The following is a 72,089-nucleotide window of genomic DNA, read 5'->3' as shown; positions in this document are numbered from 1 at the left end:
TATATGAATTTTAGATTATAGAAAATAACACAACTTTGTTTTTACTAAGCTTGAGCAGCGTATTACTTACAATTACTTAACAGGGTATACATGTCTGACAGAGAATTTAAATTGTTCTAATCATGATTAGAATTATTGAACATTCGAGTGTTGGACGCTTATTATACTACATCCAGCGCTTTTTGACCAAAGGCAGACCTACGTATGTTTATTTTCAAGGCAACAAGGCAAACTGAACTATGGCGCCGAAAATATAATTAATTCGGACACAAAATGCTCCTACACTTCAAAGAATTATATAATAATCAGGTTAAACTCTAATCCTTTTAAAAATGAACACTGAAATACCATGTACGTGGTGAATGTCTACTTTTTTAACTAATAGGGCTCCATCTTATTATATCGTAGTGCTTTTACCAAGTAGTAAACATATAAGGACTTCGATTTTGAAAACTGCATGCGAAGTCACGGGTGTCACACACGTAACAAAATGCTATGACTTGGTAACTCAGTAACTTTTGCGGAATCATTAAACTATTTCCAGAAACTGTTCCAAATAAATATTACAAAATATACATTGTAGAAATATGTTTTCGAAATTAGAAATATATTTTTGCTGAGATGTTTTTAAAGTGATGAATTTGAAATAATTGATAGCTGGATTGTTAAATTTTCTTAAAATATCCTTATTTACCACATTTGGTTAACTTAGAAGCAAAATGCTGCATTCGACGTGTTCTACGTCTTTTAAAACCGGCCTAACCTATTTTTATAACTGTCTTAACTGCAATATACGATAACCGTATCCGACTATGTGACATGCAAAGGTCACGTAATAATAATTAATAAGTTTAAAATACAATCAGTTTTACTAAGCAACACATTCTTAATAATAGACTAATGCAGTTTTCTAATTTATTTCTAAGGAATATATTAGTTTCAGCAATGTTTAAAAATGTGAATGTACTCTTGTAGCGTAAATAAAGAGCGAAATAGACGGACAAAATCAAACAACACCATTCTTTAAAGTAAATTTAAAGATTTTCACTGAATGACATGCAAACAGTATTCAACTAAGGAGTAGGTAATGATCAGAGACATAAGGAATAAAAATATCACTTAAAGCTTTGTAATATAGAAGATATCTATTTTTTTAGTCATCATCCAATCACATTCTTACTTTAGGGAAATTTCAATAATTTTAATTTTTAATTAACGTTAAAAATACTTGGGAAGCCTGGCCAAAAACATGTAAAGGCAAAGTTATAACCTTTTCCTACACAGTAAGGTTAAGTGGTAGAGAGGACTTTATAGTCCTAAATCCTCCACTTAATACATCCATTTTTTAATTTTAAAAATCCTACAGTAAAACTGAAATTGTTCTAAGGGATTGAAACGAAAAAATAAATAATATATGCATTTTAAAGTCTAGAGATTTTAATTAGGTCACCGAATAATTTATGTTGTTTTGCTTTTTATAAAACGTAAGTATTCTTCTTATTATTGTTATTTATATCAAGCTAAAACGTTTGAAAATTTAATGTACACGGCCGTAATCTTGGATATTTTAATAGAATTAATTGTTTGGCTTTCATACTTTCTTCAAGGTATATTTAAGTGCAATATGTAGATATAGTATGGAAATCGTCCCTTAAAACAATTCGGTTATAACAATAGTTTATCATATAAATAGTTTGGTTTCATTATGATCGAAGCAATTTTTGCATTGGATAAAATCTTATAGAACACATAGAGTTACAACTTTAGAAGATGGCAGGTCATCGCGGTTCCAGGTCGACTTTTGCGATCCTCGTTGCTCGATTTCGTATTTTCGTTATGCTCTTTAGAAATGATATTTCAGTTTCAAACATAGAGTTAGTTATTTATGCATACAACATCGCAAATATAAATCAATTTTAATTTAAAACAAAACTTAAAATAATATTTTTACTTATATTACAGTGTTAAACAAAACGAATGACTACCCACCTGTAAAAAATCGACACTGTCCACAGTGAGATACAGTATTTAACTTGACTACAATGTTTTTGATCAATTAAAATAATAAAATCAGAAATAAAAAGATAACAATAAGTTCTCGAAAAAGCGTTAAAGAATTTGGAGGCTAGAGATATGATGATGATCAGACGTCTAGGCATGCAGTATGTTCCTCCTCCGATTGCGTGGACTTCGAGGAAGGGACTTCAAGGAACGGTCTTTGCTTGCAGAACACAGTCCAACAAACATTTATAACTAAGGTTAGTTTATCCGCATTTAATGAGCCTAAAACTAATAGTGTTTTAGAAGTTCAAATGTCCTCTCTTCTACTGCGTAGTGCCAGTGGGGTGCGTATGTTACGATCGCGACATGGTGAACACCCAGCGAATGAACGCGTCTGGGCAACCATACGAACTTGGACACATACTTATAATGTATTAAAATACTTCCATAATACAAATATACGATTAAAACGTTCCGATAAGTGGAGATAAATCGGGAGAGGCCACTGAAAGGCATGTAGAAGGGATAACCAAACAGCCACTCCCCCCCTCCCAGAAGTAATGCGTTACAGCGGTCCCGTGGGGTGCGTGATGAAAAGGGACGTGTTTTATAGGGTCCCTGTCGCTGTGCAGCACGGGTTGCGCAGTGTCTTCGGAAGATCTTCATCTACCCTTGTAAAACACAACACACGCACCCCACAGTTAGATAAGTCCAAGGACAGAAAAACACACACACACACACACGCGCGCGCGCGCGCGCGTATCATATACAATCTTTTCTGATTTGGAAAACACACCGCTCCAACAAATTTAAACACAAATGGAAGGAAATAGGTAGAACCACCATAAACTGCCATAGTGATCCTCACTAACAACTGATTAAGAACATAAGCAACATCATAAATAGAATACCTCATATGATGTGTGACAATCCTTCTCAGAGTAATGTCAGCAGATTATTATATGATTATCCATTGCAATAACTCCAACAGTGGTACGCAGCTCTACAAGTTTTGTAATGACGATTTCTTCTTAAAATCAAGTAGGTTGTAAACTATGATACTTTGAGTAACATTTACCTCATAATAAACAATTTTTTAGTTCGTTTTAAAATGGAAATTAACCCTTTAAAATAGGTGCAATTTTGTACCTGCGTAGTATTATGAAAATAAATTTTGCAGCGCAAACGTAACCTTTTGAATAACTCACGGCAAATAATTATATGAATTGAGCTGTGCTTCTTTTACACCTTTAGATGCGTTACTATCAACTCCGCGACTGTAAGAGCTTGCCCGTTTCCACTTCACCTCAATGCGGCTTTTATCAGTCATTGCGGTTGCGGAAGAGAGCGCGAAACCAGGAACACTGCGGTTGGTGAAGGGGTGATGCCGACGCTTCTGATTGGCGCATTTCGTGTGGTTTCTCACCTCCCTAGTCTGTGTCGTGTGGCGCACCTGTCGAGGTCAATTTTGTCTTCCCTTCCGACCCCGTATCGTGCACGCATCGATCATCGTTTTACTTTCAGAATGCTCAAGTCGACCATTATTAAAGAAACACGTCTCCCAACGTACAGAACTGTTCGCTTAAATTTGGTATCTATTTGAGTATTTTTTAAATCTCTTGTTTGATATGTTAGCGTCTTTTAAATGGCATTACTACGTAATCTAACTTTTACACCCTAATGGCTACTAAATAAAACACACTAATTGGGAGAGTAAAGAATGTATTGACCGTGTAACGAATTCAGGCAGTAAGAATCTTCCTCAAAAAAGGGTGATTGGGACTTTTAATCTTTATCCTCTTATGAATTAAGGCTTCTACAGGCTTTGTGAATTCATTTCTGGTATAATACTGTTGAAGTTTTGCAAATTAAAAAAAAACACACTTAGAATATGTTATTATTTGGTAACATGCCAATCGCATTGAAAGGCTTCGATGGAGCTTCATTGACGCTTCTCATGAATGGATATCTCATAGATATCTGTCGTGGATGGATATGTCATTAACATATCTCATGGACGGAAATCAGTTAGAATTTTCTCAAGAGAATGACATGTAACTCACAACTGCTTTGTGTATCTTTTACGGTGAGTGAGAAACTGGTCAAGGACAGTTTATACGCTAATAAACATTGATCGTTTTCCTATAAATTAATTCATCCTCAATATTGTTTATTAAATTAATACTTATTATCCTATAATAGTTACATTGAGATTTACGATATTTTAGTGAGCCTCGCGGAATAGGTTTTCTTAAGTCAACGCTTCTGAGTTGCCCATACCCAGTTCCTGATTCGGAACCACCACATTATCTATATTCGCATAATATAGTCTACTATTACTACTTTTATTATTAAAATCATATTACATCTTTCCTGTAATGAGTAACTGTACAGAAAGAGGTTCTCTAGGTATGTAATCGTCTTTGATCGAGAAATCTGTCTCATCAAGACAGGAGAATTCTCTCTTCACCCAAATATTCATACCAATAAGAATTATTGTTGTAACAGTTGGTGAAAGCCAAACTGATTTCCAATTTTCTGCTAGAACATTTCAATAAAGGTCTGTTTTTTGGGGGTTATTCATCACGCCTTACATATTTAGTAATTGTATTACGGTTCAGCTTACCACACTCTTTCGTGGTTAGAATAAGTGTGATACAAAAATAACATATATAATATTTATAAATTATATCAAATACTTTCCTGTGATAGTATTACAGTAGAAATAGTTACAATGGATAATTATAATTACAATGACGATAAAAGTTTGGAAATACGAGTATAATATTATTTGGATTTCAGCTCTGTTTTAGATTATTAGTAAAACGTACTGCAAGCGTTTAACAGATTTGCAGTCCATTAACTGAATAGATTGTTAGATATCCTGTAGCTTGTTCGGTTATAACTCAATGTCATGAACTGGTTTGTTGCTGATGCCAGATTCACTTTCAATGATACCGAAGGCAGTGTGCGAGGGTCCGACGGGACTGAAAGTGATTAACGACGGCTAAATGGAGGTTGATGATCACCAAAAGTAGGCAAAGGTCGGAGCAGATCTAAGCACTAGGTCAGGCTTTTCCAGTTCCGTAGTTCCGACAAAGGCCAGGGACCTGTCACACGCCTTGTGCAATACCTGGTCACTCTATTCCTCAACTCTGGATTCAAAAAACACGATTAGAAAAACGGCTATTAGTATATTATATTATACTAATTTAAAATATATTGACAGATCCTATAATTATATCTTGGTGTTTTAGCTCTTTTTAGAATGAAAGTGTGGGCTGTTAAGAAATTAAGTGAGTCTGTGGAATGATTCTCTCATTATTAAATTCGTAGATTGATAAATAATTGATTCCGACGGGACTACAAACGCGCACATTGAATTTTGTAATTTAACGAAAGGTCTTGGTAAGCTTTCTCCTTTACGTCTCAAATATCTCACATATACTCGTACTTACAACAATACAACATTGTAAGTTATATAGAATAAAGAATCTGTATACTTAGAATTACATAGGGGCTAAGGGCTTTATGTAACTCTTCTTACGGAAACACTGGCGAGGCTTGATAGAAAAAATATGTTTCATTGTAACCCTTACATCAGACGTACTCTTTTCTCGTTTTAGAGTTTATCATTGTTTATGAGAGTCTAAACGTCAAACGTCAATGTTATATGCGGAACATTATTTGAATTAAACTTTCCAATCATAGTTTACTTTTGTAGTATCAAATATTTTGACCCTTTTTGCAGGTTTGAGGGCGGTGGTTTACAATAATCAAGAAACGATTTAAAAGCCAATCTTATATTCCTAAACATGGGAAGAATGTTTAATAAACATGGTAAACACAAAGAGATACAATATTCTGACGGTATAGGCTATCACAACATACATTTGTGTGTTTGTATTAGCACATGTGTATGATTTTTTTGTTTACTACATATTTTAAAGTAGAAATTAAACGTGAATGCCCTATCCAATCTGATTTGAATGCACAAAAATGGGAAGCCTGTACTGCAGTTTACAATAATATAATAAGTATCATGCATTTATTAAAGACTTCATCGTTTGTCCAGTTATACGTTTGCAGAGGAAGGCATTATACAAGTTTGGTTAAAAAAAAAAAAAACTAAATTACAACAATGTCAAAGATAAATAATATAAAAATGACTAATAATTAAGTTTGATTGAATGCAGCAATATTTATTATAATTATGTAGAGAAAGGATGTCTGAAAAAGAAACGAATCAATTTTAAGTAATATCCGTAATCATAGTGGGTATATATCAATCTAGTTGTTCCTTTAAACGTCACAAAATGGTTGGACGATGCAGTTACAACTATAATCTAGAGATTCAATTCGATGTTTTAATGGCTTCGGGGAACTATAATGTGCTAAATTAAATAGATACGAAGTCCTTCGTGTTAAGATTTAACCGAGCCATACATGATAGTTTGTTTTATTATGTTTTATAAATATAAAACCAGGTTGGAGATAACAAGGTGAACTAAAAATAGATATGACCAGTGGTTTCAGATTCGTTGAATTGTCAAATATATTCGTATTCATAGAAACAGGGCTCCACCATTATTATCTCTTGTTGGGATTTCACACACTGGAATAAAATAACAAATTGAACATCACATACCGGTATGTGATGAATCAACTATATCTGCCCGAGTCTTGTGGGTTTTGTTGTTATAAACAAGTTTTTAGCGGGGAAGGTCGGTTCAAGGTCACGAGAGTCGTCCTTTGGTGTCCTGCCACTGCGTCTGAGCTGAACCGGCTGAACTAGTAACGTCTAATTTGATCTCCATAACTAAGAAACGCGTTTTGAATTTATCAAAGAAATATTTAGGGCCATTAATTTTTATGTTTTCCAACATGGTATTATTATAATTGACAAGGACAGCGAGCGTACAACTCGGTCAGTATGTTTAATAACAAATTCACTAGAACAGACATTTTTATTTATTTTCTTATCTTAATAATTTCTATTAATCCGTCCAAATTGTTCACAGCATAAAATATATTCTCGAATTTATTAAGAATTTAGAATTGTATTGTACCACGTGTGAGTAAAAATTATCCCCGTTATTATTATTATTATTCCTTTTCTCGTTTTTGTAATGAATGGAAATTATCCATACGTTCATGCCTTGGATATTTCTGTGGATTGTTACAATACAAACATTTACCGTAGTTAATATTTCTCCTATACGGTGGATAATGATAATAGTGTTTATATCGATAAGCTAACCTACCAATTGTACAGGATAGATCATGTTAGCTATCGGCCATTTTTTCAGATTGTCTATGACACGTGGAGGAAATCCAATCTTAATAAATGAGACTTTTAAATACGAGGTTAAACCTAGGAATGAAATCATACAACTATTTTTCAAACCCCACATTGATATCGCAGTTGTCTCATACGTGAGTTCAAAACTGTGGTAGTCTGAGTCTGTGGGCTTCAGACTAATTTCTTTGAAAAGTTGAAAACCGTTATATCAATCAACCTCGTGTCAAGCAGTGAAGAGGTCAATATTTGTATGGCTGATGATTTCAATGACAATATTTTGTATATGCAAATGAATACACTAAATTCACCAATGAAAAACTCTACTACAAATTAGATCTAAACTCATTCAGATCCATTCCTATTACGACATGATTTCTCATGAGTTTTTTTAAAAAGGTTACTTCCAGTACCTTTGCTAATTTTTTCTTATTGTCACAAAATTCTTCTTCTTATAACAACAAAGCTTTGACGTTGTCCGCTATTTAATTCTCTTGAATAAACTGGAATGGCAAATGGAATGGAATGGTCGTTTTCTAAACTTTATTGAATCTTATATTATTGTAATATGTTTAAGTCCAAAATAGTAAAATGACATATGTATCTGATTTTTCCTTTGCCTTATGGTTCAATTCTGATCCCCCTTTATATTATTCTTTACTAACATATATTTATGATTTGCCCAGTTTTATCACGTCTCATTGTAATGAGTCAATTGTCCTAACTCTTCTTACTGACAACACCTTCGTCACATTGATTTTCAAGAGTTAATGCTGTATTTTGCAGACTCACTACATGAAGACTTCTCCATATAATTAATTCTCTATAAATAAACTTTTCTTAAACATTTATACAGCAGCGGTAGTGTTACTCCCAAAAATAACAAAATTGTACTTTCCACATGTACATCAACGTCCATAACTCATTAACAACAAAGTATATTTTTATCCACCTTGAATTTGATGGCAGATGGTCTGACCACATTGACATGCTTGTTAAAGTAATTAAATTCATCTATCTTCAATTTAAGGTGTATTTCTCAATTTGCCTCAAAGGAAGCTGTAGTCAATGGCTACTACGGTCTAATTAAATTCAGACTGAGTTTTAGCATTGTCTTCTGGGTTTTCTGTTGTGAGGGCTCTTTTAAAATAATTTTCATTTTACAGAAGAGTGCGTTGAGGATTGTCTGAGGCACTGGACGGGACACTTGTAATGTGACTCTTTCAGTCAAGTGGCATCCTTACACTTTTTTTCTATTACACTATAATTTTCGTCTTTAAAAATCAACAAATTGTTCATACTTTAAATCACTGTTATGAGATAATACATAAATAACTTTAGTCAGTGAACGAAGTAATTTTTAATTTGTCTAAGGGTGTAAGCTTTTTAATAGCATTCCTACAAACCTGAAAACAATTCATTATATTAAATCCTTCAATTTCAAATAATAATATCACTTAGCACAGAAGACTTTTTACTCACAAGAGGCACTGAGTAAAGCCTCTCTGTAATTATTTGTTAATATGTACTTATATGCTAGATTTAATTACTTGTATGTTAATATATTTTAAAATAACAGGACAAATCAAATTAATTTTTTTGCATAAACTGTGTTTGTATAACTGCACAGAAAAATGTATTATTTCCGATCATGCAATTCAACAATCAGGAACAGCTACAGGCCGGAATACAGCAAATGTTCGATTTTTATAAAACTAAAAAAGTAACAGTTTTTTTGTTTTCATCCGTTTTTATTTTATGCAGTTTACTTACTTTATCACAAGTTTTGTTCTTCGTAAAGTAAAATAATGAAAAGTTGAGAGCGCTGTGTTCGTGGTTTGGTTCGACGTTGGCTGTGGCTGCCCGAAGAGTCAGATTGCTGGCCTATTCCACTATAGTGTATATCTATAGGAATATCCGTTCATTCCTGGATTTAAACGTCCCTGATGCTTGGCAGGTTTTGAATCTCCTGAGTGAACATCCCCGGTCGTTATTACAGCGTCAAGGTTTTTGTTGGGTTGGGAAGCGTGATGCGTTGCTGGAGATTAATATTAATAAATGCGGAAGTAGTTAATACATTGTTTCAGTATCACGTCGAAAATCTCCACAAGGACGAGAGCTAGCATCTAATTGGTCAATAGGAACGTAGAAGGTATGCCAATGATGCTAGAAAAGTAATTATCGAGTGCAAATTCCATTTGAGTAAGACTAGGACCCTTCCGGAGAATGGATTGGTTGTATACAGCAACGAAGGCAACTATGCATTATAAACTGTGCCCGAGAAATTCTAGAATAAGAGGAAAAGTCCTTGGATGAGCCGTGGGGTCAAAGATGTTCGGGCGGTGATGAAAAAAAGTACGGCCTGCTTATAAAAGAACAACACCTGAAGCGGCATCGTTAGGTGTACTATTGGCAGAAAATACGAAAGAATTTAGGCAGGATGGATGTAGAATCAGGCGTTATGGACACAAAAGACCAAGCGATTGAGCAAACACAAGCGAGTAGTATTATAGTGAACTATGACAGTGACGCTAAGAAGCGAAGACAGGTTGTCGCAGGGAACATTTTGGAGTTTAGAGCAGATGTCGGGACTAGAAAGTCTTGAAAAAATGTTCTGGATATGCCTATTTTGACTCCCAAACTCCCAAACCTTAAGCCTTCAATGGCGAGAGAACCTAATAGCTTACTTCTGCTCGAGCTAGAGTAGAAATCAGGAAATACGTCAGGTCCTTAAATTTGGGTCATTTTCAAGTATACTGCAGAGGAGTAGACAGAAGAGGTCATAAAAATGACAGACAGAATAGTTGCCATGCGGAAGATAATTACACCTCATTTGTGAACATCTGTGCTTGGGGATGATGGACTTTCCATGCAAAATAAAACACCTACTTGGTTAGAGAGAAGATTTGGTTTATTGGATTGGCTTTTACCAGAACTAATAAGAACTATAAACAATACGAATAGAATTTAATGTGGATGCTCAATGTATTGATGCCAGAGTTAAAGTATAGAATAGAATAGAATATCCCAATATTGAGCTTAAAGTCCTTAATTTTGCATAGAAAGCGTTATAAAAATTTAAGTACTATTTAGTAAGATTTTTAACTCCAATTTCAGTTGATTTAGAACTCATTAGTTTACGTTCATTGATTAGATAGTCAGCGGACCAGGTATGTGCTAGAAGCACTTGTAATAACCACGTTGGTAAGATTTATGTCATTCGTCTTTTTTGCCTCCAGTTGCTGCTCCACCCGGACAACTTCCAGTTTCGTGACCGAATTCAGCATAATGGAGTCCATCAACCTCGGCCGACTTGTTGGTTCAATCTGTTGTTGAAATGATCAAAATTCTCCTCCCTCTGAAACCTTAGAAAAGAACTTGTTAACCTAATTAGTCACTTTCTCAGGGTTTGTCATCAGTTCATTTTCAATTCTGAGAGAACCCTGATTTGGAGTTGTTGAATTTTTTTGTTAATAATTTTCCAAGTTGTTTTTTGAAATGTTGTTTGAGTTTTCAATTGATTTTGTTACGTAATAAGCCTTAGCAGCCTTTATCACTTCTCTGTTTTTTTTTCACTTTAGAAAATAACATTAAAAATTTCCATATAGCTAGCTCTGTACGATCCCGAAAGAAAAGTCAGATCAAGATTCCAGGTGTTAACCATTGATTTTATTTGAAAGAATTCTGTTTTATTTTCTGGTTGCAACAAACGTTTAAATGGAAGAGAAAGGTTTCACTTAAAGCTCCAATCCTTTCGTCAACTGTTGTTAGTTGTAAGGCATTCCAGCTGTCTATAAACAATTTTGAGAAGCAACAAGTTGGCCGAACTCCTTCCAGACCAAGATGGTTCAGCGATCTTTTAGCGCCTGACAGTCCACGATGACGGACAGCCTTCTGGGCATAGTTTTGAATATCACGTTTGGATAACCGAGATATTTACGTTCGGAACATTGATATTAATTTAGTCAACTAATGTTGTGGCCGTAACTTTTGTGAAAGTATTGATCAACTCGGCTAACCAAAAAAGGTCTACTGTATCTTTAAATCTCTTAGTAATAAAAATACTAAAATCAAGCATATCGATGTTAAAATCTTCCACCAGGACGAATGAGAAACTGTTTCTACCCCATTTACCTAATAGAGACTCGAACTGCCCAAAAAATTGTTTTCATTCCCACTGCAAAAATCGACATACGAGTGTTCCAGTAATGAAGGTCATAAATCCAATTTAATTTGGGTAGTAGGCATTTCGAAATCTTCCCTGACAGCAAATGGAGATTCACTAAAATTTAAATTTTGCTTAAAAAATCTCTATACTTCCTACTTTGTGAGTTTCTCTATAAAAAAGGTCACTAATTCGTAATTTTTAATTTTAAAGTTATTGTAAGAAGTTCGACTGAAGCCATAAATTAATACGGGCAAATGTATTCCTCTTTGTTTGTAGCGATTAGGGATTCTGATGATCGAAGAGTTATAATTCTTTCTCTTAGGTTTTTGTTTATTTTATTTTTTATGGAGGTGGAATAGTAGTATAAAGTATCTTTACTCGATGGCAGATGTGGCTGGCTGGTTTAAACAATAAAGTTTGAATTGTTCTTTAAAGTTCTGATTTAGTTGTCCTGATTCATAAACGAACACAGTTAAAGAACAGAATTCTCTAGTGTGGTTTCTAGGTTGACAGGATGGCTTGCAGGCAGGTCATACCGATGGGACAGAGTAGACCTGTAGGCAATGCGAGACAGGTGCCGGAATATGTTCATCCGCTGACCGGTGACATTCGTTGGTGGTAGGTTGTCACGTCTAAAAGTTTGGCATCTACCCCTTTTTACATGTTCATCATCACAAGATCGCCAGGCCGTGGACGGATTATGATGATGGTGGATAAGCAAGTTGGTGTTCTGCGTAGAGTGTGATTTATTTAATTTTTAAGACCATCGTCTTAGTTTTTACTTAGGCTTCTCTCTACATCGTTGGGTCTGTACCATAGAGTATGCATTAAAGGCGGTGTTTGTTTTTTTACGCAGCTCATTTACACCGATCGTCCTTCTCCGCACTCACACCGCGATGTCTCCTCTCACAATCAATGCAACTCCGCCTCAAGAACCTCAATTGTGACCTTGAGGTTACCGACTAGGACCCTGGTCTCGATAAGAGTAAAGAAGTGGTCGGTTTATCACTATTACTTAAGTTTTTTTAAAGGAGAGGCCGATTCCCTTTTAAGCCTTTTTCTGCCCGTCCTCAGGCGCCACTGGCTCTATCAACATATCAAGGGGAATATTCAATACAGTTCAAGGTCGATGATACCGATAAAATGTGTTACGGTCACAGACAGGATTTGAACCTGCACTGCTCGCCCATCGGCACTCCCATCCGGTACTGCGACGAGAATATAGAGATAACACAGTAACCAGATACCGACCAGTGTGTTTACTTTGCTTCATTATAATAGATATTTTCTCCGTATCCGTTATAATCATGCCTCCACAAATTCGACTCTGGTAGCGCGAAATAATTTCATAAGTCTTGTTAACCGAATAGCCCTCCCTGTACTTGTGCTTTTTTAAACTATATTTCCATCTCTGGTCATAACAGTTGGAAAGACAGAGTTCTCAATTAGTGATGCCTGCAGATATAGCGTATGCAGTTTGCAATATAGTTAAGTATTGCAGATAGTATCACAAAAGTGAGGGCGCTTAAGAAATTCAAGAGCCCGTAATACAATACAGCTTACTGAATTGCCTCGGACTAGGGCAGAGACTGATTCATGGTCGTCGGAGTGAGTGCATGAACTGTGCCATTTCTTGGAAAAATAAAGAGACAACAACTATTAATAATGAATTGTGAGGACTAAGTTACCTTGCACAGACTTCGCTTCCTGTTGGTAGGGCTCGATTTACATATGACCTGAATGGGCTATAGCCCAGGGCGGCAAAATTCAAAGGGCGGCAAAATTCAAAGGGCGGCAAATGTTGGTAAAAAAGTAAAAATAAATTATGCCAAAAGTTAAACATATGTGAAAAATTACTTCAATATTGACAATTCAACTTGTTTTATTTTAGTTTTATTACAAACTTAGCGTGGACGGCTCGCTGCCGCCAACGTTGCGTCGACCCGCCGCGGTACCAAGGTAAGCCTACATGGTTTGTGGGGGGGAGGAGAGGGCGGCAAATTGTGGAAGCCCAGGGGCGGCAAAACTTCAAATCCGCCTCTGCCTGTTGGTTGAACCAAACATGAGTGCTCCCCTTATGGACACATCTCGATTTCTGTGTGTAGGCTTACTGATACTTTAAACTCCTCTAACAGTTTTTAGGGCGAAGATTGCAGAAGCACTCGGGTCTAGTGTTAGACTTTCCAATCATGAATATGATTGTCGAAGTGGCAACTCCACTATCGGGCGATTGCGCAAGGACTGAATGTCTTCACAGCAGTTCGGCATGGAAAACATCAGGCGCTCCGACCTGTCATGCTGGCCATTCTAGAGTAAAACATGTTTTTAATTCTAGCTTACAGAGCAACCCTTTCCCCTACATATTTCTTGAAAATCTTTCACGGATATCTCAAGAAAAAGAGTTGATCCATGCGACGGCTAACGAGGCGCACCGGAAGGAGGTAATGGTAGGTACAGTTCAGGGCTTAAAGCCCTGTGGAACGTTATATACGAGAGCCGTATAGCCGACCATCACGAATCAGTTTTAAAACTATGTCAGTATGTTGTACTCTTTTTGTATCTCTCAGGTATTAAAGATATTATACATTTAAAAGTCGGGTCACAGGTATATATATATATATATATATATATATATATATATATATATATATAAAATTGTATAAATGCCCATAGCCTTATTTAATTTAAATAAACATTGAATCACAAAAAGTACTTGCTCCGCCGGGAGTCGAACCCGGATCTCTCACTTGCCGGGTGAATGAGCTACCATTACACCACAGAGCGCTTACTTTTTCCGATTCAATTATTTTGTATTTGGCCGTATCTGTCACATATGCGTTTAAATAAGCAAACTAACATATGATCGGAAGACCAAATACCTGTTACGACTTTTATTTACATTAAATTGTATAAATGGCAATAGCCTTATTTATTATACTTTTTGTGATTCAATGTTTATTAAAATTATACGTATATATATATATATATATATATATATATATATATATATATATATATATATATATATATACACAGAGAGAGAGAGAGAGAGTGGATCTACAAAACAAGAAAGAACGGAAAGATGGATGTTTACTTGAACCAGTTCATCACTGGCCATCTCAATTTCAGTAAACTCGTATTACTCCCACTGTGACTCGAATCACAAAAATTCTAATCACGTAATCTTCTTATCCCACGAAAGGGTGGAGGAAGAAAGAAGAGAGCTCGTGATATTCAATATCCTCTGATTGGCAGACTTGCCTGTGCATATAAAGTGGGCATTAAAACCAAGAAGTCAACAGGTTGCATCGGAGTTTCTCACTCCGACACTACGCGACAGAACAAATGACATTAAGTGTCTTTCGAGGACTTAATAGCACCCAATTGAAGCATTAGTGAAGACGATTCTAAGAGGGGAAAATGTTATGCCATTTGGAATTTAGAAATGTTGTATTTGTTTTACAAAGCCGGTTTCTACAGCGTGCAAATATTTCCAAAGGCATATTTCATAAGCACTTATCTTTCATATACTAATGCTATTTTGTATGTCTGCAAATTACGCTGTGTGAGAGCATCATGGCAAATCGGCGCCGGCTTTTATAAAGAGATATCTCGTGCCCCGTGTCAATGAAACTAGATTGATTTATCCAATAAATAATTCCTAAGAGATTTTAGGTTGGAACACCGAACCACATAAACACGAAAGCGATTGAGGAATGATGTGGTCCTTAGTCAATAAGATATAGGGGGGAATTGGGATGATGAATGAGGATATGAAGTACTAGCATGCTTCTCGTGACTTCATAGCACCTTTAAATATAGAATACCCTTCCTTCAACGTGTATAAGCTTTTCGTCCGATTATTTTCATCTGTTAGCTGTTCAACAAATCCTACTTTGACTATTTTCAATACTGTATTTAGGACAAGTGAACTGTGCGTGGCTGCCAGAGCAGGGAGCGTGTGGACTAACGCAGTAGCGTGGCGTGGAGTGGTATCGAGCTAAGCCACGTGACGCTAGCGTGCACAGCCCCGCTATTGACAATAAATAAATCGAACCGTAGGGCCCCCGGCCCCCGTTCTGTTAGTGTAGTCTAGGCGCTACCAGCTGGCTCTCCGCACACTTAAACTCCGCAGTCCCAGGTAAGACGCTTAGTAGTTTTAAGCGTTCTCAAGAGTAATATCAATGTCAATATTTTCTATAATCGTATAGTGGAAGTGTTGTTATTAAGTTTAGAAACTTTAGCAATATTGTGACATTGTTTTATCACGAGTATTTGTGTTCACTGTCTGTAGTGGTTTGCCGTTCGTGTAAATCAGTAATGCCCACAAATGTATGGCATTGCAGAGTAAATGTGTGTTACATACCATTAAAGTTACTCTTTGTTTGCTGCAGTAGGTATTTATAATTTAGTTGCAATAATATTTAACTTTTCATTATGTATTTCTTGAATCAGAAATTCAATAAACTAATTCGATCTTAATTTATTTATGTCAAGAGGTTCGAATGTTATGTCTCTATTCATGTTCTATTCTTCCTACGAAATACCTGTTAGAGGAAATAGAACAGTGCACAATAAATCTAGAAGTAAGTCTGTATAGTAAGTAACTAAATAGTACTGTACAGTAGTAACTGTCTTAAATCCTGGTTTCTAAAAAGTTTAGTAAAGTGAAGCAATTCAACTGTTCCTTAGTTGGTTTATACAGTGTCCATAACCTAATGTACAACTAAGGCAGGGTATTGATCAAACACCAAGGCCAATACACCTGTCAAGGGCCTAATTACCTATGAAGTTAAGTAGAGTGCAGCTTAGATAAGTTGTTTTAGAAAATTACTAGACTTTTTGCAAACTTGCTACATGGAAGTTTTTATCAAATTATCCTGTTATTTACCACATTTTTAGTATAAAATACAAGTTGTATAGTTATTAGTGGATTTTTTTGTGACAAGCTTTTAATTTCATTCAATTTCGTATACATTAAGTGTGAGAGCAAGTATGCAGTAAATACATGGGTATGTTTATATAAGTATAACAATTACTGTATACAAGTAATAACAATTAATACCATTTAAATTAATGTCTACGATTGTATAAAGCTAAAACATTTATAACAATCTATTTACTTTATTTTATTCATTTATTTTTTATAGGGGGCGGTTAATAAGATGGTTTAAAGTAAATAAAGTTAAATGTTACAATAAAGTAATATTACATTTTGTATTGTAATTTGACATTATTGTACAGCTTCTACCAGATTGCGTTACAATCTTCGCAGGGGAGTTGATGAAGAGTAAGGCTGCATATCACTACAATGTATTGATACAACGAAAACAGTTATATGAAATCTGGAATTGAAATTACGGTGTTACATGTGTAGAATGATATGAATGTAGAATGATATAGAATGAAAAAATACATTCATGTTTAATCTAATATTTTAAACATTTAATTTGCTTACTATTTTAATTAGGTTCGAAGGAAATTCACTTCTTTTATTGATTTCACATAACATTAAATAGTCCTGGAGCTGAGAGCAAACTGGCATTGTATAAGAATAAAACCTATTTTTAGTGATATCAGACAAATTGCGATCGGAGGAAAGACGATGGTGTTCAGAATGAAAGAATAGCGGAAGGATAAAAAGTGCGAAATATTACATTTTAACAACCCTTTTGTTGCGTATTATGTTTTTGACTTTACACTCTTAGGTTCGCAAATAATTGTTTTATCAATGCCAGCCAACAGATAAAAGTGAAAATGGTGTCTTTCTGAAAATAATTGTACTCTTTATTTCGTTCATATAAAGGTGATTGAGCTATTTAAATGCATGACTGTTGGTTTTTAGTTTTTCAGTACAAATAAAATATGAATATAAATAACATATCTGTATATAATATATTTAGAAATCCACCTCACCTTGAACGACCTACGATAGTTTTTTTCTTAAAGAAAATTCTTCTATTGATTTCTCACAAAAAACTAGTTTGCTTTCTTACTTTCTCGTACAATGCAATTGGTTCTTACCTACCTGACCAATATTGATTGGTTAACAAATTATAAGACAGTATTAATTAGTTCTATTTATATAAACATTTTAGTACGCATAAATTATATCAACACTCCAATTTACATATTTAATAAATAAAGTTTAATGTACGCCTAATATTATTGTGTACGTTCTATGCATTAATTTATTAAATAGCACTGTAACTTATCCGGTTATTGAAATGTTGCTGTACAGATCAATCAATCGATCTAGTTTTTATTCCTTGGCTAGGTGTCTTAAGTATGTGTGGAGATTTTCTATGTTTTCAATTAGCAGATTGAATATTGTACCCATGCATACTGTGCACTACAAACTGTGTCTGAATAAATGCGTTCTGCACCAAAATAAAATCTCATTAGTCTATAATGAAACATTCCTGTGTAACAAAAGCTGTTTATACGATTGTTTAGTATTTTAAAATAATCTTTAACGTGCCCTTTTGCAAAAATAATTTTCGAAAACTCCGTAGACAATGACTGAAAGATATCGAGTTTCTATGGCGTTTCTGAAATGTGAGTAAACTCAGGCATAATAGACATCTTCTACGTTTCGATACTAAATATTTTTATTTTTTTTATTACTAAATAAGTTTATTTTATAAGATTGTATTTCCAATTGAGACATTTTTATCGCAATCTCTAAACATTTAAAATTAGATGGAAATTTTATGTATCCATTACGCGGATGCTGCCAATTTTTGCGTACTTAGTATTAGTTGGGTTTTGTTTAGATCTAGTAGTTGGCCATTTTAGTAATCGTAGGTTAACCTCCTTTATGTGAAAATTTTATTTAGGTGGACAAAGTCGTTCATCTTAGTATATAATTGAAAATAGCATTGTTTGGCTTTAATGGAAATCATGTGCATAAATTATCAATAACAAATGTTTCAATATTGACCTTCAGATACTACCCGTGATTTGTTTGGCACGATGAAAAATCTAAAAAAATGAAATATCTTTTAATCTACTTTGTTATGATGTACATAAGACTTTATCAAATTATCGATATAACCATTTTAAATATCCATTTTTCTGTAAAAGTAATGTGATCAATGTATTCTTAAGTTTTGAAAAAGGTTTCCTTTGGTATGCCATAATTTTACGACCAATTGAACTTATAATATACAATTGATCTCAATTTACTGTTGATAGCGGATCTTTATAAATCATTTTTTGTTCATAAAACTGCGTTATTTTTTTAATATTTTTCGAGTAGGTAGATACTTAATAAGTTACGATTATTCTACTTTAATGTTAAAAAATAACTAAATTTAAATTGGCAACAGATGTATATCGATTTGTAAATGATTACTGATGGAAAACGTGTTTGACAATTCGATATATATATAGAAGGCCTTTATTTGTCCTTAAAAATACTTGTAAAAAAAATACTGATTATAAAGATTGATTAATTATACGAGTTTTATTCGCACTGAGCAATGACAGCTACCAACGCGATGCTTTAATCGAGAAAGAAAGAATGGCATCCCAACCAATATAGCAGAAATATCTCGTTATATTATAATTGCCTACCTTCAACTTTGTGCCCTTCTTCTCATCGATACCTTTAAATGATATGCTTACTTGCGCTCTTCTTCAATTTGGAATTATTTACTAACATTAATTAGGTGATGAGCAATTTATGACTTACCGGAGTACTCTTAAGGTACTATGATCCAATCATACTACCACAATCAGTACTAATTCTAAATCCCAACAGCAAACTTTAAAAAATAATAAAACCTGTGAATGATTGCTTTAGCTCCAATTCACCTTTCTCTCGGTGTGACGCCTGGGATCCCTGGAATCTGGAGTCGTTTCAAGACATAAAAAAGCAACAACAAAGAAACTCGTAATGAATTCTTCATCGTATTGACATCAGAGATACCTATAATATAAAATATAGGGTAATCTAGATGAAGATATGATCCTATTGCATCACCAGATGAGACAGCTGCACAAAACTCGGTTGCTACACACCGTGCTTAGAGATCGTGTCTACAGCATCGCAGTGCACTCAATTGTGTGCCTGATGAGACAATGAGAATACCTCTTCACGTATATTACACTATATGCTGTATTCTAGGTGTCTCTGATGTCACAACAATGTAAAGAGTTCATTGTGAGCTTCTTCGTCCGCGACTTTATGAATCTCTTCAAACAAACATGACTCCAGATACCAGGAGTCAAGCCTATAACAGCATCAAAATACAGTCGCTGCACAGAGAGGAAGGCGAACTGTAGTTAAACTAAATATTATCATTGAACCAACTTTTCCCACCATAGCTACGTTCATATAGCGTTATTAAAACAACAATTTTTTCTTTAAGGTTTTAATGTATTAATTATTCTTTTATTGCAACCAGTGTTTGAAATCGCGAAGCCCTTAAAACGCCTCATAACAACTGTGATCACTTTAATAATCAGGAAACACTTAGCGTTACTAATGATGGTTCACCTCATTTCACGATGGGTCATTAAACAAAACTAACTAATATGGTATTCACGATCCATAATAAACTTATACTCCTATTAATTCCAGCTCTTCAATGAAAAGTGTCGGCATCTTTTGTATTTCTGGTTTTTAATTTATTTCCAGAAAGATTTTGATTTAAAATTAAAGATTCTATAGGAAAATCCATTCATTTGTGCACACGTTGGTGCGTTATAAAAGCTTTCAAATTAATAATTATAAGTGCAGAAGTCAGAGTCTTTTTGCACTGTATAAACACACAACCTTGTTTCTGTTAAAATTGATAGGTGAATTCTCCTAAAAAAGTAAATCGATCTTTAGCCACCTGGTTTTGGCGGAGGTCTATATTGGATAGTATTGACAGGATTAAAAATATGAAACAATAAATTTTTCAGGTTATATTTTACTTAGCTTGATACACTTATATGATGATCAGATTCATAGTTACATCTCCGTCAAACAGGCTGAAGTCGGAACTCAAGGGTCTGTATATGGTTCTATGGTATGGTCTTTATGTGGCTGAAGATTGCTTTTGAGAATGTTAATATGAAAAATATGATCTGAGAAAAATTACCATTTCATACTTTTAACTAATTTGAGACCTTCTCAATTTCGACCTCCACCAAAATTACCACAGCTGACAATCGATTTAATTCTCAGGGTGAATTTAAATTTAAATCGATAGATTTCAATGATACTCAGGTTGTGTGCTTTCACAATTCAAATTGACTCTTGGTTCCTGGCGAGGCTAGCAGCGTAAAGGCCTGAACAGGATGGTAGATAAAATCCCAAAAACCGAATCTTTTTGGAAAAAACTTGTGTTAATGTCCACTCTTTTACCAAATCCGACAGAAGCAAAATAACTAGTGCTTCCTTTTTAGTCTTAACTAGAACTTATAATGTGCTGCAAACTTTATTGAGAATTCTGAAAGAATATATTATGTATTCTAACAGGATAGACAAAAATGTACTATTTTTAACTGCAGTGTTTTTTAAATTATCTCAGAATGATTTTTCTAAAAATTATGTAGCAGATATATCCATATATACTATAATTGCCATCCAGGCTCCCAAGCAAGGAGCTGTGGGAAAGTATTTTGGGTATTGCCATAATTATAGATAGAAGGGCTCACTTTAACTGTAGTTAGAAAGTAAAATTACATTTTTCTTTTGCCCACGCCAAATATTTATATGTACAAGAATTTTTCACATTTTGTAATGGACCAGAAGACTGTATCATTATTCAATATTTGTTGTACTAGAGCAATCACTTTTGCTAACATATTCTTGCTGTTTAAAAATATATGCAGAATATTTACAAATAAGTGTTCATGTTCTTATTTTATCTTTACGAATTTCGTTGATCAGACCAAATAGAATATTTATCCATTTCTATCAGCTATTAAATATGATACTTTAGATGATCAATGCCATCATTTTAAGGTACTTTATTTGGTATGATTATGAGCGCTGTTCAGTAACAAATAAACTTGACGCGGTAGTGGTAATTTATGGGGCTTTATATAGGTAATTGGTGGGCACCAGGGACTGATATTTTTATCAAACTTTCGTAAAAACTCCCCTACCCCTTTTTTATCACTATTATATTACCGGATAATTTTTACAAAACTTAAGATTTTATTAAACTCGATGACAAATTAAACCATATATCAATGGTTTAAATATTATAGAAAATAATGTACGCAGATGATATAGCTGTAATAATAGCAATATTATAACAAACCTGTTACATACAAATAGCTATCCTAATTGGGCCGGAGGGAGAAGACTTAACAATGTGAGAAAAGGACGTGCTTCTTGAGTCCCATATACAATACATACAAGTCTAATAACCAATTCGTTTCAACTTAGTTCTATGAATACTATCTAAGGAAATATTCTACGATACACATTGACCAAAGCAAATTATAAATGCATGTACTCACATTATTATACTCGCGACATGTTTTTATAATGAGTTCAAGCCCTCAGAGTCGTTCCTTTGCCGTAGTCGATCGATTACAAAGACACTTGATTCTTTCGCCACTGCACACACAATATAACGCACAGTAGTAAAATAATAAAAAAAAACCAAAATACAAATGATTTTATTTTGTAAGCTCTTCTCAGTTACAATACTACTTTTCACAGCAACTCACAATGTCAATAAAAGTCTCAGTGAATTAATACAGAACAGAGAATACACTATATAAACACTCATATTTATAATTAACATTAGTATCAAAGATTAGGACGCACTAATTCTTAATTTTGAAATTCAAGCAACATCTAAGTTGCTTGACGCACTCTCGGAGATTGTGTACAGCTTTGATCCAAGGTAGGAAAATTCGGAAAAATTTCCGCTCCACCTTTGGAAGAAGCAGGTTATCTTGACATGTACATGGAAGTGTGATGTTAACGCGCGCCAAGAGTTGTCCCGTACTCGCTTATATACTGATGCTAACCGTTTGTAGAGTTTTGTGGATCATACAAGAAGTCATTATTTTGCATACCTGTATCAGCGCGACTATGTTGGCTTTTTCTAGGCAGAGTGATACACAGTCCAATCATCAAAAGCAATAACCGAGCAGAACGGCTGAGTTCTGCTTTTGTTAGACACTACTGTCATACTTCGATGTGCTATTGACAAATGTTGGGAAACAATAAACAACCACTGACAACATTAGTGACCGTATCATTTGAATCCTTGCATACTCAGTAAGATATTTTTTCAGAAAATTTGTTTTCTTCATAACATTAATAGGATTTATGTTCCGATTGGGCTTGCCGGTCGCCTGTGGTCTCGGACTGCGGGTGAATTTCAGAGAATGTTTTCGGTTAGATAGCTTGTTGGCACTCCACTCTTTAGTAATTTATCATTGCATTGATTTTGTTTTGATTAACAACATTTTGTTTAAAATTCCATCATCATAGCTCCAGCAAAAGGAACTAAAATTAGTTGAAAATAGAGGAATAGAAATTCTCTATTTATACAAATTCAATTATGTAGTTTGGCCGCTAAACTAGGACGTTATCTGATCGGAAAGGCATTCCACTGTTGCACGAAATGTTCGAGTTTTTATTAATATGACCTTAATAAACCTAAACCCCCCTTGTTAGAAGGTAAACAACACCTTTTAATAATATTTTGTTATTATTATTTATTTATATTTTATCCATGGAACTGATATAAACAAAACATATTCTGGTGTAATAAAGTATTAAAAAAATACGAACTTCAAATCAGATATTATATAATCGACCACAATATTTCTTTACTTTTGTTGTAGACTTTTTGTTGAAGTTTTTGTGAAAATTAAGTTTAAATATATTGTTAAATAAATTAAATGACTTATTCCATAACTTCCAATATATATATATATATATATATATAAAGTTCTCCACCAAAGGGTTGACAGGTGATCATTTTATTTTTATAGGTAGGTCAACTACAAAACACGTTTACACGTCTAATACAATTTTCGGTGAAACAATACCGGAGAATCTTTGCAGTAACAGAGTGAATAAAATTTAATCACTTTTAAGAAATAAAATAAATATAAATGGTAAAATCAGTAAAATAGAGGTTTTATACTTTTGTTTTATTTTTGTTACTTCCGTAGTAACAAGATTAAACAAAAGTATAATATGGTAGTAATATGGTAAATATGGTAGTAGTATTTTTATGGACTATCGGTATTTATTAATAACACAAATCACTAATAAATCGCCAATAACGAAGGGACAAGAACTATAATAAGACTATTGAAAACTAGACGTTCAAAGAGATAGATAACCAGTAGGCTTCCATGACCATTGCTCGCTGTCTCTCGCCCGAAGTGTGACAGGTCCAAACATTCTGTGGCATTAAACAGTTATTCAATACGGCTGTGCATATTCTCCACTTCTTGGACGGTTATGCTTCCTGGAGCAAATGCTTGCTCATTTGCTATGCATAAGCACCCAACCTAATTTTGTATGAAGTCGATAGAGTAATTTCTCCCAAGAAAAACCTAATCATCGGCTGCGAAATTTTGGTAGAAGATGGACATACAAGGGCATTAGAAGGATAAAAATATTAAACAATTTTTTTCTCAGATCATACTATTATTACCTTAATACACTTAATATCTCAACTGTCAGAATCAACAATTAAAGTTAAAACAGTATCAACTATCCGTATAAAGATCAATATTTTCATTGAAGATGGCTTTTATAGTTTCTTTATTCATAATTTAACACTTATATGACCGTTATTTATGAGTCTGGCGTTGGCCTTGACTGTGTCAAAGGTAGGAAAATGTGATCAGGAGAAATTAGTTATTTGTACCGAATATATATAAGTTTGCGATTTTAAAATACAAGATGTATCACCAAATTTCCTATATTTTTTAGTTGTAACAGTCATGTATATATATATATATATATATATATATATATATATACACATTAATTAAATTTGTATAAATGGCAATGGCCGAATTTAATTTCAATAAACATTGAATCACAAAAATTACCTGCTCCGCCGGGACTCGAACCCGGATCTCTCACTTGCCAATGGTCTTCCGCAAGATTATATATATATATATATATACATAATACATATCAGTGCTTTATAATTAACAGTATTTATTTATGGACTTTATTGATGGAAATCCTGGATTTATGTCTGTTGACTAACCCTACCATACGGTTTTATAATGCGCCCATTACTTACTTGATAACATAAGTTTTGTCTACGACTCCATACTAAGTATAAAACTTAATTTGAAAGCCCACACATTTACTACAGAAATAGTTGTTTAAAATACAAAATTAAGACTGCTATTTCTTAAGGCATAAGCTGAGTCTGTACACAGTATATTTAAACAATTATAAAAAAAAACTATCGTAAATATTTATTAATGGACCTTATTGATGGAAATCTTGTATTTATGTCTTTTGACTAATCCTACCATAAGGTTTTGGAATGGGTCCATTACTTACTTGGTAAAATAATATTTTTCTACGACTATATTAAGTATAAAATTTAATAAGTACACATTTACTAAAAAAAATAGTGATATAAAATACAAAATTAATATTACTATTTCTTAAGGCACAAGCTGAGCCTGTGCACAGTACATTTAAATAATTACACAAAATTAAATATGGTAGCAAGTAATTTCCGTACCTTTTACACAGCGAAGGTTTAGAGAAAACTGAAGCGTTGCAAAACGCTAGAATTCAAACTGCTTAACTCTTCAAGTAAGGTGATAACGTTGTTGACATCCTATTGTGAATTGCGTGTATATACCACTGGACTATCACAACATCATGCTGTTCTATGAATAAGCACCTTATGTTACTGTGTGCTGATATAAGCTGCATTAAACAATAAAAAAAGGTCTGCTATCGTTCAAAAACAATACGTTTCAAGATCTAAAATTTATTGGTTTATTGGATAATTAAACACTTACATGCAATAGACCAAGTCAAGTATAAAATAGTTAAAATACATAAATACAATATATAAGAGTGTAACAACAGTACTAAAATTAATACAGTATTCACATCAGCATCGTAAAATACGTATAACGAATAAAATGATATCAGTAACCTTTCCTTCATTACAGTGTTATACCTGCCAAGTGCTATATCTCGTGACTCTCTAGATGACTTGGGCCTACTTAAGCTAATATATACCATTACTGCTTGCTTTAGTAATATGGTCATGCACATGGATATATAACAAGTTACGTATATTTTGCTTGTAAGCAACAAATGTTTACATGAAGAAAGATACATTAGCGTATTTACAAGTACTCTATCTACTGTACATTGGAGGATTAATCCATACTAACAAGTCATAAAAGTAAACTATGGAATATATCAAAATGTAGGTTTTTAAGTATTAACAAGTCAAGCAATTCTTACGTACGAGTATGTTTATGAACAATAATAATTCTAGAATAGGCAACCTTTTGTTATTATGATCGTTTTACTATGTCTTGTCCATAATAAAATCTCAACCATTTAGCATTAACGTTGCAAAACTTTATGCGACGCTTCAGTTTTCAACATCCAAGTTAACTACGTATACTTAAAAATCTCCAAACGTTAATGAGAACATTTTGATAAAACTGATGGGGAATATCAAACTAAAAGTATATTTTACAACTTTGGATTTTAATACGATTTTTATTTATGACAAATCGTTATATTTGGCCTTCCAAAATTATTTATGTTTATAATTTGTAATTTATTATCAAACTGACTGTATTTTATACACGTTTTGATTATGAATACTATTTTCTTTTACGTCAATACACTTTTTCTTTACAAAATCAAAATTCTACATTTTTTATATAATTAAAATAAACATTTTCAAATTCTTTATCAAACGATGATATGAAACCATTTGCTCACTTTAATAACTATATGCATTATTTTAGTAAATGAATATAAAACTTCACCAAAAACGAATTATTTTCCAAGAACTGGCGATTATTTATGTCACTATTTGTGACTATTTCGTGAATAGACTATACAAGTAAACTTCTTACTTAATTCATTATTTGAGCATCACCTGGCCTGAAACCAACCGAAAACCAATATCGAGACACTGAGTGAGCGAGGGCGGATCTGTAAAGCAAATTAATAGCTCGTCGTGGTTAATTTGTTTATGTACATTTGGTGTTTCGAATACATGAAACGTTTCTATTATATAATATATACACTAGTATTTTACATAGGTAATGGGTGTTAAATTGTATAGGTGTGTGCAAAAAAGAAAAATAGAATATATGACAGCATGAGTATATAATGCTTCTTTACTTTTATATAATGGTTTACTTAACGAGTTGAACATATCTAAAGATAAATATAATGCATATTAGATCTTAGACCAATATAAAGATTTAGAGGTGAGCATGTAGATCAATAATGCCTTTTTTGAAGTATTAACCATTTACGGGCGTTATCCCTCAAAGGAGAGGACACCCTCAACTTAAAATTTTTAATAGTTCTCCGTTTTTATACTACAAATTTGGAAAAAGGAGGTACAAAAGGGTTTTTTTTTAACTTTTTTGATATTTAGCTCAATGTCAAAATTAAACTCATGCAATATTTAAACACTAAAAAAATATTATACATCGTTAAAATACAAGACACCCCATACAACTATTTTAAAAATTGAAGCTAATAGATGACATCCATTAAGTCTGCCTGTAATATTAATTTTTCAAAACCGTTAGAATACTCTTTCATGTATAATCCACATTTAACCAAATTCGATCTCAGAATTACTTCTCAAGTCAAATAACCCTAATTCAGTTCAGAAAAAGTTTTAAATATCAACTTTACGTGAATTAAGAGAATCCTTATCTTATCAACGCCATCAAGACTATGTTTACGAAAGTGGTTAATTGTGGTAATGATGAGATGAACCAAGAGAACTAAAATCTTTTTTATATATACACATGTTCGTTCCTTGTTGTTTTTATATTCCCTCTAAAATTACACAGTGCAACACCAAGAAATTTTAAATTTTAGTCAGTATTGTAAAATAGTGAGTAATAAAAACGACATCATAATAATTATTGTGAAAAACAACATGAAAAATTATATCAATTTTGCACCATGAAGTACATTTGTGTAGTGTAAAGTTTGCTCCTCCGAAATACACGCAGTCTGTAATACACTATAATACTTATTAGCAAAATATGCTTTATAAATTAATTAACATTAAAATGTCCAAAGAGGGAGTTGAAATTTTTGAGTTACGGAACACTTCTTTCAGAGGACAACACCAAGACATTTTAAATTGTAGTCTGTATTGACCTAGAAACATGTCCTAAGATTAATCTTTCTATCTATAAACGTTCAAAAATAAACCGGAAAAAGGCTTTTGGATCATGTTGTATACCTCTACCTTTATAATTCATATTTTAACCATCTTATCTTTCCAGTTAGTTTGATATTGAATTGTTTTAAGTTTACATACAATTTTCTTTAGTCAATAAACTTTAATAAATGTCTTGTATTTAAATATCAACTAGAAAGAGAAATTGGTAATTTTTAATTATGTGTTTACAGTAATTTCTATGCTTATATAATAAAATCCAATAAAACCCCCATTTTATTCCAATAAAGTGTAATATACTAAATATATTGACTCTGTATATAATTATGGAAATATTACCAAACGAACCATAACGGGCATATGCGTGAGAATGAATTAAAACCGGATGCTAGTTTCAATATGACAATTTCTGTTAATAATTAAAGAATAAGTAGTTAATATAAAAGTATTAAAAATATTGCTATAGAAAGTATAACAATTTATCAACAAATAACATAAGAACTAGCAACTATAAAATTTTAAAAATGAATTGAAATCAGAATATAAAGTAAATAAAAAGTAATAATCAACTGTAAATGAATACACTTGTTTATACTATTACGCATATTAAGTATTCATTCCTGTATTATTTTTTCTGCGTTACATTCGTTAGTTATAGTCCAATAAACAATTGTATATTTAACTTAAGTAATAGGTTACAAAGTGGCTCCAGCCTAAGGTATATTTTTCCATCAATTATACGTATGGTGAGCATTACAGCGACTCGGCTTTGTCTGGGCCGACCCCCAGCAACCAGGCAGTGAAGTGATGTGATGTTTGGAAGAAGACAGTGAAACCTGCAAGACCCAAATATCTGCTGGAAATGTTTTATATACTATATCGGCCAAAACACATGAACTAGTTGAACTAAGTGCCTGTATGGTCATTGCTTCTATATTTATAGTCGGATAAATATGAACCTGAGGGGAAGCAATTGTATATCTGTGCGAGTAAATATAGGCCAGCAAGTCCCCAATGAAGAGTTGTCTGACTGACAATATATTTGACTCATTAAATAACAGTGACATAAAATATGTAATGGTTTTATTTAATCCAGCTTTCAGTACCCCCTTTTGAATTTTAAATAGCGGGTCTATTACACTTAAACAAATACCAACCCAACTTATAATTCAGTATTGTAAAATGGACAATATAAGCAGAATATACAAATTTTAGCTGGATTCTAAATACTGCTTGGCTAACAGAATCACATAAAGGGAATAAAAATTGGAAAAAAGGAACGCAAAATGGAAACATGTTAATTTTGCGAAGTTTTCAATTTTACAAATTAATATGATCTTCCCACTTATAAGCGTTGGTAGTGGTTTTTCAGTATATATAATACCAGGTTAAAAAAATTTTATTAATATAAAAACAATAAGAAATATCTTCTCAATTTAATAAAGAAAATGTGTATCCGTAAACCAATAACTGATTTCAAACAGTTTAACTACTGCTTGGTCCTTTCGTATTGTACACCGCCTTAATGTACCACACGTATACACCATATTTACGTATCTTGTACTCTGTAATGATTTCCAGCAGTTTTACTACCCACAATACAAAACTAAAAAAGCAAACAATGAACACTGCTATAGCTATATAAACTGCGTAGCTAGCAATATATGAAATGAAATTAAAAATTACTTTATTTTGAGGCGGTGTTAGGGCTATTTTAGTCCTTTCTTCCACTCAATCTTGATATATAAAATATAAATCTCTTTAAAAATTACAGCAATTATTTTAATTAATTAATTATGTAATAAAATCTATGATAATAAAGAATGCTGATCTCACGTCCACATCACCTAGCAACGTAACAAGGACCCAGGTCTGCGCTGCAGATATGTCGCTGGACGCCGGATCAATACGATCCTCCTACACCCATGACGTGGAGTATCGGAAACCACGACAGAACGGAAGACTGACAGAGTAACCCCATTACATGTCACTATGTCACATGTTAAAATGTCAAATGGCTATACTCTGTTTATAAATTTGGTAACCATACGATTTCCTCGTTTCCATCATAGACCAAACTAAACATGTTCGCTAGCACTAAGCCAAATCAAGTATTGAGTGATATGCACCATAGTTAAATTCGATGTTACACATTTAGAAATGGATCTTCGTGAATATAGAATATTTCTAGTCTTGTTTTTGAGTTATCGTGTGGAGAAACAGAGAAACAGTTATATTTTGTCAAGCACCTCGATTTATTAATTAGTGATATCTGGCCACCACATAAGCTTTATAAGCTTTAGTGTTGTAGAATCAATTAGACATAAGGAGGAGATTGGGGATAGTTGAAGCATTCGTCTATCGCGGTCTGGCCATCCCTTGGGTTTTGCCATATTGTTCAATGGACTCATATGGGTCTTTGAGTGAAATATACCCCTCAGGGGGTGTCGTTCCAGACCTTGTACATGTGCTGGTCTGATGTAATAGTGTCTGTGTAATTCCAGAGGATGTGTAATTACGCTAGTGTTTCACGTCGTTCAAAGGGTGAGATTCAAGATCTGTAGAAACTTGACGTAGGGGTCAATCTTTCGCGGCTTTGCTGCCCTTTCAGGGTGAAGTTGTGATACACCGGCATTGTGTAAATTCAACGTCCACTCTTTGTCCTTTGGCATACTTCAGAATCGTGATTTACGCCCTCCAACCTTGTAATTCAATGGGGTTTAACTGTATATGTTGGTTATGTAGCTCTTACATTCCAGCTTTAGGTTTTTAAGAAATGTATGTCACGTAAACGATTCGGTTTTGACATTTTTTGTTGACGTACTTTTTAACGAAAAAACCTCATTAGTAATATAGACATCCGTTAGGAAACGAGGTCGTAGTTCACGTACTGTTCTTGTTAACATGTTTAGCGACATTTACTCTCTTGGGATGTAAGACTTCTCCTAGGCATTTGAATGTATAAATCAAAGGCAAAGTATTAATTGCAGAAAGATGTATGTAAAATGTATTGATTGCTTTGTATGTATTGTTGATGTTAAAGTTAAAATACTGTGACTGTTGACCATATTCGGTGTTCTGGATGGAGCCTCACTTAAGATACCGAGTTCATATCACTAAAATGGGAGATCTGAAGTCTGCATAATATGTCATAATGAAGCGTGGAGTTCCTCAAGACACCTGCTTGGGACTTAATCTGTTTAAAACCTACACATTCGACCTTCCACCCTATGCAAAGAATTTTCCAATACATCGGTATACGTGCGATTGTCAGTTATACTTGTGATATAAAACAGAGTTAATGAATGTAGCCATTGATAAAATAAAAATACTAACTTGACTGTAATGAAAAAGAGGTCAGATAGTAATGGCTTTGAATTCAATGTAGACAAGTACTCAGTCATGCGTAAATCATCACTTAAACTTGTTCAGGTTTTCAGTAATTGAAGAGTGAGGGTGAAAGGACTCTTGACGACGAATACTTTTTGTTCTTTTTTTATCTTACTATTATAAGTCTCGGCGTCGTGCTAGAAACAAATTTAACTCAATCTGACACGTCAGCAGCATCATCCAGAAAGCTCTCTGGATAGACAGAGAAGTCAATACAGATGTATGTGCTTACTGAGAATACAAGGATTCAGAAGATAAATTCACTGATTTTATCAGTGGTTTATTATTGCCTCCCAACCTTTTGCAACAGCTTACCGAAGGAGGAGAAAAAGATCCAACAAATGCAGAACTCAGCTGTTCGGTTCTTGTATTGCTATGGACGATTTAACCTTGTATCACTCTGCCGGAAGAAACCCAACACGGTTTCGGTGATAAAGACATACAAAATAATGACTTGCTGTATGATCCACATAACACTGCAAATATAGGACAGCCTCAGTAGTTTGTTAGAAACTAAAGGCGCGCGGGAATATCGCACTTCCATGTACACGTCAAGATAACCAGCTTCACTGTGCAAAGGTGGAGCTGAAAATTGTCCAAAACGTCTTTCCTACCTTGGACCAAAGCTATACAACAATATCTCTGAGTCCGTTAAGCAGCTTAGAAGTTGTTCGAATTTTAAAATTAAGGTAAATTTTGTATCCTAGTCTATAAGACTACTCTTAATTATAAATATGAATGTTTAATACAGTGTACTGTCTGTTCTGTATTAATACACTGTAAACTTTACTGACATAAGTTTATGTGAAAAGTAGTATTGTAACCGAGAGACGCTTACAGAATAAAAGCATTTGTATTTATTTTTATATTATCTTACTACACTGGGTTATATTGTGTGTGCAGTGGTGAAAGAATCAAGTGTCTTCGTAAACCGATCCACCGCGACAAAGGAACGGCTTAATTTTATCAAAATATGTCTTAACTAAATTAGTTATTGTTTTTCATAATAATTACTGCATAATCTGCTTTATGGATCAATTAGTAAAAATGTAAAAGTAAAACTGACAAAATTGCTACATTATACCAATAACCAACAATTTCTTCATAGCAGTACCATTGAATAATGTATACTCGATGAAGGAACAGTATCATATTGGAATTAACACAGTTTGACACTACACTACTCGTTCACACCCATAGTATGAGTATTTTATAAAAAAAACGCTAAAACGAGGCAAAATTACTAACTCGGTCTCTACTATCATAGCGAAGGAGAAGTACCACAAACGACACGATATTGAAATAAGCTGCATATAGAAGATAGTAAGCAAGCAGTATTACCTGAGAGGTAGTGATGTGGGAGCGAAGCGCAATGAACTCGTAAACTCTACAACGTTGATCGCGCTAATTAATTATTGTTGTGAGGCTCACGTGACCTAACTGTGAACCAGTCAATTCGAGTTCAATGTTCTTTATGCCTTGTTTAAGAAATCCCACTAATTTATGCTATTATCTGTAATTACGCATTTTACCTTCACTGAGTAAAGAACCTGTTTTGCATAAGTGATATGTAGCAAATAGTAAGATTTAATTATTTCTGAGTTAAAGAAGAATTTTGTCGAAGAGAGACGTGATTGTGGTTTAAAAAAAAACTACAACCGTCCAAGTCTGAGATAGCTCAAAGAGAAACTAGGACAATAATGTTTCAGCACAATAATCAATTATTATTTAAGTATAGTACACTACGTCATATGACAAAACGTTTGTTAGATAGGACATTCACAAAAGCTGAAGCTTATTCATGTTTGGTTTCATACTTTTGTTCAGACAAACATATTATGTAAGTAAATTTGTGACTTTAAAATATAGTGTTTGCCTTTGAATTCTCACAATTTTTAAGTCTCTCAATACCCTGTTGTTTCAGATGGACTGATTTGACGAGACTAAGAAGATGACAGGTCATGAGCGGCTGGATGAAGACCTGTTGAGTACGGGTTGTCTCATGGACCTGGACTGTTCACGGTACTCAATATGCCAGTTGGCGAATGGCTGTAGATGCCAAGACTGGGGAGAATGTACGTTGGTGAGGATCGCCGGTCAACCATGCTTCACTAACGCACAGTGCGCCGCGGGGCTGGTCTGCTCTGGTGAGGGCCACAGCCGCTGCGTACCCAACACTCATCTGGAGGACCTCCCACGGTTCGCAGACCTCCCCGAGCCGGACATCGGACATCCCCCGGACATCCCTGCCACATACGGAGGTGCCGTGTTGGTCGCCGCCATCAGCATCGCTCTTGTCGTACTCTGTCTCGCTCTGGCCGCATGGTACCGTCTCACGGCTCCCGTCTCTCACCCTCCTCACATGGAAATGGCCTCTCATACAGATGTCCTTGTCGGTATGAACCACATCCAGCCATTACCTTGCTACAGCTCCACTCAGTTCTTCTCCCAACCTCAGTCCTACAGAGACCAGTAGTTATTCTCCTGTATATAAATAACTATCTTGCTCCCTCTATAGTATCTGAAGGAACGGTTTCTCATACACTGTATTTGAAAATTGTCTAGTGCGTGCAGTCCTTATCGCAATATAAGTTAGCCAAGTAACAAAAAGGGTGGATGGTCACTCCTTAGACTTAACTAGAGAGTGACTCGATCCTTGTAAGAGCTCTTGTCCGTCCATTGGTGGGATCCAGTAATAATCTTGATGCATATTAAGTTCGGGTTTAAAACAATGATTCACACAGTCCCTAGAGTGAAATAAACCGTCCACACGTTGTGAAACTGCAATAAAAAAAGCAATTTGATCATTTAATGTTACCTGATAGTGTCAGAGTTGACAGCGATGTAATAAGCAATCAAAAGTTTTTACTACAGATTCAGGCGTTGTTCACGACGGAATTTTGATCTCTAAAAAAATATAACTTTATAAACTAAATAAATGTTTATTCTACCATTATCCTACATGGCATGAATCATCATTATGTAGACCTATTAATTTTAATTTCTAGAAGAGCTTAAGTTTATATTAAGTGATTGGCCAGCAAGGTTGTTAATAACGTTAAGTAGTTTACATTTAAAAAAGTGAATTTAGTAGCTTTTGTTCGATTTTGGATAGCAATTTTACGAAAATATTGTTCGGTGCAGTTGCTATTTTTACCATGAATTGTTGTTGCTGAATTAACTATATGTTATTAAATAATGCCACATTAATTATTGTCTAGGCAACACATTATATCTTAGTGTTGGCGCGACTGGAAGTGTATACAGTACAAGTGAACAGAGCGGCAAGCGGGTGGAAAAGGAAGTGTAAAAAATTGAAGAAGAAAATAATAATTCTGAGGAAAATGACAATTAAATTGTTCCCCTTTTATTATTAATATCTCTTTATCTTCAATATAAACTATTTCCGATGTTCACTTTTACTTTATTTATTCCATAAAATGTAGTTTTTAATGATACAGTAAGTTAGTAGTTGATTGGTGTCTTGGGGAGGTCCTGAGAGGACAGTATAGTATTGTATGTAGTAATATCTTGTGTTCTGAGATATAAAACCTTTAGACAAGGGCAGATATCAATTCTAAAGACGGTGTGTTTCTGATGTCTAAATGATAATTATTAATGAACTATAAACAAAGAAAATGTTTGTCAAAACTGTTAAGTTAAACAGTCAGTTAAGTTACAGAAGGCCCAGCCTGATTTTTGCACACTGATTGCACTTTTAGCCGTCATTTGTTACATTTTAAAATGCCACTTTAAAATTCTATGGTCAGTAAACTTCATTTGATAAAAAGTGAATAGGAGATGCAAAAAAATAGTTTTTCGTGGGGTGGCAAAATACCCAGCACTATGTCAGAATTATGCTGATACTAACTCCTAGATTTGTATAAATATGGAATCTAATATAACTTTGGCAGGCAAGACACCTCTAACAGTAATTTAGTTTACAGTGTATATAAATGTGGACGTTTCAAAACATCCAGGTTCAAAACGTAACTTTTATATTTTATTGAAGTTTGGTAGATTTGTGATTTCAAATCTCACAGATTAAAAAAGCCCAGTTTTTAATTTATAATGTCTTCAAAAGAGTGAGTTTCGTAATGGAAAGGTTCAAAACGTAAGGTACCTATGTCTAATAGTTTATGTTTTAAACGACCAGTTTCAATATATAGTTTCATAACGTCAAATTAAGTCTGATCCATCCTTCGCTCTAGCACTATTCAATTGTAATGAGTGAAAGTCTTCTAAAATAACCAGTTAATAATAAGCACTAGTTTTGTGCCAAAACGAGTTCAAATGGCGTTTCACATCATCTGTTTCAGGCGTTGTGGAACTTGCCTCACGCATATTGCAGGCATTTCACTCAACAGTAGTTCTAGCCAAGCTCAACGACGTATATAAACTGCAAAAGTTAATTTTAAGAATATAAAAAATAATGCTTGATATTTGGATTATACAAAAGCTTGTGAAAGTACCGTTACTGTCCAATAAATAGACCCATGTATTAAAATGATACTATTAGTAGATAATCAACAAACCTAAAAATTTATTAACTGTTTGAATATTTAACAAAACATGTAATTAAATTATAATATAAGTAATTTTGAGTCTTCTTTTATTAAATTTACGTTGGAATAAAATAATAACCTCTATTACGATGAAATTGTGGTTTTAATGTTTAGTACTAAGCACTATTATTGGAGAAATACAAAATCTAGAATGAGAACACTAGAAATAGTCAATATTTAGACGTCCAAATCACTGTTTGAATGTTCCATCAAGATGGGTTAAGGTACAGATGGGTTAACCACCAAGTCACTTATAACAAACATTATTGACTTTTACGGTGGTGCAATTGATTTATAGTTGTACTTATTTATTCTTAATTTCATAGTCACAGCGCTTTAATGTAACTTCCCTGCACACAAAACAAATTTACCCCTCCATAAAAAGTTATAGTCATTCAAGTAGAATTTGTGGGCAATTTTGTAACCAGGCTTAAAGATAAATGGACAAAGATAACAATATAAATTGTATAGTATGTATTTAAATGATGACATTTGGAATTACATGATTTTCAATTATATATGACAATGAATTACATTGTTTTTTGAAAATGTTGTTTAAAATATTACTGGTTTTTAATAAAATATGGCTCAGGGAAATTGCATTTTTTATAAGTAAAAGAACGTTTTATTCCCTTCATTCATGTTTCATATAGTATGGATACTGTAAAGATTGCATACACTAATCTTTGAGGTGCTTTTCTGTGGCCTCTTTGCAAGGTACACCTCAAATGCTGCTTTATATGCCCATAACTCCTCCTGCAATGATTAATAAATTTTCTATTTTTCGAACCGAACAATGGTTGCACCATTTTAAATTGGCTGCAAGACGTGATTGACGGGGTAATATATTCCGTTCGCCAGTATAACAATATCATTTGTTTATAAATTTAGTTAGTTTTATAAATCAGTTAGATATCTAGGCTATAATGTAACCAATATTAATCTACTGTATTTTTAACGTTTATGCGCATGTATCTTAATGTTGATTAAGAAGCTCAACAGCTTTGTACAAATTAATTGATATTTGTACCGATTTGTACAAAATAACCCTGTTGATTTTATGAATGCTGTGAGATAATAATAGTCTAATACGAGTATTTATGTCCATATCTTCAAACCATGTGAATTTTCACAGCAAAAATGGTTAAGAAAACTACAACATTCAAGGTGCATAAAATATGGATTCCCCAAATAAGCCAATAGAAATTTACACCAAGATACGCATAACAAAGTTCTAATTGGGGTACCATTTATCAATCACTAGCGTGCCTAGGAAAATGCCATATATACATTTTTAAGATTATTATACTTACCTTACAGAACATATCTATATTTGGGATTTCCAGTTCTTCAATATATGACGACAATAAAGTGATTATCTTATTAGATAGTCCATTTGATAAATACAATATGAGCTATTTCCTATATTATACTGGTAACCAAATAAAACTAAGGAATCCTGTATATTCATTACACTGTTTTTTTGTTTAAAGTTTGTTATTGACGATGGAAGGTTTGAAAGGGTAACAGGATTTCGTACATCCGCCATCGTTGTACGTTAAAATGTATAACATAACGTTTCGAGGATTAAGATCCACCCTCTTCTTCGGATGTGCGTGGGGGGTGGGGTTATTAATACATATAAAAATAAAATACAGAAAGAAGAAAATAAGGGAAATAAAAGGGTTCAAAAATATCCGAAAACTGCTTGAAGTCGGTCAAGGTGTTGTCACTGCGTAGAATGCAAGTCCCGAGCACAAGTAGTCATGTTGTTAGCAGTCAGTATCCCACTTTTGCATGTGCTGGTGTGGCGTGTGATTGTGCTCTTGACTTCTCGTCCTTGTGACTAGTGCTCAGACTTGCATCCTGTGTAGTGACAACACCTGGACTGGTCTCCAAGCAGATTTCGGGTACGTGTCATTTACTATGTATGTATTATTAACCCCCCTCCCCGACCTGACGAACAGGACAGATTTCATCCTCGAAACGTGTTATACATTTTGTAACATTTCAAGATTTCAAGATCTTTATTCGTAAATGCAAAATACATTTTTACATTACATGTCAAAATACTAAAACTATATCTAACTTAACAAATCTCTTACACAGTAAAAACATTTATCAAGAAACATATGATACTCGTTCGACTTGTTGGCTTTTATAAATTTATATAGTTGATTAGTCCATTTCTTAAAAAGGTACGTCTCTTATAAAAAATAATTATTGCAAAAGAATGAAACATTTGTACATTGATATTGTGAAATAAAAATAGATAGATAGATATTAAATGTGTATTGATGATTTGGGTACTTTTTCACTTTAAATTAAATATATATATATATATATATATATATATATATATATATATATATATATATATAGTGTGAGTATTATGTAAAAACTATAAAGCAAATCAAACTATATATAATGGTCCATTTCATAATACATTACGGTTTATGCTCTAGATTAAACTAAAATTACCGATAACATTACCGATATGTAATGATTATGTAACAAATAATTAACACGATATTTTAGAAAGCAATAGAAATATATTCTAACAAAAAGTTAGATTAAAACAGCTGAAATAGTTTAAGTTTGAATACAATATATACATGTTTATTTCATTTTCTTTGAATATTACAACGGAAGCTGAATAAAATGTATTTAAACCTTTAATAAATTGGTCCTGTTAATAGTCCTCATTTTTGGAACAATTATGCTGTTGTTGTTTGTATATCTTTTGAAGTAATTATTACTGTATTCAAACCTTTTACTTTCTCCAATATTATATCTAAATATGGTTTTATTGGTGTATAACATTGCTGTTTTTATTGTTATTGTGCACATTCTAAGCGAACATTGTCGTCTTTGTGGAATTGTTGTACAAACTTTTGCTTATCTTGTACAATTTTATAATTTTCATCTGCAATAAATATAACATTGTTTCCTTTTTTGGCTTATTAATAACCTATATTTTATATCTTTATCATAATAAAATAACTGGCTCTTACTTTTAAGAGTGGACAACTGATGTCCTCAAATAACCATTTCACAAGTGTGACTCCATAGCTCTGTAATGAAATTCTAATGTTTATTCAAGATGATATACTTGAGGATTGTTGGACAGTTAACTCAACACTCAACAAATTAACATTCATAAAAAGGTAATACAAAGAGGTTTTCATTTTTAGGTATTCTTCTCTAAAGATAACAATATTTGTCGAGAGAAATCCCTCAACATTTTTGAAATTAGTTTATTAAAATTAAAATTTAGTTCTTACTCAGGAATTAATTTTGTGTAATGTGTCTTGATAAAGTTAGAAATAAGAAATCACGGGATTTAGGTTGATATATTAATCTGGTGGCTTTTTAAAATTCTTAAAATATAGACACTGAGTTCGTTACTAAACAAATAATAATAAATTTCAAATAGAACAGAGCCATACACACACACACACACACACACACACAACAATATACATACACACAACACACACACAACAATATACATACACACCACACAACACAACACACACACATACATACATACATTGATACATTGCTTTCTTTTCAATATAAATAAGGAGTGGTAAATTAAGATTTAGTTTCACTTTAATGTCTCCTAACTAAAGAGGCTTTTCTACACGGAGGCCATAATATCTTAAGTACAATAATTATATTGACATTAGTTTTGAGAACTTGTGAACCAGGAAACTTAATAACTATATATTTGATGTGCTTAGCTAACCAACTGATTATTAGTAATCATATTTCATATCAAAGTAATCTCAAATAGGATTTGATGGCTGTGTGTGTGTGTGTGTGTGTGTGTGTGTGTGTGTGTGTGTGTGTGTGTGTGTGTGTGTATGTGTGTGTGTTTGTGTGTGTGTGAGTAGTCTGTGTAAAAAATAAGTTCTTCAATTTATTCACTGAGGTTTCTAGCTTCTATTTGTTCCAGAGAGGCTCTTAAATTTGTGTATTTTGGTATTTTTCAGTCCTTGATGACGTATGGAATTAATTTGTTGGGACTCACCACCCAGTCAAACAAGGCGAGAGTGATTGTACTTCGGAAGAGGGCTCTTAGAATTTTCTAGAAACTGGGACCTAAAGATGGTTGTAGGGAGCACTTTAGAACACATGGAGCTTTGAAATTCTCCTCTTTAATAATTTAACACACATTAAAATTCAGATTAAGATTCCATCTCTTTGAGAGGGTCTTCTACAGCCTTGATAAAACGCGATTACAAGTTTTCTTTCTGTTAATCAACAAAAAATGTGAAAATGGTCACTTAAATTATAATATTTTTTTAATATTTAATGTAATTTATTATTTTAGTTGTATTACTTCCATCCCAAAATTGTATATTTTCAATAATGCCAATAAATCTGATTTGTTTTGAATAGTTATCACTTTCATATAATGTTTCTAGTTCAATGAAAATGAGTTATGGAGTCCCTAAAGGTTCCATTCTTAGTAAGATCCTTTTCCTGCTTTACGCCAGTGACAAAAAAGTCATCACTATCGCACGGGAGGGCTACTTTAATGAAATTTCAAAATCAGATTTGGAACATAAACAAACATTTCCACGGCCTAGATCTTAAAATAATTTCGTATTAAAGGATTTATGCTTAGAGTTAGACTTCAAGGATGGGCCCACTATTATGGTGAACACTCTACCAGAAGTAGTCTAATTCACTAAATTCCTTGTCCAAGGATTTATGTTTTGGGGTCCCTAGCCAAATACTGACCTATTCAAGATATGGTGGTGGCTTATTATGGCTTTATATATCTCCCCTTACCTACGGATTGGTACTGTGGTGAGGGGTGCATGCGCAAATAAACAGTTTTTAAGAATGCTTAAATTGTAAAAACAAGCGATTTGCTCTCTAAAATTTAGAGTTTTGCATGTCAGTTTTTCAGTTCAAAAAATTGCATCTGTTAATTCTACCAAAGCCCTATATTTTGAAACAGCATTATATTGTATGTCTAAATGTGCTTTGACTAACGGCAATGGATGCACTCTTGCGGTACTAGAAGCAGAGATAGACTATTACCAGGCTGGGAGACACAGAACGGTAGCTCATGAACGTTTGCCGTCACAGGCAGGCAGGTGTTCAGTTCATTTACAGTTTACCAAAATTAAAAAAGCTCCTACGCTCAAGGCCTCTAAAATTCGTTTGAAACTGTGTTTAGCGTCAATTGCATACTATGATATAAACGAATTTCTGGCGTTTGACTGGGAAACCAGAATGTTACAAATTTTTTTTGTCATTGTTACAATGATAAGAAGTGAAAATAAACTTGCAATGGCCATTTATAACACTTTACGAGGAATACTCAACCCAGCAAAGGAAATCCTCACGAGTATATTAATATAAGCGCCGTGGACGTTATCGTCTGCAATGGGCTGGAGGCTGGATAATTCCAGAGTACGGTCACCGGTGAACATAGGAATGAAATTAATGGATAAGCACCTAGTGATATGCCTTTTTGGTTGTGACTTATACAAATGCACTGTGAAGTAAGTTTATTACTACTCAGCAATTTAATCGGTTCCACAACCCAAAGTAAAGTAGAGCAGGGCAACATACACAGGGTACGCTTTCATAGCACGTGATGTTATAGCACCTGACATAATCCTATGCCACCTAAAGTAAAATAATCTTGAATTGGGTCCACCCAAGCGCCTCAGTGCCCACCTTAATAAAAACTGTTATTCAAGACGGACGTTTAGAAGATTTAACTTACCAATAGAACAACCTCACCCCTCGCCACTCGCCCCTCGCCTCTCTCTCAAGCCTACCGCCACTGGTTCTCTACAGAAGGGCGAGCAGTCGACAGGACAAGGCGAGGCAACACGAGATCACAATGCGCTTGCACGAGGAAGGGACATTGTGTATGACGGGCGGCAGTCGGTGATTACATCCTCTTTGGGCGCAAAAATTAATTACCTCGAATTTGAATGATATATTACGCCAAACCAATAATGTCACTGTTTTGTCCTCTAATGTTACTGTGGTTTGAATATTTAAATCAAAAATAGTTCATAGTTTATTGGAATAGTTGTGTGTAATTAGAATGGAGAAACTATAGTGGTGTTTTACTTGTACTCACCATCAACTTGCACCGAGAAGCCGTAATAGTATCGCATTCCAATATTAATATAAAGGTTAACAAATGTAATCTCCTAGAAAAGAAAAGTTATCTTTCTAATGTAACTTTTTTGCCTTTTTGTGAACATAAAACCTATTTTGGCATCTTTGTAATCGTAACGTAATTTATAGTTAGATATTTCTGTTATCTAGGAGGTATACGTTAATAACAATTTACAGAGTGATCACATATACAATTTTGTACAAAAACAAAGTCAGTATTGTTCTATGAAAATATGTTTATTTTCTAAAATCGCCGTTAAGTTGCTATTTACTTTGAGTTGTACAAGGTTTGAAATTGAATGTCAAGTTTGAATGCAGTGTACATACAAATAAATATGTATCGTGTAAAGTAGTGTTAGTTTGAAATGTTCATCAAATAATTATAGAGAAACTCCTGTAACATCAATTTTGTATTGTCAACTATTGTGTCTTCTTTTGATCAGAAAATAAATATTTTAAACTTGAAGAATCAGAAATAATGCAGTGGTGTGGAAATAAATATAAATAACACTTACGAGCATTCGCCCAAGATGTGTTTGTATTAAATTTAGTTTGTTTCAGAAATAGTAAAAATGGCAATGCTTAACTTCAGACATTCTGGGATATATAATGCAAGAAATAATATAGGATTAAATAATATTAAACTTACATAATTTATTTAAATAATTATAAATCTTTAAACCAAAAATATTTTATATATACTTATATATTAATTCAACTCTTTTACAATAGAAATTTGGAGTAGTTTAAATAAATATCATTAATACAATTCAGAAAACACTCATATTACAAAACTTATTTTAAAACAAGACTATTTTTAAGTTTCGTTTGTTGTAAATACAAAAATATCATATAATATACACACTGATGCATTCGAAACAAGAACATATTCCAAAGGATTCATTATATTCGGGTAGTCAATGGGTCACGAATTTTACCAAGAAATCCAAACTTTTGGATCACGGTTATAATTTGGACTCCAGTCCAGTTTGAGCAGTTGTGTCAAAAGTAAACTTACTGTATCGACGATAACACTAGGATTCGAATTCCTTTCCTCGAGCATTGCTGGGTTTAGAATCACTACATAATATTTCACTAGGACTGAAATCTTCTTCATCCAAAGTACACTAGGACTTCCAGTTGTAGATCATGGATTTTACGAAAATTAATCAAGTGGATTACCCATTTCCCTAAAACTCGAAGAATCTGTGTCTACAATTTCACTTGCATTTTGAACCATTAAGTCATAGACATCAGTAGGGTACTATTTTGTAGAAACGTGTGGAATTTTAGAATAAAAAATACGTTTTAAATACTTTGAACATGTGGCGTACAACTTATAAATTACTGGCATATATCAATACTGTATTAATGTTTTGACACGAATTTTAAGCATTTTAAACTGTATACAATATCATAAATTGCAGCTTTTGCATAACGTTCTATCAAACCATGAGTAATTGCGAGGTTATATAAAAGAGGTGTTACAAATTTTGAAAAAGAAATTTGGGTTGTGATATTTAAATTGACACTCGATGGACTATGAATGTTGTATATACATAAAGATTACATATTAGCGTTTTAAGAAACGTTTGATTTTAACATTGTATAATAGTGGGTTATACAATTCAGCGGTGGTTAAAGTTGTAGAGCCGTATTAAGCTGAGCTTAAATTAAGCCCAGGAGTTGAATTTTGCGCGCTTTATAAAGACTCGGAAGCATCCTGGTAGTCTGTAGAGCTAACCTAATGACTGACAACGATCGGCGGAAATAATTCGGTTGCAGCGCCATTCATAAAGAATTCACAGCGGAAAACGTCAAACACAGCCAACGCTTGCATAAAGGATGCAATTATTGATGCTTACGCATTTCACAGCCAAATACTGTATGTACTCTCGCCCCATAAGAGATCAATATAGACTGGCTTTTGGCGACCAAAACTACGACCCTTCATATATTGCTTAAAATGACGCACCTGTATATCTGATTGACACGACTGTACGGGTCTTTCCCTTAATTAACAAATAACAGTGTATCAATAGAACTTTGCAAGTACAGGACTCCGAAAATAATGACGGGATTTTGATCTGTCATTACTTAAAAACTATTCAAAATAACAAAACGATTTGAACGTAAAATTAAATTTGAAATAACTAAGTTTTCTTTTGCATGTAGCAAGGGAGGAAACGTTCACCTTGGGATGCGCAGAACAGCTGTGCGGCGGGAGTCCGCTATTGTGACTGACATGCCTGGCGCCAGTCACGAGTAAGATGTTTACGGAGCAGCAACAGTGTGTTCTGTGGTACGTAAGTGTGCAGCGTCGGTTTCGAGTTACGTATAGAGGTCAAAATTTACAAGATGATAAAGCAATTAACCAGTTTCGTGAAACATGAAGAGTGTTAAAAGGACAATCAACTGGTCCATTCCCTGGCCTCCTAGGAGTCTGAATGGATCCTTTGCACTATTTTGTGTGGGGTTACGTAAATAATACTGTTTATGCTGTAAATATTCGTGATTTTGGCATATTTTCGTGATCGAGTTTCGGAAGCGATCGCAACTGGGACACCAGAAATACTACATAACACTTGGCTAGAAATCGAATATCACTTTGTTAACTGCAGAGCAACAAATGGAGCTCAAATCAAAACGTATGATGGTATGGAAACAAATTATTCTTCTTTCCATGTAACGTTCAAATCGATTAGTTATCTTGAATAGTATTTAAGTAACGGCCTTTCAGATCCCGTGTTTTCTTTTCCTGAACTTTCTTGTCAAATCACGAATAAGATTCATACACGATCTCAATAAAAGATTACTTAACTTGCGTATCGTGTAAAACTAAATCAAAAGTGCTCACGTATTAAATCTTTATACGTAAAACAAAGCCGTGTTAGTTTTTAACTGCAGAATGGCTGTAACTATTAAAAACAAAGATTTGATATAATCTGTATATGTGTTCATTATTATTTCAGTTTGTCGTTTTTGTTTATATACTAGATGTCTGTAAAAAATAATGTATAATTTCGCTAGATATAAAAGAAAATTTCACCGAATTGAATATTATTTTGACTGAATTACGCGCTTGACTCTTTGACGTGAATACAATACAGTTTAAGTACAATAATTTGTCAACAAACATGTTAAGCAATCAAATATGTTTCAAGTTATTCTATATTACAACAACAGTGTTAATGAAAATGTTACATGTTATGAGTTATCGTGCAAAAATTTGCTTTTAATTAACACCCGTTTCAATGCAATGCGAGTTCTTGTTCACAGAAATACTAGTATTAAAATCAAGCTTTTTTATAATCATTATTTTTAAATACTTTTTTCAGAGCTGTGACATGATTCAGCTGTATAACATATTTTGTTCCTCTAAATGTTCCTATCTTGTCCATGCACTTTTGGATTTTCTGTTCTTTAGGTCGTTGACAGAGACGAACATGGGTTTAATTAGCTCTAATTTAGGTTTGAGTAGGCTAACATTGCTAACGTTTACTACCTAAGCAATATGATATACCAGTGCAATAGAAGCATCACTAGAGTGAAGAGTTTTCAGGATCAGGAAAAACCACTATTATACAGCCAGATCATGTAAAGTAGGAAGATCAATAGTCCACCTGTGGAAACTTGACGTCAGCTAAACTCGTCAAAACTAGGCATAGACCTACAAACATACAATCGTTTGTTTTAATCATTAAGTACTTTGGGATTCTTATTCTCAAATTATGTGTACCGTTAAAATTTGTGAGTGATTAAAATAAATGTTCGTACAGCATTTAAAATACATGCTTTCTTTTTGCGCCATTTAGCTGTTTCAATTTGCTTTAAATCACAACTTACGATTTGAAACTGCAGGTTTTGAAAAAGCTTTTACATCATCTTAAACCAAACTAAATACTGTCGTTATGAAACATGACGTTTTGAAACAGACCCTACATAAATAACAAGTTATAGATGGGAGGCTAAAGAAACTCGTTTAAATGATTAAAATAACAATAAAGCATGTATAAGTTTATGTTCAAGTGCTTAAAAGGCGCATAGTTTGTTAATAATGTTTGTTAACAAGTCAGAGGTATTATGTGAAAAACATTTTCATCAAATACATTTTGTATATATGAAAATTTTTATGTTTCTACTATTTTTGACTAATTCTGGCAATAAATTATTTGTCCTCGGAGCTATAAAAGAAAAACATTTTGTAAAATCTGTTTTTTGTATGTCCTCCAGTATATATTTTACAAATATTTACTATGTTTTACAAATTATTATAAACGGGCTTGCAACATGGCAAACTCTCTGGGGTTTATTACAAAAAACACCAAATATACTGTTTATAGTGTATTTGACCGAAATTCACTGCAATGAAACACAATGAACAAGAGTTATAGGGATAAAGAAATATAACCAAGATAATGGTATTTACAAATTTTACATACTAGCTGATAGTACAAAGCTTTACTGTAGCATTGCAATGTTTCATTCACCACAGCGATTAATAAAAATAACAACAATGAAATTAACAATTTTCTCAAGCAATACTTAATCTTCCGAATATTTTTTAAGTATCTGTCACTTCAAATTCAAAAGAAACATGCTCTAGTACAAACAGTGAGATTGTTGCGCTCGGACTGCATACGGACATGTGTGGCCTCACGGTAACCGAGCCGAGCCCGCACCGACAGTCTGCCGACTCACGTGTCGGGCACGGTGCGGTTATGTGTGTTCCAACCTTAATTCAGAGTATAAGCTGAATTAATACATTTATACAGTAATACATTTTAATAGGTTTGCCACGTACTGAACTAAATTAAATCCAGAGGAGTACGGAGCGAGAACTGGTAGGCTATAAGAGGCTTCCAATATAACCTGGAACAGATCTCCAATTTCTCCTTCCTTCCGGCTGGAAGGAGAAACTGGAATTTCTCCTTCCTTCCGGCTGGAAGGAGAAACTGTAGATCTGTTCCAGGTTATATTAGGAAGCCACTACCACTGGCTATGAATTAATATAAACAAAACATAAGTTGTTTTACAACCGCGAGGGTTACTGCTACGACGGTATTATAAATTAATTACCAACAGGTGATATTGTGTTTTTAATTCAGCCTTACCTAATATATAGTTGTACAACATTATTTTCTGTTACATTACTGGTAGTTTGTCAAATATAACTAATTTTACCTGAAACTTAACAAATGTAACTTAATGTTTGAGAATACGACTCCAGCGGCAATAAATGGAACTACAACACCTAGTGGCCGTTGACAAAACTAAAGTTCCTGTAAGTCACGGGCAGAACCATTTCATATGCCACAATATTGTTACAAATTTAATGATTCCTTTAGTGGATTGTTAACGAAATACACACTACACGTTAATGACCGTCACGAGTTTTTGTATATGTGTAGCGGAACACTTGCTAGTGCAGTTACTAACAAAACTGGGCATTAAATAAAGTTTTATACCAAATTATACTTTAAAACATGTATTAAAACCTCTAAATTGGAAATGGTAATTACAGTAAGATGTTAATTGAATATTATTGACATCACTTTTTATAATCAAAGCCACTCACTCACTCCATTTTAAAATGTACTATTTTAAAATAATCAAGCCTTTTGTTTTTTTTTCTGTTTAAATTCTGATTGTAATTCATCTTTTAGTATTAAACAATGGAAATAAGTAAAAATGAAATATTATTCACCTTATATACGTTTGAATTTTCTTTTTGTTCAAACTTGTAATCTACATTACTTTCAAATTTAATTACGCTTAAATTAATTTAATTTATATTACGTCGTTAATGTGACTTGGAGCATGAACTAATGCATTGTGTCCACGAAATCATGTCACACTTTTAAATAACTTTATTTACAAAATTATACACAGCACAAGAATGTGATTAACATAGGATTGAAGAGTAATTTAAACAGTCAGTGTATCTGAGCTCGACATGAGCACTATGAATCTCTCTCTAGGCGTCCGAGCGAATGTAAATCTCCTCCCATACTTTGATCAGGATTTCTGATTCGATAGCAGCTCTCATTCGTTGCTTGAATTGTTCAATATACGAACTGTATGACGATGTACATTACCATAAAAGTAAAAGCCTCATCACTAAAAACAATACGGTTTATAAAATTTTGATCCACTCCATTTCAAAAAGAATAATTACAGGAAATAATACCTCTTTAAGTTGTCATCAGGCTTCAAACCATGCAATATTGAAGGTCTATAAGTATTAAATGTAAGTATTTTCTTAAACACTTTGCGAACTGTAGACTTGGCGACATTCAACTCACGACCACGTTTCCTCACAGACTTTTTGGACTTATTACAAAACTATTTTGGATGTTGTAGGATTTTGTAGGATGTTGTAACTATTTATAAAAGTAGTAATCAATTTATGTACATTGGGCGTTTATTTAACATGTTTACGTACAAAACCGTTCTTTAACATAACTCATAAATTATTCTTTACGTTATCATTGGATAAAATGAAAAATACTATAATACTATACTTAATTTATAAATAGCAATAGATTTTTTAAATCCTTCTGTTTCCTAAAAGGATATATTAAAACAAACGAGACATAAAGAGAGCTTTCAGCACTGACCATGTACACTTTAGTTCACCAAGTTCACTTTAGGTAAGAAATAATATAGGTCATCCAACAAAATTGGCGGGAACGATCTATGGATAAGTGAACAAATATAAATGGAGAACAACTATAAGCGGCCATGGAGTCATGTAGTCAGAGCTCCAGGGCCAAAATCAATTTTTAAAAATTCTGGATATCCTTCCTATCGATAGGTCTAAACAAAAATCGCCGTGAACCTTCTTCAAGTATTGAACGTTCGACTTTTGTGTTGTCGGCAATCAGATCGGAGCCTTATACCCAAAGTTTTCTTTGCAAACATTAGTCGGCTTGAAGTTTTGGTGGATTTTAAGCACAATTTTCATGAATACTATAAGTGATAAAATGTTATTAACCATGGATAATATTTATGTGCACTTTGATAGAAGATGGCGCACGCCTTGAGGCAGTGCCTTTTTATAAACGCTTGGTATGTACGTTGTGTAGAATAGACTATGACCAATATAAACTTAGTAGCAAGCGGATCAAACCGCAAAAATACGAAACTGCCATTAGCTTACTTACGAAAAGGCAGGCGGTAACGTATGTTACAAGGAGCCTCCGCATAACTATATATGTTTAGTCAATGAAATAATTCAGACTTTCATAATAATCTTAAAGTAAATGTACTGCATTAATCTAATTAATTATTTGTTTAGTTGCGTATAAATATTTATAGGATATATATAATGCATGTAATGTAGAGACCTACTGATCTCTACTGCAACTAACAGACATATTTATGATAAAAATACATTTACGCCAACTTATACAATTTCTTAAAGTCTCACATTGTCACTGAGTAGGCTTAATTTCAGAGAGGCAAAGTTTCTCCTCTGCGATGCGTCTCTCGAGGGTTTGTTGTTTCTTTTGGTGGAAAAACGACTGTGTTTAGTAACATTGATATTGGCTGGTTGCCTTCTGTTACACTCTTCTTCCTAAAACATACAGACAATACATTTTAAAAATTTTGAGAGTACGGCTCTTTTTTAACCTCCCGTATATTTGATCTCTCCTAGAATTATTTTCTGGTTAGGCCACTGCATGTAGCCAGTTAAACTAGACTTCCTTACTTCTTGATGGGACCTTCAAGACTCCGTTGTATTCATTTATTTGTATATAGATTGTTATCAAATCAATTTTTATTGAAGTAAATGTTATTTTGCTGCATCCAGCAACATCCAGCTTTAAAATATAATTGATATATATATATATATATATATATATATATATATATATATATATCCAGTTAATAAATTAAATCCACAAGAGTATGGAGCGAGAACGTGTAGGACAGCAATATTCCATTACACAGGCTAACTGTACTTAGCAGGAGGGGCCACTCCATCACCACCCTTTCTCTCTGATCGATGTGAGGAGATCGACGCCACGCCTTCCCTTAGCAACCCCACAGCAGCCTGCCATGCCTCTTGATGGAGTGGAAACTCCATTTTCCACCGCCCACGCCCAGATCAACAGCCTGCTGACAGAGGGCAAGAGCTTTTTCAATTATTTGGAAGTAAACACTAATTTTTATCTTAATTTTCTTTGCACTTGTTATTTCGTACCAGATTGTCTGTTTATGTACATCAGATATGAACATCCTTAACGTATTTGAAGGAGAGTCAATATCAGTAATCTAGTGCCAATAATTAAAACGTTAATAATTTGGACCCGACCGTCTGCAATCTAACTTAACAAATCCAAAACGATGACGTCAAAAGTAAGGTAGGTTTTCAACGTTACATGAGGAAGACCCAAGTTTAGAATTCTTTTATGTTATACAATTAAAATACACTTTTTTGTATATCAATAACATTAATACATTTTGTTTACTTTAATATAGCTTATATTTCAATGTTGTTTTATAGATTCATGTAAATTTCGTCTGTTCTAACACTGAAAATGGTTTTATATTTGACGCGAAAATTAAATAATTTGAAATTAATTTGATAAAACAGTAACTTAAAATTTAAATGTCAATTTCGTAATGATGGTCCGGCGAGCGATGTAGTAACCAATGCCGGTAATGGTGGTGCAACTCATAGAGGGTCTCTTAGTTTCAATATTTCCCAGTTATATATCATACATGTAAGAGTAATGCATTACTGTTCTAATACAGCAACCAAAGTGTTTTACACCAATTATACATAGGGTAGCCTATAGCCTGTAGCGGATATTACAATAGTTAATGTTAGAACATTAAAATATTGCGTTTCGAGGTTTGCAGAATATCTCAGTAATAAACTTGAAATAAAACCATTTTTGCCAACATACTAACACAAATAGGTTACTGTTTTTATGAACTAGATAAATTTTAAGTTCTTGTATTTTTTCATCTAAATTAAATAGGCTATATTTATTAATTAAATAACTTTTTTTAACAGCCATTATATCTTTTTATTTCAGTTCTTTCATTATGGTTTAATTATTTTCTTATAATGGTATTTAAAATATCAATTCTTAACTGTAAGGACAGTATAGCTAACAAATGGCAAGTTAATGTTTACTTCCATTCATGGAAGTATAAAAATCAAAAGTGTAAAATTGTGCAGATATAAAAGTAATCCTTCCGATCTGTAAACAAGTGTATAGTTATTAACATGTTAAAATAAACATGTAGGATAAAACTAATCCTACAATAATTGTCATCCCAAATTTAGTTGCTATTCTACAAATTCAAAATTTTATATTACTTATTTTCTTCTAAATCAATTAACTTCTTATACTATTTAAATGTAAGTTCTCCAACATCATTCATCTCTTTTAATAACTACATTATTTAATATGAAATTTTTTTATTTAAAATACTCCTTTATTTAGAGCCTTGATAAAAAAAAGTTCTCGAATTATAAAAAAATATTACCCCAATAACAACTTTTTTGAACATTCAAATTATTTTTATCGAGATATTTTTTAAGTCTTTTCTCCTAATGTGCTATGAAATCATCGAAATTTCAAACAAATGAAATCATACAGTTATAATGTTCAAATAATGAAAAGAATAGACAATATCTTATCATAATAAATATGCTTATTTACGCTAAAAACTTATATATTCTTTAAATAATGTATAGCTTTTTCGATATCATCGTAAAATAATTCAAAATGTTCTTTCCTTGACTTAAATTCGTTAACAAATTTTGTTTCATTTTTGCGCCCATATTTTAATTTTCTAAGCAAATTTTATTTAAATTTGTTTATTAATCTTAAAATTTCCTAGGTTTAGGGCTTTCATACAAGATTAAATTGCATTTTTTACAAACTAGATATATTTTATCAATAACCTCTCCTCTGTCTGGACATTTATATTTATAACATTTTATCCTTAAGGCTTCATTCATTTGTATAGAGAATTACTTTTTTATAAATGTACATAGAAATTATAGAACTAAATCTACTAAGAAATAAATTTTTAACCATAAATGTTTATATGTCTACAACTGAGATAAATATAAATGATTTAATTTTATTGTATAACTATTTAGAATACTATGTTTAGAATATATATTATAAAAATTATAAGGGAAGTCAAAGAGATTTTTCAATTCTTAAAGAATATATTTTTACATTTTAGAAAGCGCAAAAGAAAATAATATAAATATAATATATTGTATCAGACACGAACATTATTTATGGCACAAAAATATCAAAATATTCTATGTGTAATAGAACAACTAGAACTGCGAATTTCCCGCTTTCAAAAAACAAAGTTTCCTTGACATGATAGAAGACAACGAAGACAATATTTCTTACTGAACTTTTCAACTTATTGATGTACTAAAGCAACTAACTGAGCAAAAATCAAACTTACTTTTTAAAAGGAATAATACGTTTCCAAAGATTTGGAACAGATATTTAAACTGTTGGTCACTACAGAGCTTACTGCTTTCGTCTTATTTAAAGTTTTATAAGGTATATGAATCGTCAAGTATTATTAAAAGAGAGGTCTTTGCGTATTTCTACTAATGAAAAGATTGACGTCAATTGTACTCACAGTCTGATCCATCTAGTAAATAGTGTATCCTCCTCCTAGTATTTAACGTGATTGTGTATAAATCTATTATATAGGCTAATATTTGTAATATTAGGCTAATAAATCTATATTCATAGGCTAATATTTGTTTCCATGATTCGTGTGGTTGTTTTTTTTATAGCATATTGAATTATATCACTATTAGTCATATTCTGTTCAATAAAAAATGCACTTTATAGTTTATTTTTCGAATTCTGTAGGAATTAAGATCTCAGAATGATAAAAACTGGGCTTACTCAGAATGAACATATAAATACTTTTTATGATATTACGTTTAAATTAAATATTTTCACTCAGTCAGTTTGTTTCTGTCAATGTTTTCTATTGTTAAAAATATGGTAATAATATCTCAGTAAGGTTATTAGGTCTGAATTTTCAAAATCCTCTAAGTGTAGTAACACGTTTTAAATAATGTCCTTCAGACAAAATCATGCGTTGATTTATTTTTATTTTGTTTATTTTTCAGTATTGAGAGGTACTACCTTGTCTTTGTAATTATGATAATACTATATTTCAAAACTGTTTGAAATTAATCATGATATCCACAGTTGCGGTTAGTGTTACAATGGCAAGTTAATAATATAATCACGTATTGATAATGTGGTTCATTTTCGTAATATACAATTCGTATATAAACTCTTCATTTTTCTTTTTCGCACTATACCTGTAGTGTGACCATTTATAGCAAATTTTCACTGTTTTACCATGAACCACGGTGCAGAATTTCGATTGGTATAAGCAATACGCTTTGTTGCGATTCACAGTTGTACATGTACCTGTCTTCTACGGCGTGAACACTACATAGTCATCATAAAGCATGAAGCTTATATTTTTATGAGCGGAACACTCCCGCTTAGGTATAGTGATTAAGTCGTTTGTAAACCCAATAAAGGTAAATATTTTTTTCCTTTCAGTTGTATATTGTTCATCATAGCGTAAAGTTTTTAGATCATTTACCTAAATTATGGGTACTTTGAAATATCTTCCTCCATATCCGTCCAATCGCAAAAAATCCGGAAACTCGCTACCACCTACACTGGTTAAAGACATTATATTTCTAAGCCATATCTTCAATCATATAACTGTCCCAAAGTATTCTTGATTTCAGTGATTTCTATTAATAGATGTCCTCATCACCACAAACTATTCATTTGGCAGGGTCAGGCCCAGACACCCTTAGTTTCCAAAGGAATTCTAAACGAAACGAAAAATAATTTTCAAACCGTAATATGTACTGAAGTAAGATTTCATACCTCAGTCTGTGGCTCTTTTACTGTACCGACTATTCCCCCTTATTTGGTTTGATAAGATCCTCGCTCAGGTCCGTGGCCCATGAGGACGGGCAGAATAAGTATTAAAAAAGTCTAATATTACATTCCTAAGATTAATATTACAGTGTTCAGTTTGCACTGCAATCTTTTACCCGTTGTTGCCAGTGTATGTATTTACCCTCTTAAATAAACTTTATTCTACTTAATCCTTTGTCCATAAAAACAAAGTTAGAATGTCTTTAATTTAAATTACTCCACTGGCATAACTTTTGTTGATTTGTGCAGATTTCATATCAAATAAAATGTCAATTGTAGTAGTCTGAAAAATACCATGTTTATGATATGAAAACCAAACCTGATATATTAATTCTTACATTTAAAACCAATTGTTTGTTTAAAATATGTAATACTTTTATCGCACTTACAGTATTATTATATTGTTATTCTCTTTGGTTCATATTTCTAAAAATATTTTCAGTTCACACAGGTCGCAGTTGGTGTTTACATTTCCCTTATATCTAATCCTCTTTTACCAGAGACCCAATATATAAAAATGAACTTAGAAATTTCATCGCTTCAATATAACGGTCGGATTAAAAAAACAAAACTGTATTATCTGATTGTTTTGTGTGCATGAAAGAAATATTCATGAGCTATAAATTGGTTGTGCGAATTGCTCCTACTTGGTTATTTTCAAGCAATTATTTGATTTCAACTTAATACAACAGGCCTGAAATGTGTTCGATGTTCTGGTCTGAATTCATAACTTATAAATTGACGTTAATAAATCCTTGTTGCTTCAACATTTTTGAGCAATTGCGTGATTTTTATCAAGTAATATTGGAGTAACATTTCTTAAGATTTCAAATGAACCAGATATTGGCTGTTATGCCAGGATGAATTCTTAAGACGAGTAATGGTACAATTAAAAACATCCCAAAACGTCTTATTATACATAACCTGAATACACAAAACAGTAGAAAACAATGCACATTTGATCACATGACACCTAACAGACTTAACCATGGATAGAAAAGCAAATTAATAGTACTATATTGGAGTAACTGTTCGAAATAAGAATAAATAACTTAAAACAAGCAATCCCCATATTGCTTTCTGACATTGCTTCATCAATCCAGTACTAGCGCCATGAGTCGATCACTTACTTATTCACCTCGAAATAAGAATATTTTGTAAACCCTTTCTAGTGCCTGAAAGAAGTAACTTCATTTTATTCACACCACAAATTATAAATACATAAGCACGATACATTGTAGTACTCAGAGACGGTTTGGTGTGGTCTTAATGCGTAAGTTGGACTCTTACAAATTATCAAAGAAAACATAAAATCGGTAAACCTTCCCCCTTCACAAAACACTTTACTTTAATTTTAGTAAATACATAAGATATTAATTGTCATGAATACATTTATGCTACATTCTGCTATAGTTAATTAAAAATTCATAACCGAAAACAAAATTTTAATGCCATGCCAAAAACTATATTCAGTTTGAACGATACATTTTATATAGCACATTTTATTTCATTATCAGAAGGAGGTAGACAAACACTTCCTAGTTGGTTCGTACAAACGTCACTAATTCAGGATTATTACAAAAATGTTTTTTTTTTTCAACTGTATTTCAAATACTTCCAGTACTAATGTATTTTTGTAAAACAACAACACAATTCGTCAAATAATTTAGATTTATTGCATAATGCTTTTAGATATTTTAGATATCAAAGAATAAGTGTATGTAATAAGAAAGTGCACTGATGGAGTTGTTAAACATTGTACCTTTTAGGTTGTTTGAAAAGAATATTCGTCTTTCCAAATATATTAAAACTTATTTTGTTTAATAATGCCCCAAGCACCATAACGTTCTGATCGAAACCTCACTTAAACTAAATTTTATATATACTACAATACTACAATATTGTAGAAACGGATAAATACAATTGTACTAGTTTGTATAGAAATGTTGTGTAATATTTGCCATTATTTGTGTTTTTGATAAGTTTTAATAACATTTGAATTTGAACTTGCATGTTTTCAAAAAGTTAGAATTTTGGAATCTATGAAATAACAACAAATTAAAGGAACGATTCACTCAAACGGTAGCAAACTGATGCAAGAATGTTACGGCATTTCCATGATCATGTCCACGTGCAACAGGGCCACCAGGACGTTGGGTTTCATCGCTCGACCCACTAAAGGAATCAACAATCCCACGGTCCGTGCACCCTGTACTATTTTTAGGATTGGTTAATTGAACAAACGGGATTTTACTGTATTATACAGGTAGAACTTGTCTATCCAACATTGATAAGCCATTGCTAGAAAATGTAAGAAATGTCACCACATACCGTATGATAAATGGCTTATAGATCATGATAACCTATCTTAATTACAATCACATCAAGTTTTCTTTAATGTGCGATACAGTATACATTGATATCGCAAAGACTTCGACAGAGTCGACCATAACATTCTGGCTGAAAAATTAAAGACTTATGGTATCCTGGGTCTATTTCTTGTCTGATTTTAGGATTACTTCACAAACCGTAAGACGTAAGATGTCTGTCAGAATTGGCTCTACTCTGACCAAAACTTTCCCTCAGGCCTCGGGACTTCCTTAGAGCTCCCACTTCCAGCGACGTAACTAGGGGGGGGCACGCGGGGCATGTGCCCCGGGCGCAAGTTTGTTGGGGGGGCGCCAACACGGCCACAGATTTTTTCTAATAAAAATTGTTGAAAATATTTTTTAATGCGAGGTGTGTTGCAAAAGAAAATCATTATATTTATTATTTTTATTTGATTTAAGTCTAAGAAAATGCAAAGTGAAATGATGAATGCTATCTGACTATTTACGAATCATGTTTACGGTCTGCATGAACTTGTACAGAACGAGTATGGGCACACTGTGTTATCTGTGGAATGACTCACTAGGACGGCGCGGCGTCAGACACTTCCTTCCCCTCCCGGCTCCCACCCGCAGCTCCCCCATCCCTCTCACCGCACCACACATGCCACATTGCCACAAACACAACACATCGATGCTCGCTGGCCTGACCTTGACTAAACAGACTAACTTGCGTATGTTGTGCAGTTGTGCACTACTATTGTTGACAATAGTTCATACTTCTACTTCATTATATACATCATCAGTGGTTCGGTTCACGTAAAGTGGTTGCGGAGCTGTTTCTTTGAGTGTTACTAGCAATATTATTTTTCGTGTTTGTGAATATTAGTCATGTCGAAAAAAACTGTCTGGTGCGGAAAATCGCAAAAGAGCTAAAGAGAGAAAAAAAGAAGCACATCAATCCTCGTCTCTTCTATCATCATGGCTAAATGAAACAAACAGTAAAGGTAGGTAAGATAGATATACATACTTTGTTACTTTGTATTTATTAACTAATACAGATTAATGATTAACTTATTGAAACCTTAAAAATATATCATAATTAACTTTTCTGTAACTGTAGCAGCGTACTATTGATATGAATCTGTGTTTAAAAAATATATAATTGAACACAGGGTTTAAGCTTTCTTCTTCTTAAGCTATTTCTTAGAAACGCTAACAAGCAGCAAATCTAGTCATCGTCACACTTGAAGACGACATTTCGCTTTAACCAAGAACTAAGAACGTCATAATTTATTTAAAAAAAATAGTATAGTAGGAGATGCTTTGTCGGCAGTATTGTTTTAATTTAGCGTTAAACTATGCTTTTAGATAAATACGGGCACAATTATAAACAGCTAAGTTCTACCACAAATTGACAAATATACCAATAATATTATTTTATCGAATGAAGGTAACTCGAATTTTTTATTTTTTCAGATGAAATCAGCTGTAGTACAAGTACGACTTTTGGAAGATGGAGGGTCATCAGCTGATGCAGTCCAAGACGTGTTTTCAACTAATGCTAATCTTGGTACGGAAAAATCTTCAGCTGGAAGAACTTTCCAGTTGTACCAACGGTCACCCCAGGATGACGTCGAGGGTGAAGAGATCGAGATGTTTCAACCGGAGCAAAAGTATAATAATGGTACAGTCTACGAGTTTGACAACTGATCCAACCCATGGTGAGTCTACTAAATCTATTGATCTAAAAGATCCGGGGAAGTGGCCTAATACCATTTCGGATGCAGGACAGATGTTTTCTCGTATCGAGATTATTGAATGAAGGGAAAATAGAACCTGATCTTAACAATACTTTAAGAGATGATGGGAGACAGTTGACTAAAGAGTGGTTTACAAAAATTATGCCTAATGGCTTAAAAGTACATCGAACATGGCTAGTCTATAGCAAATCAAAACAATTCCTTGTATTGTATCCCATGCAAACTTTTTTCGCACACTGAAACATCAACATCCACATAAGATTTCTGCTTTAGCCAAAGATGAAGGGTTCACTCAGTGGAAGAAATTGAGTGAACGGATTCCTGAGCATGAGAACTCCTTAAATCACAAACAGTGCTTTTGTGCTTGGAAAAATTTAGAATCTAGTTTAAGTAAACGTTCTGGCATTGACAAAGAACTACAAGACATGATTGCACTTGAAGAGGCACACTGGAAGGGTGTTTTGTATGCTATCATTGATGTAATCTTACACCTAGCAAAAGATGGCAGCCCATTACGAGGCTCCAATGAAAACCTGGATTTCAGGTGACCTAGATGCGGTAGGTTTTTGAACACTATTGAACTAGTATCTCATTTACCATGCACCTCTGAAAGAGCACATTCTTCGCCATAAAAAAGGCCTAAGTCAGTTACTTTTCGCCGCTCATCCAGAATGAATTTTTAGACATTATTGCAGGAAAAGTCAGAGAAAACATATTTTGTGACATCAAGGCTTCAAAATACTTTTCAATTATGTTTGACTGTACTCCCGACGTAAGTCATTTGGAGCAAATGTCTCAAGTCCTTCGTTATGTGAAAATCACCGAACAGGGTCCGGAGGTAGTGGAGAGTTTTTATTGATTTTGTAAAAAGTTGGTGTGAAAAAACTGGATTGGGGTCTTTCGCAAGAAGAAATTTCAGAGAAAATCAAAAAAGATGGCTTAGATTTGAAGAACTGCCGGGGCCAGTGCTATGACCAATGGTTCGAATATGGCTGGCAAATACAAAGGCGTCCAATCTAGGATTCTTGCCGAAAACAACCTGGCTTATTTTTGTGCCTTGCGCGGCTCATTCCCTTAAATTTAGTAGGTGCAAATGCTGCTAGTATGTCAGGGGAGGTACAGTCATACTTTGGAAACTCTTAACTGCTTGTACAATTTTTTGCTTCCTCGACCAATAGATGGGAGGTTTTATTAAAACATGTCCCTCTATCTCTAAAACTACAAAGGTAACACCAGATGGTCGACTAAGAGGGAAGCTGTACAAGTTATATACAAGCATCTAGGTAAAATTATAAATGCTTTAAATGACTCAGAACCAGCACTAACTACCTCAGATGAAACAAAAACTGAAGCAGCTAATCTTTTGAAAAATGTCAAGCAGTTTGAGTTTATAGTTCTCTCCTGTTTTTGGTACAAGCAATTGACCCCGCATTGACATTGTGAACAAGCTCCTACAAGTGGAGAATATCACCATACATAGATCGGCCAAACACATCAGTCGGATTGATCTCTGAACTAGACTCGGAAAGGGCAAAACTATTCAAACGCTGCAATGAAAGAAGCAAAGAAATGGCAACAAATCTTGGCCTTGATCCTCATTTCAAAGTAGTTCGAAAGAGAAGAAAAAAGCGCATGTTTGATGAGAATGCCGAAGATGAAGCACCTGAATTCTCAGAAGAGAAGAAATTTCATCACAGCAGCTATTAGAAATCGTCGATCGCAATTCTTTGTGAACTCAGAGAAAGATTCAACTCTATTCAAAACATAAATCATTTGTTTTGGTTTTCTCACGGAGCTAGCTTTGGAACAATGAGTGGGGATGACCTAAAGGCTAAAGCAATTGAATTAGCCTCCCAAATATAAAGAAGACTTGGACAAAGACGAATTGGCAACTGAAGTGGAAAGTTTTCAAATACCATGGTTTGGATTTAGTACCAAATATCCAAACAGCCAATTCGATTGATCTTCTGAAATTTTTGTGTCGTGAAACAAAATGGAGGATGTATATCCAAACATAATGACTGCCTTACGGGATCTTCTTGACAATTCCGGTTTCAGTGGCTTTCGAATGAAAGAAGTTTTAGTAAACTTAAAATAATAAAAAATTATTTACGGAATTTGACAGGGCAACAGAGGCTGACAAACCTAGGGATTATTTCCATTGAGCACCAGGGTTAGCCTCAAAACTATGCTTCAGTGAGATTGTCCGTACAATTTGTTGCTGCAAGAAAAGCCCGAAAAGTTAAATTCTAAGAACAATTAAATGTTTAAATCAATATTTTACATAATTTACTATCATAAGTGTTTTAAGTATAAATGGTGTTGTTTTGAAATAAACTATTTGTTTTTTGAAAATACGTATTCTATTATTTACCAATATATTTAGGCCTATATACTTTGAACTTGAGGTTGAGTATTTTAAGATCAAGATTCAAGATGTATTAATGTAGCGTACCCGGTACTCGATGGACACACCACACTTTTTAAGAGGAGTTATAAGGAATTAGTTTCAGTTCAATTGGTGGGGGGGAGGGGGCGCCAAAATAGGTGTTTGCCCCGGGTGCTGAATAAACCTAGTTACGTCGCTGCCCACTTCGGTCCACATATCTTAAATGTATTCATCAATACCTGCTAGACATAGTAGAGGTGCACTCATTGATGTTTGCGGACGATCTGAAGTTGATAATGAAGGTCTCTTCCCAGGAGGACGCTGCTAATCTTCAGACAAGCCTTAAAACGTTGCGACCTGGTGCGTCATTAATAACATGCAAATCAACTCAAGAAAGTGTTCTGTCACGACATTTCATCATCCTCGCTCTCCCTTGATGCTTTTATACAGCCTAGGGTCGGATACTGTGCCGAGTCGCCTGTCCGAGACCTTGGACTGATTTTCAACATCAGACTGTATTTCGATGATCATGTGCTCGTACAACAGGGCCACAGTACTCCTTTGGAAGATTTTAAACGGTCACATTCACTGTCCTGAACTCAACTGTAGTTGACCTCAGGGTCCCCTCTGTTACACGTTATCAGGAATTGTTTGGACGTCGATCCAGGATCACTGCTATGACATCCACTGCCCATTGATAAGGCTTCTCTGTCTCTGTCTTGGTAACCTTGACTCTGATGGTGTGGATCAGTTCCAAGAAAGCTTTAGCATTGTGAAGGGGAGGCCAGTGGAGTTTTCTTGATGGCGGCCTGATCCACTCTGTGTACCAACTGCTATTATCTTAAACCACTGTCCTTTACTAGCACAGTTACATGTACACCCACACGCACACGTCAGACACATTCTCACAAATATAGTAATCTTTTATTAGTATTTTCTTACATTATTATTATATTTTTATTACTACATATTATTATTATAGTCTATTGGTACTGTTGCTTAATATTGTTATTGTTGCAGTAATTATGAATAACAATAATATTGCACGTTGGTTCGTCGCATTATTAGATGATATACGTATTATTTACTGATAGTTTACATTTTTTGTTTCTATACTGCTGTAGATTTTCCATAGTTTATCTTGTCGCTGTGGCTATTTTTAGCTGCTGATTATTTCTTACTCATTAACATTATTTGATGTTGGTTTATACTGATAGTTCATTATCGATTTTGTTTTTGTTTTCGTTTGTGTTACCTACCTATGTTTTTTTAATAGCTTAACGTTTGGCTCTTAATAAATAAATAAATATGTACAAAGAGGAGCCTAATGTAATATTTATTATTTGAACAAATTCACTATATACATTTCGTCCGTATTGACGCACTATTTCATTAATACTTGTTCTTGTTAGGACATAAATTGTCTTAAACATGAAAACATTGCTTTACAAAAGTATCAAATACCCCCCCCCCCCCCCCCAATGAGGACATATAGAGACGTAAATTCGGCTTGAAGTGGGCAGTTCACGTATCCGTTACGTCAGTGTCACTCTACGCGTATGTCATCACTACAAAGTCCCCGGGCTGAGATGCTGGCTTTCGAAGTGTAATTTTAAGTGACACAAACTCATGCTTTTCTGGCTCGGTACCCATTTTTCCTCAGTGAACCAGATTTACTGCTGACTATTGCTGTGAATAATTAATATTATAACACCTTACTAAAGGCAATAAAAAAGAAGTTGGCCAAGATTGTTACTTAAAACTCTACATGGTTTGATTGTCGGGAAATAAATACTTACCTTGATACAATTCTCTCAGTGGACATATGTACTACTTAACATAAATATTTATAGTTTGTTGGATCAGATCTAATAATTACAATGGGGTCCACCCAAGCGACACAAGGGACAACCGGCACAACTCCGCCCATAACAAAAATATAGCCATTCAAGAACAGAGTTATGAATATTTAACTAACCAATAGAAATTGAGCCCAGATGAGGCAAGATAAGGCAGCGTTTCAATGTTTCACTGTAACTGAGTATCAGGCGCGCAGAGATGGATAGAGGTTCAGGTAGCAGAACCTTGGCGATCACCGATTCCATCACAAATAACTGGCGATCTATTGAGGCGGGCAGTTTGAATGAGCCGCACTGTTTTAAACAAACATATGTTAAATAAACCTGCGCCGATACATTTATTTCTGAACATAACATTTCTAATTTCTATAGTCATTAACTGAATAAGTTGGTGCTTCTAACTGGGTGGATTTTTAACAATTACATATTTATTGTAATTTATTTTAGTGAATTAAAACTTATAATCTAACTTATTTTGAACACCGTTAAAAACATAAAGAAGGAGAAAGCTAGGAAACTTTTTTATTATTGGGCCAGGAAAACACTTCCTGCAGCAAAGTTTTGGATTAAAGTACAATTTTAATCTGTATTTTAAACGTTTTTGATAGGAAGTCGTTTTGCACCGTTTATAAGCGATTACAAATAAGTATTCAAGCTATCATTACAGTTTGAATACTGGTTATACCCACTAATTAAAACAAACTTATTTCACTATCGTGTATCCAAACTACTGCCAATGGCGCTGTGTTGCGTGTACAACGGTTATCACAAGATAACTGGATCAAGCAACGTCGAGCGTGGCTGCTGCTTGGATGGGTGACCGCTGAGAGATCCAGTCCTTGCAAGCAGCCCGCCTGCCCGACCATTCATTGGTGGTGGTTCGTAAGTCACCTTTAAGCCGTTGGTCCCCAGGTTAAGTGTTAGAGAGGGCTTCTTAGCCCTCCACCTGGTAGAATAAGACATCTTTACTGTACTTGTTTTTACAAATGAGGGGAATTGGCGCGGCACTGACACTGGACTCTCGACTTCTGTTCTCAGTTTGGCGGAAGCTATTATATTGAGTCACACGTAATTATCATTATAATAATATAAGAACCATATGAGAGCCACAAGTATTGGAATTTAGGTCATTATTTCCAATTTGGCTAATAAAAGTACTAACGTGTATTAACTATATTTAATACAAACACATCAGAAGAGTTGCATACAACTTTGTACAATAGTACACTTATTTATTACTTTAAATGAGATTCACCTCACGAATATCTTCTAAGTCAAATTGTTGTATTGATATTCATTAAATATTTGTCCAGCAAACTTCTGAAATGGTAATAAAGGTGATTCGTATTAATGTTATAGTTCCTATGGCTATGTTTATAATAAAAATATTATACAAAAATCGAACTAATTTAATTGCATGAAGTAGTCAAAAAGCGATCTTTGACTTAATAAAACTGATTGTTGGTTGACAACCAACAAATGGTGGATATTTTTTGCTTAATAAAAGACCTAGTTTGTTTTGTTTCACTCAGCGGTTTTACTGCTAATTTTACGTTTATTATTCGGCTTCTATAAAATACATACTTAGGCTGTATGAAAGTTTGTTTGTAACTTTCAAACCTTCTGCTTTTTGACGGTTGTTTAATTCTTCTACATACTTACTATGCCATATTGCGATTCAATTGTACGCATGTTGTGTGCTAGTTTGAGCAGTGGCAAGCGTCTAGCTAGCAGAACAAATACTTTACGCCCTATCCCTTTAATTTGAAAACAATGGTTGTGAAGGTAAACAACCAATCGAGTTTATTTACTTCAGAAATAGTTTATTTACTACTAGTCCTTGCTCCATCGAAAGACTATTTAGACGTGTTACTGTGTCATTTCCAGTATTATTATGATATAAAACTTCTAGATATTGAAAAAAATTAATTACTCACATTAATAAATAAAAGTATCCTTAGTAAATCAATCCCCAAAACCATCTCTGCCAACCCAGCTATCATGATTAGATTGATCGGACCGGAGTATCAGGAGAGTAGGAAACTGTACTAGTTTTAGCAATGTTTGTAGTTGCCTCTACAGGGCTCTAGACCGGTTCAAGAATAAAGGCTTCTAGACGTATGAACAAGATTTCTTCCGTTCTTTGTTTATTTTCTCATCTAAGAAAGATACTTCTTTTTTATTACATATTGGTAACATTGAAGTCTACCTACATTTTATACAGCGTCCTATGTTCTGTAAAAATAAAGGACAAAGATTTATGAATCATTTCGTCTCTTTGTAGAATTGCACTATGATAATTTTACGTTCCATTTAAGAAATCAAGTGACCAATAGTTATAAGAAGGTGTTATTGAAAGTACATAAAACATAAGTAGAAACCATTCGATTCTTAGAATGCACAAAAATACCAGTCAAACAAATACAATACCTCTTTTCTTTCGTTATTCAATATTAAAATGACGGTTTATTTAGACGCTCAATATTTCAAATGTCACTTTTTTGTAAGTTAACGTAAAGTGCATTGTTAATGTGTAACCAAGTACATATAAATTAAACAAAAGATTCAGCAAATACATTTATTAACAGTCAAACAAAGTTTCTAATTTATGAGTTGCTCTGTGTCAACAATTGTAAAAAACCACAGCATGTCAGCTTGCGTATGATCGTGCCCAATGTTTTCGAGGGAGACACTGCGAAAGATAATGTGTTATAGAGCCTAGGATCTATATATGTATAAATACTTTTGTAAACTTCTAATTTAGGAAAAGGCATAGTTACATGGTTTAACATTAGTAACCTAATTGAGTGAACGCTTATATTTCCCAGTGTGTGGCCGCCTCTAATTTATTTTTAAATTCAGAAGACAAAGTGACATATTAGGATATAACATATTACAAACTACCGCATTATGGTCTTGTCTGAAAAAAGTTAAAACATGCCATTAAAAGCTACATTTATCTCTAGTTCTAAAGATATATGATATAAACAGTTATTTCCTCTGTGGGTGAGTCAATCAGTTGCTCAAGGCCATTACTTGACAATCGCTAAATACTTGTCGACGAGCGTGACCATAGCATAAATTCATATCCCCGGTAACAACTAAATTCCGATCTTTGGATTCAGACAATAAGATATTTAATTCGTTCAAGAAAGACGCAATGGAATGCGGATGCAGCATTTAAACCGCTACGATCGCAACAGAAATCCCAACAGACTCAATGTCAACAGTGACCTTGAGCGCGTCGGCTGATTTCATATTAACGCCTGATCGTCTGGTCTCATATCGCTCACTCACATAAACAATCACTCCACCTGATCTGTAGCTGTCATTACAGTTTGAATACTGGTTATACCCACTAATTTAAAACAAATTTATTTCACAATCGTGTATCCAAACTACTGTCAGTACAATAACATCCGGCAAAGACGTATGAAAATAAATTAAAAAGGAAACAAAGTTTTCCTGAGGCCGTGTTGTTACGGGTATGAAGGACGGCTTGCCTCCTGACATTGATAATGTTACAGCTTCATTGATTAAAAATTTAAAAAAAAAACGGCTCTGAAATGGTTGCAAAGCACCTAACTGATCGCTATCCAGTTAGTATATTTTACCAGAATAGTTCTAAAATAAAAACTGATTATGAGGTTTTGCAGGGAAGTATGTGGGGTCATCTCCTGTTTCTCACTTTTGTAAATAACCTAGATAAAGTCAATTTTGTCGGGAACCGGGCGTTCTTTTATGCCGACGACACGGCTTTGTTGTTTGAGGGGAGCAACTGGGAGGAAGCTTTGGGCCTGGCGGAGCGTGGTTCGAACTTAAAAATCTACGAATTTAATAATAGGAGTAGAATCTGTATATTGATGAAATTTTGTTTTTGGCCCAATAATACAATTTTATCCACGTTGTAGCTATGGAGCCCTAATTATCTGTTTCTACACTAGCGCTCGGTGGTGTCACCCAATGATCCCACGAACCAAGTCGCCAGGTTGCCCTCCTCCGCATTACACTACTCCTTGTCTATTCGTCTTCCGGTACCAACGTATGTTCTGTTTTCTTGGGTGTATCGGTTCGATATAACTAGCTCTTTAATACTCCTTAATATTTTGCGCTCTACGAGTTTCCAACAACCCAATCCCTTTAATCTTTTTATATGTACAAAACCTAACTGTAAAATAAATTAGCTTTATATGATTTTCAATGTATTGCAAGGTTTAGGATTTTAAAGTATTTATAAAATTATATGAACCCAGTCATAAGATATATCGTTTACAGTTATATATTTTTTAAGACAATAATGTATTCAAAGCTATTATGTGTTTTTCCTTCTTGCAAAAATTTACTAGTTTAAGGTTCAGGAGTCAGTATGAAAACTATAATAAGCACCCGACAACATTTAAAACATTGAACCTTGATTTTTTTCATGGATGGTGCAATACAAATATAAAGAATTGTACCGTTTATAGTAGTCATCTTTGCCTCAAAGCATTTAGAAACCTGTCACTCTAAGAACTGAAACAATTTTAAATAAACCTATAAATTTAGCATGAACATTTATTTCTACATTGTAGACAAAATCGAGTTCAATGATGTTGCATGTCACTTCATGAAATTTGGCTGAGCGTTTGCGAATGTTACATTTGTCTTAATGTTAACCATGATAATAACGAGAAAATCGGAGAATAAATCAATGTGTAAATACAAAACGCAATACACAAGACTTTCGTTACATTTTCTAAAACCTTTTTATTAAAAGGTTTGAGAATAATCTGAGTAAGCCGGAATATTTTCTGTTGTACCTGTTTGTTTCTATATAGACAATATAGAGTTCTAAGATAAGTCATATTTCTCTATAGGATTTGGCTGAGTTTATCAAAACCAATAACTTGAAATAACTCATAGTGATATTTTGATAGCTTATTGAGCTATGAACATTAAATTTTTCTAAGCTGTTAATAAGAGTTTTAGCAAAATATATATTAGGAGCTAAAGTTAGGCCACTATCCGTCATTTAACTTAACCATAATGTATAGTCTTTATGCCAATTTGAATTTTATAAGTACACAACGTAATTTTCTTTAATCTGTTAAGGAAAGGCCCTAATAACAGAATAGGTTGAAAACTGTGACTTGTCTTCTCGTTTATCTCGTTGGCTGACGGTGATATAAATATTACTTACAAATATCAACAACAGTGACTCAGGCTTAGTTCAGGAAAAGGTATATTTCACCTAATAATTTATTGAACGTATTTGTTAAGCCGTAATTATTAAACTATTTAACAATTTACTACTAAACATATTGCTAAAACATAGCGTTCTACGGTTCCACATTCAGTTTCGAACGATTTCAATAAGAGCTGTCTCACTGCTACCCTGAAACATAAGGTTACATTTTATAATATGTGTGGCTTTCTTGCACTAGATAACTTTCTATAATCTTTAGATAATCTTTAGTTAGAAGATTTTATGTTTCACATAAAATTAGAACATAGGCGACACTGCACATTCGCCCAGCTGCAGACTTAACCTAGGAATATCTTTACAAATTACATAAATGTAGTTTTTGTTATTTTAAAGTTTTCCACGATATGCATTAGTAGTTGAGATCTGTGTGGTTTACTAATAAATAATAAATATCCAAACACCAAATAAATCGGACCCTTAGTACCTGTACAGTAAAAATGAAATAATTAACAGTAAGTAATATATCATTTACCAATGATAATAAATTAATGAATATGAATATGAAATATGAATAATAAGTATATTATTATTCATACAGTTGTATTTTTTACGAAATATTTTATTGCTCGTCACGAAAGAAACCAGTAATAAATACAATTCCAGGACAATAATTTATTTTATAACCAAGATTAGAAACACATACGTAGTTTTAAATGTTTGATTCTTAAAATCTATAGCTGTTCAATTTCTGAACAACCAACTTTTTCTTGAACTAAAAATTATATTTTATACAAGCATGCATTCTAATTAAAACATATATCGCTGTTTGGTTCACGTGAAAACAAATTTGTCAATATTTGTTTGTTTTTTTTTTTTTTTTTTTTTTTAACACACAGGAGGTGTAATGCAGGTACGCTGCATTATTATGACATAATGTAACACAGTGGCGGGCCGGGTACAGCGTGTTTAGAATTCAGTCTTGTGACTATACCTCGCTTGACCTGCACCCTCACTCACAAGTAGACTGTCAATTATAAATATTGCCTGATTTCTATATAAACACAAGTCTAATTAGTATAAATCAAAATCAGTATTCACACCCAATAGATATAGTATATTGCAGTGTTTTCAAAGTTATTTCTGAAAGTAATACCTAAGAAATAACTGATTTTATAGGTGTTAAAAGAACTAATTACGCATTTAATTATTGTAAAACTCTCAATTTTTTGTTTGTTATTCTTCTAGAGACATTCAACAATTACTGAATAAGAATTATTTTTACTGTCTTTACATTTTGGATAGTGATGTATTAATATGGAGAAAGCTTAAAGCTGAAACAGAAACCGCTTTTCCTCTATGTTTTTGGTTATTACAAACCGCAATAGCACAGAGAATATTATTTAGAGATTAAAATTAGAATGAATCAATGTTGATTAAAATTGATATAGTCTACAACTTAATAAAAGTCTCAATTTTGATTTATGTAGTGAAGTACCTAAAATAATTTGTTTTCAAATGCAAATCTTATTTGGAAATCTTATGAGACATCCAAACCAAATTTTCTTGGCACCGACCAAGACTCTACGGTGGTAGGCTTCGTCAACAGTTTACTGTAATCATGATAAAAACCGACTGGAGTCGGATCGCAGAACGAGCACATGTCATGAGACAGTGCAGGTATTCATTGCACAGTATGAGGTTCCGACATGAGTTAAATCACTATCTGATGCTCTTAAAACCGATAGATAAACACTCGGTTAATCGCATTATTAACCGATTATAGCTAAACGATGAACAAAGGTTTCTCCCACATATCCCAATTCTGAATATCCTGTCACGCCGGAAGCCAAGCAGTTGACTTTCGTGTGAGTTTTGTCTTTGTGAATAAAATCACTGGGAAATTAATGAACAATGAGTCTTAATGAGTATTCACTAATTGTATAAGTGATTATTCCCTTTGTTGTTATATTTCAATGAAACGGAGCTATAATTATAGTATAAAATTGTAGTGCAAGATTTGACTAAACTCTGGCAGAAAATGAAGAATCTATCTACAGACAAACGTGATGATAGGCAAACATTTATATTTGTAGCTGAATATAGAATATAAGACTTCGTTACGACTAGTCAATTACACAACGGCAGTCGTGCATACAGATTAAATTTAAAATGTTTCAGCTATAACGGTCGAGTAATTGCTACTCTCGGTGAATTTATATAAAACTTTTCGATCGAAATAAAGTTCAGAGAGCTATATTACGTATATAGTTTATTTATATAGACAACAAGGCAAAGTCCACTATGCCACTGGAAATATCTTACACCAGAAATATATCGTCCGATGCTTGCTATTAACAACCATCCCTTCTACCGTCATTCGCTCTTCAGTTTCCGTGTAGATTACTTCGTCCGCTAACAATGGCAATGATTTCCGAGGTTTTAGGGCTCAAGTTCAAGGCAACAGTCTATCACATAGGAGACGGATATTTTTATTACAAAAAATCTACGGACAGAAATAAGTTCTACCTCCGATGTGCGGTATCGAAGTTGTGCCCAGGAAGAGGCAATATGCCTCGCCAGCCCGAAGTCAGGCTTGCTTCCTCTTTGGTGACGTCTCGTCCTCACAGCCACCCTCCTCAGCCTAATTGGCTTCATGTGAATACTCTCAGGACATCAATTCTGAGGAGATGCGAGACGTCGTCAACGCCGTTTAGGCAGATTCACAGAGAGGAAAGTGAGAGGTAAGTAATCAATATATATATATATATATATATATATATATATATATATATATATATATATATATATATGTCTATATTGTTAAAACAGTTATCAAATATAGATTGAGTTTTAACTTTACTGAGCATTTGCGAGTGGACCGGAAACTTTTCATTTCTATCAGTCTGTATGTTTATTTGTCCGTCTGTACGCATATCTCGAAAACGACCTGTATAGATCAAATTTTTTATGCAGCTTCAGTTTTATATAAGAGTTAATAAGTTCGATTGAGTCCGACGAAAAGAAAACTATATTAAATTTCATCTCAATAACATTTTTTTCGGTCTGACTGTCAGTTTGTCTGCAGAACATCTCGAGAAGGAAATGAGCTATTTTCTTGAAACTTTGCATGCAGATTTAGTGAAGACTTATACTCAACATTTGATCTCATTTAGTAAAAAAAAGTAATGGTTACAAGTAATTTACACATAAATAGCAAAAGTTTAAGTATACAGACACTAAATGTTAGATTTTGCCGGAAACTAAATGAATACAGAAGCTTTGTCCTTATGTTCAAAATTGGTTTAGGAATAAAACTTATTAACTGCCCAAGGGGTCTTTAGGTAATCTAAAAGTATAAAAAGCAATATATTTAGTCGATTTATGGATTTTTTTAGGATTATAAGTAATGGAACAAATTTATACCGTCTGTTCTACATTCATTGCGCACTGAAGGGGTCTTAGAAACTACAAGAGATACAGCAAAGCTTAAATAGACAAAGTTGTGCGTAATAACAAGACCAACAAATTAACGTGGTAAGTTGATTATTGGTTTCGTCGTTCACAAAACTATTTTTGGTCAACACTATATTGCTCACATGAAATCTGCATGAAATATCGTCTAGTTATTAAAAATTGTAAGAACAAGTTTTTGAAGAAAAACAAGCATAAGATATAGGGTTCGAGTAAATATTTTTAAACCAAATTTTAATTAATAAAAAGATATTCACTTTTTATTAATTTCAAAGATACCGCAGTGGTTAATTTCAGTGGGAACGCAAGGGAACGGCGTTCCCTTACCTCCCAAGAGTGCCGGAACGCAAGGGAACGCTTTTAAAACTACGAGTACAAGTTTTAGTTAAAAAAAATTGTAGGTAGGATCAATATTATGCTATGCTTTGTTTGCGAGTGACTCGTAAGCAGATAGTAAGCGCCCGTACAAGCAGTTGTGAGCTGTGCTGTGATGAGTCTTGCACGGAATCAGGCAGGAGGAAGGTGACGGGCGAGTCATCCTAGTTCGCGCATGCGCGGCTGCGCCTCTCAATAACAAAGCAATACCCACCCCACCCCCTTCCTTTCCCCCTCCATTCCTTCACCGCGCCACCACCCCAGTGATCACAAGTGTGTTGACTAGTTGACTTGACCTTGGTGTGTTTTGCGTTTAAGTTACAAGTTGCATCGCATCCCATCACGCTTAAGTTCGTTTTTGAGGTGCAGGTCGTTGATTGTGTTCGTGTTTATGCTTATTAGTGCTGGTGCAGCTAAATAGTTTCCTAATTGACTATGACTACCAGAAAAATTGTTGATTTCTTTAAACCTAACCCTAAGAAACAAAAAGGTTATGCGAATAATGAGAACTGCAGTTCGGAAGCATTGACTACAACTTCAATTGTTGATCAAGATAAAAAAGAAGACGCAATCGGGATCAATGAGGATAATTGCGATTACCATTCCCCTTCGACTTCCTCGTCGGTCAAAATAGTATCCAGGTTGGTGGGTTTGGGATCTGATGCAGACGAAGCTAAGGTTAGTAATGAAAATAATGATTTTGTTAATAGGGGTGAACAGCCAGTTTGTTGGTCTGAAGAACAAATTGTTGAATTTAAAGCTAAAAATCCATGGTTAATTGTGAACAGAGAAC

At 33.6% G+C, this 72,089-nt stretch overlaps 1 protein-coding gene across 1 annotated transcript; it reads left to right on the top strand.

The window, feature by feature from the left end:
• The first annotated feature begins 15,519 nt into the window (after positions 1-15,519).
• Positions 15,520-38,737, top strand: LOC124369006. Its single transcript, XM_046826612.1, has 2 exons — positions 15,520-15,609; positions 33,144-38,737. The coding sequence occupies exon 2, from the start codon at positions 33,171-33,173 to the stop codon at positions 33,693-33,695; it is 525 nt and encodes a 174-aa protein (XP_046682568.1). The 5' UTR covers positions 15,520-15,609; positions 33,144-33,170; the 3' UTR covers positions 33,696-38,737.
• Positions 38,738-72,089: the final 33,352 nt, after the last annotated feature.

The sequence above is a fragment of the Homalodisca vitripennis genome, chromosome X (genome assembly GCF_021130785.1).
Source record: "Homalodisca vitripennis isolate AUS2020 chromosome X, UT_GWSS_2.1, whole genome shotgun sequence".
NCBI lineage: Eukaryota > Metazoa > Arthropoda > Insecta > Hemiptera > Cicadellidae > Homalodisca > Homalodisca vitripennis.
Note: the sequence above shows the minus strand (reverse complement) of the source record. Positions and strands in the feature narration are given on the sequence as shown.

Bases quoted from the DNA above. Each gene is read 5' to 3' on its own strand.
- LOC124369006 (XM_046826612.1), top strand. From the start codon at position 33,171: ATGACAGGTCATGAGCGGCTGGATGAAGACCTGTTGAGTACGGGTTGT.